At 37.2% G+C, this 60,948-nt stretch overlaps 3 protein-coding genes and 1 non-coding gene across 6 annotated transcripts; 3 read left to right on the top strand and 1 right to left on the bottom strand.

Moving 5' to 3' along the window:
• Positions 1-2,404: 2,404 nt before the first annotated feature.
• LOC128862923 (DNA topoisomerase 3-alpha) lies at positions 2,405-27,594 on the top strand. Of its 3 annotated transcripts, none has more exons than XM_054101752.1 (13): positions 2,406-2,582; positions 2,638-3,271; positions 4,573-4,888; positions 4,954-5,093; positions 9,590-9,805; positions 9,860-10,015; positions 10,069-10,324; positions 10,387-11,051; positions 11,123-11,630; positions 14,629-14,844; positions 24,845-24,954; positions 27,164-27,229; positions 27,285-27,594. In XM_054101752.1, the coding sequence occupies exons 1-13, from the start codon at positions 2,427-2,429 to the stop codon at positions 27,383-27,385; spliced, it is 3,540 nt and encodes a 1,179-aa protein (XP_053957727.1). In that variant the 5' UTR covers positions 2,406-2,426; the 3' UTR covers positions 27,386-27,594. The 3 variants fall into 3 exon arrangements, 2 of the variants coding, with proteins under 2 accessions (XP_053957727.1, XP_053957728.1); XM_054101753.1 differs by having other exon boundaries at positions 11,126-11,630; XR_008454561.1 differs by lacking the exon at positions 24,845-24,954 and having other exon boundaries at positions 2,405-2,582; positions 27,285-27,374.
• Positions 17,251-17,357, top strand: LOC128865498 (U6 spliceosomal RNA). The gene has a single exon (XR_008454829.1). It is a non-coding gene; the product is annotated as a U6 spliceosomal RNA (small nuclear RNA).
• Positions 27,595-31,297: 3,703 nt separating the features above from the next.
• LOC128863910 (transmembrane 9 superfamily member 4) lies at positions 31,298-36,749 on the bottom strand. The gene is made up of 11 exons (XM_054103326.1): positions 36,609-36,749; positions 36,061-36,452; positions 35,846-36,001; positions 35,676-35,787; positions 35,445-35,610; positions 35,175-35,378; positions 32,608-32,797; positions 32,323-32,550; positions 32,081-32,264; positions 31,869-32,007; positions 31,298-31,798 (listed from the first exon to the last, which is right to left on the bottom strand). Exons 1-11 carry the CDS (start codon positions 36,633-36,635, stop codon positions 31,698-31,700), a joined length of 1,899 nt encoding a protein of 632 aa, XP_053959301.1. The 5' UTR covers positions 36,636-36,749; the 3' UTR covers positions 31,298-31,697.
• A 2,545-nt stretch (positions 36,750-39,294) lies between these two features.
• Positions 39,295-51,428, top strand: LOC128862916 (rho guanine nucleotide exchange factor 18). The gene is made up of 2 exons (XM_054101740.1): positions 39,295-40,280; positions 45,331-51,428. The coding sequence occupies exons 1-2, from the start codon at positions 39,602-39,604 to the stop codon at positions 48,822-48,824; spliced, it is 4,173 nt and encodes a 1,390-aa protein (XP_053957715.1). The 5' UTR covers positions 39,295-39,601; the 3' UTR covers positions 48,825-51,428.
• Positions 51,429-60,948: the final 9,520 nt, after the last annotated feature.

Here is a 60,948-nt window from a genome sequence, read left to right on the forward strand (position 1 = left end):
ACCAAAAGGCAGAGCCTTCTTCTTTTCACTTTTCCATTGCATAAGACTTGAATAGCAATTAAAGCAAACTTTTTTAGGGGCATAGTTTACGTCATTGATAAACTCTTGCGAGAAATATTGTCTATAGATTTCCAAAAAAGAATCAGTCACATTGCCGCATTTTTCATCGCTTACTATGAAACGTCCACAAATATTACAAAAATGGTTCATTTTACATGTTGGTTCCGACATTTTTAATACAATATATATTATAGAATGTTTTTTTTGTTATTTTTATGAAACTGATTCACTTAACTTAAATCACTCACAAAATGAAATAGGTTCCAAAAGAATGAATAGCAAATTTTATCACGACCGAGCGAAAATTAAAAGACATCAGCTTCGGCTGAGTTTCGAGTCTTGCCAGATATTAAGAAATAATAAGGAAAACGTTAATTTTTCGAACATTTTGTGTCTTTCGTCTAAGTAGCTGCCAAAGTACTTAGTCCCGTAATTTTCTTTTCAAATTACATTTATTTAAGAAACTGAGAAGCATATTATTGACCCCACAAAATGCAAAAAAGACTTAGTTTTGTTGAAAATATTTTCAAAAAACATAAAAAAAAAATAATTTTTCCAACATTTTGCCTCATAAGTACCACAAAAATTTTCGAAATCAATTTTTTCAAAAATTGTAATTGTTGCACAGGTCTCTAGCAATAATTTGGCTTTTACAGATTGAAAAAATATCAATTAGTCGACGAGTTATAGCCAAAAAACCATATAAACAATATACTGAAAATCGGCATTTGACTGCAAACTTCGAAGGCCGATTAAAAAAAAATTCGAACTAACATAAACAAACGGCGCGATACGGGTCTTCTAATTTCGCCTCTATTTTCACCCGCCACTCTCAGAATGGACCTAATTTTTCCTAACCTGAATTTGTTCCACAGTGTAATTTATAATGTTGCCAATAAACAGTGACACCGTTTAAGTCATATCTTTTACCATACTTTCACGTGAATAAATTGCGGTAATCACTTTTCCTTACCAGGATAGAATAGTCCGGAGGTACTTTAGAGAGGGAGGCTAGAAAGAGAACTCTAGGTGAGGGTTATATCCATGACCTCTTCTCTATTAGATGTGGCAACAAAGGGAGTATGTTTACATAAAATTGGGAAGCGGCTCGAGTATTGGTATTCTGTGAACGGTGGTTAGTGTCAGTAACAATGGAGATGTTACTGCGTTTAGCTACTTCTATCACGCTTTGTAGTCCAATGTCTCGGCGTTCCATGTATGCTGATACTATTCAGATGGGTCTCCTTTCCAGCTCCGTGCTGATGCACAGTGTATTGAGGGATTAAAACAGTTTTTTCTACCTGCGGCTGGTGTTTCCACCACCTGGTAGGCATCCGAGTTTATTCCGCAAACTCTGCTTCTTATGACCCAGGGCTTTTGAATAAGTACGAGCTCCGCCGTAGTGTTGCAGAAGTGCAGAATAAGAACAGCGGATGCTGCCTTTGAGTGATGCAGGTTAATCGGTAAAATCGGCATCAGCCTTCGTTGCCCATAGCATATCACCATCAGTTGCAGCTCTGACAGCAGTTTCAACATCTGCTCCCTCGGGCTCCGATCCCAGAAGCTAATCTTCCGATAAATAAGCTCAGAGGCTGTAGACCGTGCCAACCTAAGCGGGCGCTGATAACGTATCACGTTCGATACCCATCGCGGTACCACCAGGCTCTGTTTCCAAATAACCTGTCCGCACTTCCCTTGATAGAATGATTTTACCAGTAGCGCCACATTATCACAGTCACAATGTGTTGATTGCAAAATTAATGCATTAAGTGCCATCCTGATGAGTTTAAAGGATCTTGACTTTCCTGCTCGGCTATGCGCTAACAGTTAATGGCTTTTTATTGTAGGGCCTTTCACCAGAGAGCGAAATGTAAAAAAAAACTTTCTAAATATAAATACAAAAAATCAACTGAGATTGATTTCGAATCTATCTTATACGCACTAAAAAATTTAAAGAAAAAAATATTGTTCAAGCCTTTTGTTTTAGGTGCACATCAGTTAAGATGTGACCAAAGAATTTGGCGGTTCTTGAACATAACATAAAAATGAAATTAAATTTTAAGGACTAAATTTTCTTTATTTATTTTCTTATGGCATCAAATATCAAACTTTGTCTTAATTACAAAATAAAATTGTTTCAATTCAGCTGATTGTCGAAATGCGCATAAAAATGAGAATTACATGACTTTCTGCTTTGCTTTCGAGTTGGCGTGGCTCGACTTGGTTATGTACTTTGATAAAAATGTATGAAGACGAAGTAACTCCAACGCCAAAGTTGTATGTAAACGGGCTATTAATCATTCGTTTATGTACGGGAACTAACCTACAGATATCGATAAAAATTAAGATGAAGTGTTTAGATTGCAATGTTAAGATTGACAGTATTTTGTAAATATACGTGCAAATTTTTGCGCAACTATGCTCAGGAAGCAAATTTAAATATGAAGTACTTGAATGTAGCAGAAAAGAATGATGCCGCGAAAACAATATCTAGCCTTCTATCAAACGGAACGGCAACTAGAGTAAGCAGTTTCAAATAAGCCAAATCAAATTAAATAGTCAAATTATGATTTTTAGCGCGAAGGATGCTCTGTTTATAACAAAATCTATGAGTTCGAGACTGAAGTAAATAGACGAAAGAGTAAAATGGTAATGACCTCGGTATCTGGCCATTTATTACAACTGGACTTTGTTGGAGCATATCGACGTTGGAATGAGGTTGATCCATTAGCGTTATTTAGTGCGCCTGTGCATAAATCTTGTAGTGAAAATTATCAACCGATTTTGCGCACATTAGAAAGGGAAGTCCGTAGCTGCCATGGTCTCATAATATGGACGGATTGTGATAGAGAGGGGGAAAACATTGGCTTTGAAATAATGGAAGTGTGCCGCAAAATAAAGCCGAGCCTTGCAGTTTATCGTGCCGTTTTCTCTGAGATAACTCGAGCGTCAGTTCACCGAGCGCTTCAGCAGTTAACCGAACCTAACAAGAGGTTGAACGATGCTGTTGATGTGCGTACAGAGCTTGATCTCCGAACGGGTGCTGCAATAACTCGTTTTCAGACTATGAGACTACAACGTTTATTTCCTACAAAAATCGCCGACAAGCTGATTTCCTACGGCAGTTGTCAGATACCAACTTTAGGGTTCGTCGTTGAACGTTACAAAGAAATTGAAGCTTTTGTGTCGGAACCATTTTGGAAGTTAAAAGGTAAGTATCCTACAGTCCTGCATGGTTTAATGGAGGATCAGTTAAGTGTAAAAATATGGATGTTATATAAACTTAGAATTACAGTATTTTACGTTTTTAGAAACCAATAACGATGCTGAGGTAGATATACATATACATATGTATTTATTACTATGTATTTGCGCTTAAGTATATAAGTACATTGGGCAACCTTTTTAGTTTCATGAAGAATTTTCAAGGACATAACGAAAACAATTTTCAGAGAGCATTATTGTACTATATTTGTCGTAGCGAAAATTAATTTAATTTTTAATGGCTAGATATATTTTTTTTTATATTTATATTAATATCATAGAGTGGACGTATTTAAAACCAATTTTTGAAAATATGGTCTTTTGAAACTCGTCTTTAAAAATTTAATTGATGAGAAATAAAAAAGTCACAGTGCGGCCGATTCCCGAAAAGCTGGCCAAAACTAAAAAAATTAAGTAATTGATTCAATATTTCTTACTCGGGGGTTGTCGGGGTCGCTGATTACGAATTTGATCTTAAAATTTTGAAAATCCACCCCCTTCCACCCCTATTGGCCACCCCCTCACGTGAAATAGCGTATATTCAAGAACATAATCAAGATGCATGTAAATTTATATGTTTTCGGGGTCGCAAGGTAGCAAGTGGTAGCAGCTGAATCTTGTTTTATTCAGTAACCATTACTTTTTTGAGTAACCTTTAATAGGTTTCAAAGCAGCATATGACGGCGTTGTATTACTATACAGTTTGAAAACTCAAATTTTATAAAAAAAATTGCAAAAAATGTATCTACGTATTGCTGCAGCTAAAAATTTTGTGTCGAGGTATTGATATGTACTAAAGATTTCTCGTATTTTACTAACCTTTCGAAGATGATTCCATTTGGTTTTGTTCAATTTACTCCATTACAAAATCTTTGAAATGTGTACAACTTTCACTATTCATCGACAGTAATACGATGCTCAAACGAAGGCCACGTTGCGACTGAAAATACAGAGGATACTTAGGGTACAGGACGTTGCTATGAACGGTTTTCACTACTCAAGGCATTACTGTAGCCAACCCAAAGACAAAAAAACTCTATCTAGAAACTTTTTTTTTCGACTTTTGGCCAGCTTTTTGGGAATCGGCCGCACTGTGAGACATACAGTTAAAAGATCTAGATTTGTATCAAGATTAAAATACGTAGTTATGTACATACCTATGTGTATCACACACATTTATTTGGATGTTTTGCAAAGCCTTATTTTTTCGAATTACATAAAATATTAATACAAAAAAATCTTTTACAGTTTCACACACGATTGATGAACTCACAGTAGATTTCATTTGGGCGCGTAATAGGTTGTTTGATAAAGCAGCTTGTGAAGATTATTTACTGATCTGCTTAGCCGACCCTAAAGCGAAAGTTGAAGAGGTAACAACTAAACCAAAAAATAAATGGCGACCAACTCCATTGGACACGGTTGAGATGGAAAAGCTGGGATCGCGTAAACTTAAAATTTCAGCAAAAGAGATAATGACTATAGCTGAAAAACTTTATTCCAAAGGTATAATTAGTTATCCACGCACAGAAACAAATCAATTTTCGAAGGACATTAACTTGGGGTATTTTCTAAATTTGTCTTGTTTGTTTAAACGAGTATATATTACAAGTGATTTATTTTTAATAGTGCCTTGGTAGAACAGTTCGTTGAACACGGAGATTGGGGAGTTTTTGCGCAGCGGGTAAAGGAATGGGGACCCAATCCCCGGAACGGAAACAAGACTGATCAGGCGCATCCACCTATTCATCCCACAAAACTAGCAACAGGTCTGATAATTCATATTTAACAATTACTATTAATTATATTTAAAAACAGTTCAATCGCATTCTTAGTTCAAAGTCAGAGGACAACGAAGTACATTTTAAATATCAGAGGACTAGTTACGTTATATAAAGTACTCTACATATTTTTTGATCTGTGACTCCCTAACATAAGTAATTTGTTTCTGATACCCTTATAAAAAAATACCGATAAAATAAGATGACATTGTTGATCATTTAAACAGAGCTCTATAGACTGTATAATGATTACACTGTGCGACAAAATCTGCGGAAGCAAAAATAAGAGCATTTCAGTTAAGACAAAGTAAATGTGTACATCAGAGTTTGGAATCAGGAATCTCTAACTTTTTCCCCCTAAATCCACGGTGACCCACTTTACCACCTGGACGAAAGAGGTCAAACTGCAGTTAAAGGTGAAAGTTGAGATAAAGTAGATATAGACCTATTCGCTTTGCTTCTTTATTCAGTTTACAAAAGGCAGAAAAAACAGCGCGGAGGCTAAAACCCATAATATCAATGTCTTCGGCATACGCAAGCAATTACAGTTCCCGCGACTTTATTATTCTTCTGCCACGTTATTTCTATTCTCACCTCGTCATGGTCGGGTAATAAATATTATTACTTTAGTGTAACCAATATTCAAAACAAATAGCAGGCTTACACTTCGACCTTAAGATCTTTTGTGAGTCTATTCATCACAATACCTCATTTAAACACAGTTGATTCAATAAATCTATGATGGAGCTGGCTTGATCTGATCGGATCAAGTCAAGATGTTTACTCCCAGTTGTGGCATCGCATTCGAGAAACAGGTATAGTGGTGTTTTAAGAGATACGCTGTAAACACGGTAGAGTCGTTCGATCATGACCGACACTTCCTCTTTGAAGATACTTGGAATACTACCCATCGGCACAAACATCTTTGTTAAGGGGCCAAATATCCCGGCGCCCATCTTTGTGGAATTGGGCAAGTTGGAACTACAAGCTCAAAATTGCATATTCTTGGATGAGATCACTTTTCCTTTGTCAAAGCCTTGCCAAAACAGGATACGCTTGGTTGATTGCCGAATAACTACAATACATATATGAAGCGATATCAGCTCAAGTACCACCTGCATCAAAGTTGTACTGTCGATAGGGTGGGTCTCGATAGCCACGTAACCGCTTCGTGTGCTAGTATAACTGGTCTAACTATCATGTAATTTCTCAGGATTCTTAGGCTACAATCCTACAATTTTATTGTTAAACCTTTGCGTGTCATAGGGTTTGCCTTGGATAAGGTTGCATCAGTGTGCCTTTATCAGTTAAGCATGACATCTATGATAAGGCTAAGGCATTTAGCCCCTCTCATCAACTCATTCGCATAGCGGCACCCACGTCAATGTTGACAGTTATAACTTTGAACCAGTAATTCTTTAGGAACCTGAATTAACCCCGATATTAGTGTTAGCCTTGAAATCCAACGTGAAATCTCTTACCAACAAGTGGCACTTTGGATTAATTAGGCGATTGAGTAGTAAAGTCCTCTCTCGACGATTAAAAATCAGTCTTTATAAGTTCCTCGTTATGCTTGTATGAATAAAGCAGCGGCTCTGGTCAGGCCATGTCGCAGAGGGAGAGCAAGGCCTCCTTTGCATTGGAAAGATCAGTTGGAAAAGGCCTTGACTTCATTTGATATGTCCTACTGGCGCCTTGTTGTTGTAGTTCTTGAGTCCCCGTAGGTTTTAAGATGTATAAAGCTGGTGAAAAAGACATCACCCTAGAGCACCTCTTGCTTTATCTGCCTCTGTTTGGAAGTTTGAAGAAGAAGAAGGAAAGTGGAATTTTCAATAGCAACTAGTAGCGTTGCGTGGGTAACAGTGCTGAAAGTTTTCTCTCACAAGGTGGTTTTTGATTAAATCTTCGATTTATCTGTTATGGTGTTAAGTGCTGTGGTGCTATGTAAGTGCTATGCACTTTCCGGAAGCCATTTTGATCCGTAGATGGGGTCAGGCGAGGTAGTATACTCCCGTTTAATCTAGCCTTCCTGGTGGCGACCCGAACTTCATCGCTGGTGAAAGCAAGCGACGCAGGTTGTGCCGCCTTCTGGTTGTACGATCTTTGGTCTGGTCCACCGGATGATACAGTATGAATCAGGAATAAAAAATCAACAAAAACACACCAATAGATTCCGTGTCATGAATTTAAATTTTGTATTTTTAATTAACAAAAAACATATCGCGCGTTTTTCATTAAAGAAAGCTGCACATTTCCAAAAAATTATGTTTTGAGATAAATGTGTAGATATGGGTGGTATGCATTAGTTATATAGTCCCACATTAAAAAAGGCTTAATGTGTTCTCCTAAAAGCAAGTCGCCTCCACCTTCAGCCGTTTTGCAAAATTTAATGTTCTTTTTTCTTTGCAATTTACTTCCATTTATATAATTGGAAAATTTGATAGTTAATTTCGCAGCGTTCTGGCTTTTCTTGTGTAAATCCATATTATTATGACGTACAATGCGGCTTAGCTTGACTAAAAATGTGTGCACAATATTTACCCTGTTTCATATGTAGGTTCTCTCGTAACCATGAATATTAAATTGCTAAAATGAAAATCAAATTGCTCCTTTCTGCCCAGCGCGTCTTTTTGAACTTAGTTTACTTACTTTAACCACTATTATGTTTCTCTATTTTCATTGCTTTTACGAATAAGCTTCAAGTGGGGTATACTTGGTCTTGCCACAAATTCTGTGACAAATTTTACAATGCATAAGGCGGCCGCCGTAGCCGAATGGGTTGGTGCGTGACTACCATTCGGAATTCACAGAGAGAACGTAGGTTCGAATATCGGTGAACCACCAAAATTAAGAAAAACATTTTTCTAATAGCGGTCGCCCCTCGGCAGGCAATGGCGAACCTCCGAGTGTATTTCTGCCATGAAAAAGCTCTTCATAAAAATATCTGCCGTTCGGAGTCGGCTTGAAACTCAAGGTCCCTCCATTTGTGGAACAACATCAAGACGCACACCACAAATAGGATGAGGAGCTCGGCCAAACACCCAGAAAGGGTGTACGCGCCAATTATATATTGTATATATATACACGGCGAAAACAAATTTCCAGAAGAAAGTTCCGTTATTTTTGCTTTTGTTCGTATGCATTGTCTATTCTTAAATTATACTCAGTTTTGTGAAAAATTTGTTGTTGTTGTTGTTGTAGCAACATAAACATTCCCCATACTTACATACGGGGAATGCTGCTGGAATGACAGTCCTTGGCCGGATATAAATCCGGGTAGTTTCGGTAACGTAGAACCGACTGTCGTGGAAAAAATTTGTCTTTGTTAACAATGGAGTGGACAGCTAAGGAAAATCGCATGGCAGTGTTTGCATTACATAAGTGTGGTAAAAGTGCACGCTAGATTTACGAATTGATGTAAAATCTTAATATTATATTTCGAGAATATTTGTTTATCGCTTGATCAATCGTTTTTCCCAAACGTCTGAAGTGAAAGAAAGGAAAAGAAATGGTCGTCCTCGCGTGGTGCGAACCAATGCAGCCATAAAAACCGTTCGAGAAAGAATTCGCAAAAATCGCCTTAGAAAACCGAAAATCATGTCCAGGGAAATGAATTTAACGACCAGATTCCATGTTAAGACTAATTAGTGAAAGCACCACGGGGCCACATACCGTGTGATCCACTCCCTGATCATCTTAAGGCGTATGTCATAAAGTGGAGTTTGAATGGAACCATCTATTGAAAACGCAGAAGATATGTATATAATCAAGTCATTCCTGTATATAAAACCGGGTGCCATGAGATTGAAGGGAACTTGATGCGCTACAATTGTATGTATCATAGTTGTGTAAAATCTAATTTCAATCGACATACGTAAATGGCTGGAAGTCGTTTTTGTGACGAGAGACGTTGACTCCAACAGCAAATTTTTAGAATTCTTTTTTAATTTTGCCGGACCCTTGTTAGCTTAATGCCTCTTTTACAAAGGACTGTTACCTATTACTTCGCAGCCAGCTGGCTCGTGCTTAATTTTTTGAAGCAAATTTATACGTATCAAGTCAGTAGTTAGCGTCTTTACGCCCCATTGTAAGTCTGAAGATGACTTCTGACGTGCTTGGTAGGTGGCTTCGATACAAGCAGAGGCAGTTGGGATAGTTTCCTACCAAGAACTGCTACCTACCAAAAACTGAATAGTGTTATGCTTGATACATGCCTCACGATGTAGATGGTGTTCGCGTTCCTGAATATGATGATCTGAAAGCTTCGTACACTGAAGAATTTTTGATATTGGTGTGTGCTCGGCTTGTACCTTCGGCTTTTCAATGGGGCCGTGAATTTTATATGAAAGAGTGCTAGGCTCTTAGTAGTTAAGAAGCGAGAGAGAGCAGACAAATAATCGTTTACCTTTAAATACAACCATAAGCTAATATGGTAGTATCGTTTACTGGAGCGTGTTTGAAAATATTTTATATTTTCATTACAGATCTAAATGGCAACGAAGCACGTGTATACGAGCTAATTTGTCGTCATTTTCTTGCTTGCGTCAGCAAAGATGCTGTTGGCTCTGAAACTAAAGTTCACATTAATATTGCCGGTGAAAAATTTACTGCCACGGGATTAGTCATTCATGAACGAAACTATTTGGATATTTATATTTATGAGCAATGGAATGCCAAGCAAATACATAAATACGAGCAAGGTAAAAGATTCTACTACTAAAAAATAACATAAATAAATACGATTTTTAAAACAGGCCAAATATTTGATCCTACTGAAATATCAATGCAAGAGGGTGCCACTACTGCACCACCACTTTTGACAGAGGCTGATTTGATTGCTTTAATGGAAAAACATGGAATCGGAACTGACGCAACCCATGCTGAACATATAAACACAATCAAAGAAAGAGGTACCACTAAATATCACTATATTTTCTCTTCTAATGTTAATGTAAGTCTGTAGGATATATTGGAGTGGTTGATAAAGGATGCCTCGTGCCAGGTATTATAGGGATGGGCCTATGTGAGGGTTACGGTGCAATGGATTTGACATTAGCCAAACCTATGTTAAGAGCGGAGTTCGAGTCGGATTTAAAAGATATTTGCTCTGGGAAAAAAAATCCGAAGATAGTGCTGAATGAACAAATTCAAAAATATTTGGAAGCATACAGACAAATTACAGAAAAGATTGAAGCTATGGATAATAAAATGGCCTTACGGTAGTTCTAACAAGGGTAATCGTACAATCATTTCACTAAATATATATTTTATTTCTTCGTAGAATGAATGAAACTCCGGTTGCAGGTGAAAGCATGGAAAACCAAAACAATAACCGCAATAAATTAACGGATTTATTTCAATGTCCAAAATGTTCTGTAGCTCCGTTAGCTTTGCGGCAGAAAAAAAATAATCCAAACAGTTATTATATAGGTTGCATGAATTTTCCTAATTGCAATAACGCTATCTGGCTATCAGAAGAGTGTTCGGAGCCAAGTGTTTTGTCTGAAACTTGTCAACATTGTGGCCCAAATGTAAAATTGATTAAATTGAAATTTACTTCTTTATACTACAAAACGTTGTTTAAAACACCTTCTGGTTGGTATAAAACGTGCCTCTGTTGTGACCAACAGTTTCGTGATAATTTCGAAATTAATCTTGATCAAGTAAAGCGAACTGGTGGAATTGTTGGTGTTGTGGGGATTGGATCAAATACTACATCATCTAATCGAAATCCAACCGCTGCTTCGGTAACTGGTAGTACCAGCAGAGGTTCAGAAAGTACAAATTTGAGTCGAGGGTATAGAAATGCTTCCGGTTCGGGAAATTTGAATAAAAAACAAAATAGAGGAAAATCAAAACCAGATATTGAAACCAATGCTTCTACGAAAGGAGACAAGAAGAAAACTAATAGTAAAACGCAAGGCATTCGCACTTTCTTTACAAGCGGTAAAATACATAAAGCTCCATGATTTCTAACAAATTCAATTAGACTAATCTATTCTCATTTTGATTTTCAGCAGCAGCGCCCGCTCAAAACCGTGCTGATCAGTCTTCCATCCCTATGGAAGTTGAAAATTGCACAACAAATGACGTGATTTTGGATGAATTTTTTAACAATGATGATGGTTTCGATGAAATGCTGTGTACATTTGAAATACAAAACGAAACCACTGGAAATACAACCACTAGCGCTGTCCAAAATTCAACAAATTTAGCAACTTCTGTCGGCACTGGTTCCATTAGACAAGTAAATGATATTGCCTCCATAAATAACTGTGCTACAGGGAACCCGGCCGAAAGTGCCTATTTAAATTTTGACGAAAGCTTTCCGGACTTAAGCGATTTTGTCTGGGGTACAGCCGAGCACAACAGCCGGTCATCAACAGCCGCGCAATTGCCGAATGAAAAGAAAGAAGATCGCACAAAATCATCAGAAACAGCCCAATACAGCTGTAGTAGTGCACAACGTAATTTAGCACCAGACATAGGTATTCAATGCCCTGGGTGCCATCAGCAGGCCAAACAGTATGTTTTAATATAAGCTTTTTAGTAATAATGTTCCTAAAATGAGAATTTAAGTTATAGCATTGGAAAAGATCAATGCAGGATTAGAAAAACACAAATGCATACACTCGCTCTCGTTTTCACATAATTAAGAGGTTTGGGGTAGTCAGAGGCTCGAAAAAATGATGATTTTCAATAATTTTTTTTTATGGTCAATTGATTTATTTTATAAAAATAAAAACATGTCGAGCCCGTTTGTCCAGAAGTCCCTTGCGGTGATCATCACAAGTCCTTGGAGATTCATCTAAAATCAATCGGACAAGAGAAATTTATTTTATTAATAGATAATCTTGTGTCGATCGAAGCTTTTTTTTTCAAAATTAACAATAGGGTAGCCTCTGGAAATATGTTTCAGATTTTCGAGAAAAAAACCGACAATTAATTGTTTAAAAAAAATCGAAATTTTTGCAAAAGAAAAATCCTTCGAGTGCCTGAGAGTTTTTTATTTTTTTTTCAAAAGCAGTATAAATTTTATTAAAATCTACCAAGCAGTTTTTAAGTTACAGTGATGATCCGAGTTCAGACATGGCTAGAAGACCATATATTAAAGCTGACCACAGAGAAAACAGAGCTGATCCTTCTAACGAACAGACGTATCCCATTAGAAGTAGATATACCAGTACTCGATGCAACTTTATCGACAAAAAGAGTGGTCAAATACCTAGGAGTGCAATTAGACACAAGGTAAACTTACTGGGCGCACATAAATCACGCTGCCACAAGAGCTGCCAAAGTAAGTGGCATGTTAAGTAAGCTCATGGCAAGCTTTGGAGGTCCAACGCAGAACAAGCGAAAACTTTTAATGGATACGACGAACTCGATTCTCTTATACGGGTGCGAAATATGGGCAGATTCGCTAAGGGTGCAATGCCGGCGGAAAACTCTGCAATCTATGCAACGCACCTGCGCTCTCAGAGTGGCTTCGTCATACAGAACAGTATCTGAAGCAGCGGTTTTAGTTATTAGCGGAACCATCCCTATAGATATTCTAGCACAAGAGCGCAAGCGGAGATGGGAGGCAAAAAACACAGAAATCCCAGTACCACGCTTCTCCGATATTAGAGTTCAAACGTTCACACTTTGGCGGGCAAGATAGAACTCTGAACGGTACGGTAGATGGACAGCGAGACTAATACCCGATCTAAAAAAGTGGATAGAAAGAAAGCACGGTGACATGAGTCCTTTCGCAAGTATTTGTGGCGAATGGGGAAAAGTGAGTCTACCAAACTGGATGTATGGATATACTGAGTATGATGATGCGGAGCACACCTTTAAATATGAGAGGTGGAACATAGAGAGAACAGGTCTGCAACGAGCTATTGGTGTATTTACACCTGAAGAAATTATCGAGAAAATGATGATAGACGAAGAAAAATGGAATGCCGTCGCAAATTTCGTGGAGGATATTATCCGAAAAAAGAAGCGTGAATGGAAGGTTATGCTAAATAGCATTGAGCATAGGTTTCTCAAAACAGGCGACCGTGGACGCAAGGTGAGTAAGTAAGTGTCCTTACGACGCCGTCTTGGCCCTCTACCTCGGAAAATCCAAGAGAAGAGGAGGGATATTTTTAGTGGAATCACAACACACGTAGCAGCGACGGTTACTATATGGCATTTATAACCCAACCTCACCGCGAAAAAAAGAAAAAAAGTTATAGTGATCACCAGTTCAAAAAACATAGTTTTGAAAAAAAAAACGCCTTTAAAGTTTTGCGAACGCTCCGGAGCCCCTTCCAATTTTCACACACTATTTTGAAGATATTATACGTTAAGTAAATGAAAAAAAATCCAATTTTTTTTAATTCTGACTACCGCTAACCCCTAAAGTCAATTTAACTTTTTGCAATACATATTCTCGATTTTCGGCAGCCGCCTTAGCCGAATGGGTGGATGCGTGACTACCATTCGGAATTCAGAGAGAGAACGCAGGTTCGTCGGTGAAAGATCAAAATTAAGAAAACTTTTTTTTTTATAGCGGTCGCCCCCGCAGGCAATGGCAAACCTCCGAGTGTATTTCTGCCATGAAAAAGTTCTTCATAAAAAAATATCTGCCGTTCGGAGTCGGCTTAAAACTGTAGGTCCCTCCATTTGTGGAACAACATCAAGACGCACACCATAGGCCAAACACCCCAGTATTCTTAAATAAGGCAAAAAATTAACAAATTGGGTATTAGCAATCAGCAAAAACTCATAGGATTTTTACCAACGTATAAGGACTTTTAATAATTCTGAACATTTAGAGATTATTGTTGATAAATAAAAAAAGGGCCGAATATCGATTGTTAAGGTAAAACCGAACCGAAACGAACATTTTCAAAGGCCTCATATAGCCTCTACTCATTCTTTATTGTATAAATACATATATCAATCGGGGTTTCTATGCATTAATTCATATATAATAAATAAATAATAAAAAATATTAGATTAAGATTAGTTTTAAGATTATATTTCATACCAGGTGGACTTTTTTATTGATAATCTCAATCCGTTCATTATACTAAACATATATTTATATCATTTTTATTTGACTTTTGTATTTAGTGTGCCATATGTTCCTTTTCTGAGAAAAAGAAGATAGGACAAAATTAAAAATATTTATTGAGTACATAAATTATTTCATTTCCCAAATGAGTGTGCATTACATTTTGATTTCCAATAAACACTAAATATTTTACTGATAATGCAAATTAAATTATATTATAAATTTTTTTCCTGCAATTTTGTTCAGTAATTAGTAAAAAAATGTTTTTACTGCAACGTTTTCAATAAATGCAAACTAAATTGCAATATCAGTAAAATATAATATTATATTAACGGCATTTTTACTGCTACTGCAAAGTGCCCATCTATGCTAAACATATTTGCTATGAAAGTCCTCGATTCCCTTAGTATAGGATATCACGTACTGCATGTACATCTATTTTATATCGAGTTTATTTTTGCGTTTTCTATTGTATAGATGTACGGTTAAAAAACCAGGACCCAACAACGGCAAGCTTTTTTATGTTTGTGCCAAAAAGAACCCCTGTAAATTCTTTCAATGGGCTGATGAGGCTTCAACTGCAAGTTCCATCACTGTGACCAGTACGTCAGCCGAGAATCATCCACCCACACATTCAACGTCGCCTTTGCAAAGTGAATCTGTCAAATGCAATTGTGGGATCCCTGCCTTAACGTAAGTATAAAACATGAATAAATTTTACCATTTACTTACTCAAATAATTTGTCCAAAAGCTTGATATCTCCTCGATACCTTCGTCCTACCTTTAGTATATCTAGTAGCTCTTTATTAGGTCTGTACCTTTTAAGTTGTTTTCGGCTCAACATCTTACAAATCTCATTATCCATATTTAGTGTTTTTTATGTGTGGTTTCCTTTTAAAAATTCAACAAAATAAACTTTTTTTTTATATTATTGGTTCATTCAAAAAATTAAGCATTCCCATCATTTATGGAACACTATGTCATTCATGTGGCTGGCTCGGCTGGGTTCGCAGTAGTACATCCGGTTAACCTAGTTTTCCAAAACCTTGGCGACAGTTTCTAGCTCTCCCTCACGAATGGCTGTCTCGATATTTGCCTTAAGAGCCTAAATCGTTAATGGAAGGTTCGAGTAACATCGGCCCTTCATGAACCCCTACAAAAAAATTAGCAGCGTCAAATCGCTGCTCCAAGGTGCCCAATTAACATCGCCGAGACGGCTAATAGCCCGATTACTGAACTTGCACGCAAGAGATCGATTGTTGCATGGGATGTGCGACATAGCGCGCCATTCTGCTGCAACTAATGATCGACCAGCTCCATGTCTTCAATTTCGAGCCACAAAAATCGTTCATCATGCCACAAGTACGAGAATTGTATGACTGAAACTTGAAAAAATTCACTAAAGAATGCCACATTCTGATTTTAAAAACAGGCAATCAAAACTAATTAAACTTTCATATATAAAGCGTTTTAGGTGCGCTCAAAGTGAATCGGTAGACCAGCTGATTTTTGAGATACGGATCACTAGACAGGGCTAGTTTACTATGGCGGCAGTCCTTGGTCGGGAAAAGCCGGAGTCATTCCGCTGACGTAGAACCGGCTGCCATAGGAATGAATAGCCTATGCGCCAAAGTGAACGATTACCTCACCAAACTTTCTCGCTTTTTCACTGCGAAGAATCTACAACTTTCTTCCACAAAGTCCACGGAGACCCTCCTTATCACCTTAAAAAAAGAGGTCAAAGTCCTATTCCGACTGTTAACAACCCCAAAATTTTGTGTGTAGCCTTCGACAGTTTGCTCTCCTTCTCTGCGCACACAACCACAGTTGCCACTGAAGTCCAAAATCGACAAAGAAATGTTGCTATCGACATTTAAGGGAATTGACCGACCGGTTCTAAACTACGCTGCACCTGCCTGGCCGCCTGGAACTAGTTCCACGCAGTGGACAAAGCTTCAGACTTGCCAAGACACTGTGACTCGACAGCGGCGGCTTGCCTACTTATGTCCCCGCTTCAACACCTTCACAACGAGGCACAGATGCTACCAGTAAAAGAGCTCAACAAACAGTTTCTGCTAGGGTACTATCGCAGGTTTCACCCATTCTTGTTGTCGAGGCGTTAAAGAAGAGGAGAGTCTACGTTTCCACGACAGTCGGTTCCACGTTACCGAAACGACCCGGATTTATATCCGGCCAAGGACTGTCACTCCAGCAGCATTCACCGTATGTACATAAGTATGGGGAATGTTTATGCTGCTACAACAACAACAGGAGAGTCTACCTTCAGAGCAACAATATCAAAATAGTCACGAACTGCAAAACTTTCGCCATAACAATGAAGAAAAAATAAGTTGCTCTCCGAGTTTCACGGATTCTTCAGGATTTCGATTACGCAACCAAGTAGGCAAGTAATATGAAAATTCGCCATTCGCTCTAAGCTGAGCATTGTACCCAATACAAAAAGATTCGTTTCGCCATTGGTTGAAAGAACCGCAGCAGCAAGATGAGCTGTTCGCAACGTTACCGAAACGTCCCGGATTTAAACAGAAGCCTTGGTTATGCTGTAAATGATGGAAGAGGAGGGCATCAGAATGGCACATAGGAACGACCACTTCCCCATAAAGAAGACACAGATCCAGTTGAGAAGACATTATTCATACCGCAACTCAACACTAATGTAGCCTATAGCATACCGACCAACTTCAAGACAGGTAAAAAATAAGGTTACCTAAATCCGATCAACAAGGAGGCCAAATCGCTAGGAACCTTCAATATTTATCATATATTATCCATGAAGCGAAGAATATCTTTGAGATGTCTTTGTTGCACGACTGCGGAAATAGTCAGCACTTTTTTGGAAACACCTAACGAAACTAAAATCCTATATACAGGGTGGGGTAGAAGTAATGCCGTAATGCAAATGTGCAATGTTATTGTGCGCTTACTTTGTGTTAGTGTGTTTTATATTTGTTTGCATATTGAGTAATTTATAATTCTGATCAGCGTCTACAGGTCATTCACATAATATTTGTTTTGTTACAAATTTAGCTATCTGAATTTGTATACATAAATATATTTCGTGTTATAATTTATTTTACGTTCTTGCTTCGGCAGAACATATACTAAAATTGGAACGATACAGAGAAGATTAGCATGGCCCCTGCGCAAGGATGACACGCAAAATCGTGAAGCGTTCCACATTTTTGAGGCGAAATAATTGAAGATATTGTCCTATCCAACAACCTCATCGTTGTTGTTGTTGTTGTTGTTGTTGTTGTTGTTGTTAACAGCATAGGTAGCCCTGTCAGTGTAGGCATATCATCGTTCGTCTTTGTCTAGCTCATCTAAGGGTAGGCCCAGGAAACATGCTGTTTCGACAGGTTGGGTCCAAAGAGAGAGGGGGGGTTAGATGAGTCGGTTTGAGGGGCATGTGAAGAGGTGGTTAGTGTCGTGCGGGGTACCTTCACATGCCGGACATGTGTTTGGTATGTCGGGGTCGATTCTGGATATGTAGGAGTTTAACCTGCTACAGTATCCAGAACGTAGTTGTGCCAGTGTTACACGGGTCTCACGGGGAAGCTGGAGCTCTTCATCTGCGATAGGTGGTGGTTGGACTCCGATTACGGCATTCACAGGACGGGAGTTCAAGAAGGTGGTAACGGTCTCCCGGTGAATGTCGTTTATAGACTGTCTAAATACTGTCCGGTCCAGTAGGTTACGGTCAGTCTTGTCCTGGATATCGCCAGCGTAGTCAAAGAGGTGTCTCCTGACGTGCCTGGGAGGCGGCTCGGGCTCAAGCAGGTGTCTGCAGGGATGAGACCTACGGTAACATCCGAGCAGGAACTGCTTGCTGAGCAATTTGTTGTGCTCCGCAACTGGGAGCATTTGTGCCTCGTTGTGAAGGTGTTGGATAGGTGACATCAGGAGGCACCCGGTCGCTGTCCGAATGGCGGTATTTTGACAGGTCTGTAGCTTAGTCCACTGCGAATCACTAGTTCCAGGCGACCAGACAGGCGCAGCATAGTTTAGAACCGGCCGGCCAATTGTCTTAAATGTCGAAAGCAACAGTTCTTTGTCTTTGCCCCAAGTGCTGCCGGCCAGCGATTTGAGGACCTTGTTGCGATTTTGGACTTTAGTGGCAATTGCGGTTGTATGCGCAGAGAAGGAGAGCAAGCTGTCAAAGGTTACACCCAAAACTTTGGGGTTATTCACAGTCGGAATTGGTGTGTCGGCGACTTTTACCTTAAGGGACAGCTTGACCTCCTTTGTCCAGGTGGTGAAAAGGGTCGCCGTGGACTTGGTGGGGGAAAGTTGGAGATTCCTCGCAGTGAAAAAGCGAGAAAGGTCGGTGGGGTAGTTATTCACTTTGGAACACAGGCCATCGATGTCATTGCCCGACGCCATTATCGTGCAATCGTCAGCGTATGAGATCAGGGAAACTCCCGCTGGTGGTTGGGGGAGCTTCGAGATGTAGAAGTTAAAAAGCAAGGGTGAAAGGACACCACCCTGCGGTACGCCTTGCTTAATCTTCCTCTGCTTTGACATTTGATCTCGAAAAATCACTGACGAGTGCCGACCGCTCAGGTAGTTCGCGGACCACCTCTTCAGCCCTGGCGGGAGTGTCGACTGATAAATGCCATCTAGTAGCGTGGAATGGCTGACTGTATCGAAAGCCTTTTTCAAGTCCAACGCTACTAGGACAGTCCTCTCGCAGGGGCGGTTTTGGTTGAGCCCGCGATTTATCTGGGCGTTTATGGCGGTGAGTGCAGTGGTGGTGCTGTGCACTCGTCGGAAACCGTGCTGATGTGGGGCTGGGGCCAGGTGCTTCGTGTAGAGTGGGAGTAGGAGGGCTTCAAGTGTCTTCACTACTGGGGAAAGGAGAGTTATCGGCCGATAAGACTCCCCTTGGTTGGCGGGTTTCCCAGGTTTCAGTAGTGGGACCACTCTCCCTGCTTTCCACTTGTCAGGGATGATGAGAGTGGCCATGGACAGATTGAAAACCCTTGTGAGAAATCCTACTCCCAGGGGTCCCAGATGCTTCAGCATCAGCGCGTTTAAGCCGTCAGGGCCAATGGCTTTCGATGATTTCGAATTTTTGATGGCCCCCTGAACCTCATCACCGGAGAAAGTAAGTGGCGCACTGTTGTTCGTCAGTTTGTGCAGCCTTCTGGTAGCACGACGCTTGGTTCTGTCGCCCGGAGGATGCAATATAAAAAGCCGGCTAAAATAGCTCGCGCATCTCTTCGGGTCCGACGAAGTGCAACCGTTGAAGGTGATAGCCACCTTGTCGTTGTGCTTCGTCGGGTTTGACAGAGACCTAACGGTGGACCAGAGCTTACTCACCCCAGAGGTGAGGTTGCAGGTCTTCAGGTGCTCAACCCATTTAGTCCGCTTATGCTGGTTTACCAGTTGCCGGATCTCCAAATTGAGATCCCTTATGCGGGGATCCCCGGGATCGGCCTGGCGTAGGTGGTCACGCTCGTTTGCTAAACTGGCTGCTTCTGCTGGGAAATGAGGATGAATGTCCTTATAACTTCCAGCTGGAATGAAGCGAGCCGCAGCAGCTGGGAGCACCTTGCGGAATGCGCGTTCGCCTACGCGCACATCAGTGGGGATGGGAAGAGCGGCGAAGGTGTCCTCAGTGAATTCCGTGAAGCCGGCCCAATTAGCTTTTTTAAAGTTAAAATAGGACCGGTGATTCGCGGAAACGAAGTCGGCAGGTCTCTCGATCGAGACGATAATGGGCAAGTGGTCTGATGCAAGCGATAGCATAGGTCGCCACGTTATGCTATTTATCAGACCAGCGCTAGCAATTGTTAGGTCAGGCGAGCTGCTGCAATTGCCCACTACCCTGGTGGGGGCGTCGTCGTTCACTGTGCTGAATGTCGAGTCGTCTATCTGCTCTGCCAGTTGCTGTCCCCTACGATCATTTGGCAGGCTTGAATGCCAAAGATCGTGATGCGCATTAAAGTCACCTACAACCAATCGGTTTTCACCTCTGATGAGCGCACCTATATCAGGGTGATATCCTGCCGGGCAGCAGGTGACAGGGGGTATATATATGTTAAAAATTTCGAGCTCGGAATCGCCTGACCGGACAGCTATGCCTTGACATTCTAAGGTGCTGTCCCTGCGGTCGATTCCTTCATCGATAAGACGATACTGCACAGTGTGGTGGACTATAAACGCTAGGCCACCACCATTGTCTCGCTCGCGATCGTGTCTGTGCACGTTATAGCCATCCCTGGTGATCAGAGATGACCTAGCGTGCAGCTTTGTTTCTTGGACCGCAGCTATCTTAATACCGTGCCGGCTCATAAAGTCGACTATCTCGTCGACCTTACTCGTAAGTCCGTTGCAGTTGAATTGGAGAAGCTTGAAGCTTCTCGGTGAGGTCAGTGTAATTCGGGGGGTGAGGGACGCGTGGTGTTGTCTGCGTTGGGCCTGCTGCGCAATCCACTGTGGCTGTTGCGGCCTGATGGTGGTGGGCGGCCGCGCCTCCGAGGGCGGTAGTGGGTGCAGAGCTCTGCAGCAGGGGGCAACGTAGGCAGTTGTCCACTCACGGGTGGTGCGCAGGCCGGAACATCTCCGAAAATGGCACCAGCCATTGCAGGAATTGCACTGGACTGTTACCAGATTCCGAGGTATTACGGCCTGACACACGGAACAGACTGTGCGGGGGACCAGTAGCTGCTGGTTTGTCCCCGCACTGGGGTTGGAGCTGGAAGGAAGGGGAGGGGTTGAAGGGGAGTTGTGTTGCTCCGATAGGCTCCTCACCGTGTAGGCGTTGGTAGTGGTGGCGGTTGGTAGTGCCGGCCTATCAGGGGGTGTGTTAGCCGTGGAGGCATCAGACGCCTGCTGGCGGGAGCAACACGTGGCCACATACCGTGTGGACCACTCCCTATGTGACTTAAGACCCGAGCAGGTCTTAAGGTGGCTCCACCCGTTGCACTTATTGCACCTAACCGAGGTGGAGTTCGGGTGAAGCCGTTTGTGGCAGACGCAGCAGTAGAATACTTCTGGCCCAGGGTTGGATTCGATTCCAGCTCTGAGGAGAAGTATTTGGAGCAGGATTGCTGCGAGAGTTTGCTCCTGTGACGTAAAGGGTGGGATGATATGGGTTTCACTAGACAGGGCTAGTATACTGGGGCGGCAGCCCTTGGTCGGGAAAAACCCGAGTCATTCCGGTACGTAGAACCGGCTGCCATGGGAATGAACAACAGCCGCAACCTCATCGTCCTTAACGACGGTTCACCCACTCACTTTTCCACTCATGGCTCCTTCACCCATCCTGACATTATCCTCGCTTCCGCCTCCCTAGGACCCAAATTGTCATCCCGAACACTTGACGAGCTACATAACAGTGATCACTTCCCCCTAGTTACTACCCTCAACCTACCGATCCAATACCAAGTTAAGCTTAGAGCAAAATTTTTAACAGACAAAGCGGACTGGCCTAAATTCCTCTCTCTTTTGGCAGATACATGTAGCAGTAAGCCATCTTTGCATTATATAAACGCTGAGGCCTCATCCATAAAATCATTAATCAGATCCGCTGCTCACATTGCCATCCCGCAATCCAGATCAAAACAGTTTGCTACAAGGCTTCCTTACTGGTCTACTGTTCTCTCATCCCTAAGAAACCACAAACAATCATTGTGGGTCAGTTATAAACAAAGTAGAACATTAGACAACCTTGTAAGATTTAAAAAAGCGAACGCTGTATTTAGGAGAGAGTTAAAATTAGCAAAACGGAAAGCATTAGAAACACTTACGGCCAAAATCACTCCGGCATCTAGTCCCAAGCATATTTGGACAGACATAAAATCGTTCACAGGATCAGGCCAACACAACCATATAAAATTCGTCCACTCCCAAAGAGGTCCGATCTACAGTGCACAGGATATTTCCGAAGAATTTGCAACCACTTGGACGGATTATTCACATTCTTCTAATTTCCATACAAATTTCAATACCGTAAAGAACAAAATCCTATCTGAACCCTACGACAACACCTTTCCCTGCCCTAAAGCCATCCTTTCTGATTTACCAATTACGATAGAAGAATTTGAGACTACAATAGGCTCAATGACCGGCAAAACCCCAGGAGCGGACAAAATCTCATATCCCCTTCTCAAAAATCTCCCATACAATCTTAGAAACAGACTCGTAAATCTCTATAACAACATTTTCAACCAGGGTATTTATCCGCAGGCCTGGAAAACTGCAAAAATTATTCCTATCCTTAAACCTAATAAGCCCAATACCATTATTTCGAACTATAGACCTATATCCTTACTCCCCTGCATGTCTAAAGTTTTCGAAAAAATAATTTCAACTCGGTTACTGTGGTACGCTAAACAAAAAGGTTTCATATCGGACAATCAATTTGCGTTTCAAAGGGGTCTTGGTGTGATTGATCCACTTCTATATTTTGAACACTTTGCCTCAACCGCTTTATCCTCTCGAAAACACGTTTCAGTTCTTAACCTAGACTTCGAAAAAGCTTTCGATAGGATAGGTCCTCATATTGTTCTTCGGCAATTAAAACGCTGGAAAGTTGGCAACAAAATGTACCATACAATTAAGTATTTTTTACTGAACCGCAAATTCTTTGTTAGTATCAACAATTACAATACTAATATTTTAAAATTACACAATGGCATACCTCAAGGTTCCCCTCTTTCAGTAATTTTGTTCATCATAGCTTTTAATGAAATTACTTCCTTAATTTCCCCACTCCCATCTATTAGTCATTTTGTTTACGCTGATGATCTGGTAATTTTCTCTGACCTAAATGACCTTTCGCAGATAAAAACTCATTTTCTAAATATTTCGAGTCAGATCTCTGAATGGTCTAAATCATCAGGAGCTAGCATTGCTTTGAACAAGTGTGCAACATTCCACATCTGCCGTAAACGTAAGTGTATCTTCCCTTCCCTTTCCATTTCTAACACTATAATCCCCCACACTAACACTCTTAAGATACTCGGCGTTGTTTTTGACAAAAAACTTACATTTAAAGACCATTGTAAATATATTAGAATAAGCTTGTTATCTCGATTAAATATTATAAAATATCTTTCGTCTAAACACTTTTTTGTACATACTTTAACCCTAATAAATATAACGAAAGCGTTAATATTATCAAAAATTGATTTCGCCCTGTCTATATACGGGCACTGTGCCAAAAATCATCTAAAACTACTGCAAGCACCATATCACACAGCCGCTAGACGATGTATCCGGGCTTTCCCTACATCTCCAACCAAAGCTGTCTTAACGGAAGCAGGACTACCAGATATCGCATCCAGAGTATTGAGCAAGACGCTCATGTTAATACCAAAAATTATGCACTGCAAGAGCAAACTTCTATTCAACATAGTCGAAAGGTCGTCACAGCTTACAATGCAAAGCAAAAAGCCGTCGGTCCTGTCGCGATGCATCACACTCGCCAAAGAATTGAACATCATATCGACTCCGATCCTTATGAGAACACCAACATACCCTCAGTGGGTTTCCCTCAAATCCTGTTTTTATAACAAATTATTCTGCCTTAAAAAAATTGAAACAGCATCGGTCGAATACATACAGCACTACAGCGAAGCTACTGAACCTTTTCGTGCAGAATGGGATTTTTTATTCACTGACGGATCCAAATCGGACACCAGCACAACATTTGCTGTGACAAATAGCGACGGTGCCACAATTTCTGTCGGTGCACTGCCTACATACTGCTCAGCTTTCACAGCAGAAGCAGCTGCACTGCATGAAGCAGTAATGTTTGCCTCCCAAACGAGCAAAGAACATCTAATATGCAGCGACAGCAAATCCGTCATCGAAGCCTTGCAGAACCCAAAAAACGATATGTTACTCATCAATATGATTAGAAATATTATATATGAAAAGAAAGACGCAATAAAAATTATGTGGGTTCCTGGTCATGCTGGAATCAAAGGCAACGAAGTTGCTGATGAACGTGCAAATAAAGCACGGATGCAGCCATTACATTTCTTTAACCACCTCACTCCTAAAGACTTACGGAGGTATGCGTCAAATTATTTAGCCGGAAAACTCACGCATGATTGGGCCGCCTATCATCACTACTACAAATTAAATAACCCCCGTGGAACTAAACCGATTTTCCCATCTGACTCTCCTTGCAGAGGTATTAGAACTTTTGTGCGTCTACGAATCGGACATTGAATTCCAACTCATAGTCATTTACTAAATGGAGCCTTGAAGCCGCCATGCTGATACTGCAATATACCAGATTTATCAGTACAACTTCTCCTGGACGAATGCCCTGGCCTAAGTCAGATCCGAACAACAGTTTTTGGCAGCAGCAAACCCTCTGACCATCTGAAATTAGCAAATTCAGATAATATTAACGCTTTCATTAAATTTCAAATCTTAGCTAAACTAAATATTTAAAATTATTGTTACTTTCATCCGGAATAACACAAAGTTTTTGTTTGTTTTTTTAATACGTAATGTAAATTATCTCTAAATTATCTAAAATAGTCTTATAAGTATGAATCTCGAGCCGAAGGCCTTAGTAGCCAGAGTTCTTGTTAAATTTTAGTGTATTGGTTATTTATAACTATTACTCTTACATATAAATAAATAAAATAAATAAATAAATTTATTTTATATATTTCGTCCACTTCTTTTATATTTGTGCCTGATTAGATTAATTGTGCGCAAAGAGGGTCCCAACAAGGGTCGACCGTTTTATAAATGTTCTAACCGAGAGGCTTCGTGTACTTTTTTTAAATGGAAATACGAAGATTCAAGCCAAGGTACGTATACTAATCTGTCAAAAAAAGTTCAAAGTTGGTGTCTACAATCATAAATGTACACATATTTTGAAATGTGAAGGGATTTTCACTACCTTCTGCTAAATTATGAGATTTAAGAAACTTTTGTCATTGCACAGATGGGCAAATCCATGATGGAAAGAATAATGAGATGGCTCCTATCGTGGTACCGTTACTTTGTTCTCAGAGCATTTGACAATGAGTTACGGCGTTTAAGCACCAGTATGGTCAGATTACCATTTTCGTAACTTGATTTAGGATTTTTTTTTTTGTTGTTATTTAGTCTCGGAGTCTTAGTTCTTTCTTGAATGCATTTTTCTAACCTGTTCTAATTAAAAGTAATGTTTATAGTTTTGTAAAATATACATTTTTTTAAATTAGTTCAATAATTGACTCAGTTTTATTTATATTAGCTTTACTTTTTTTAACATCTGGTCGCATTACCCGCGATTGCAGTTGTTGTTGGTGTTCTTCTGCTTTCAGCAGTCAAATCTCTCTCGCTACTGCCTAGCTTTGGATATATAAACGCACTAAAATGCCCATTTAAAGAAATTAAAACACCAAACTTTTATTGAATTACTTAAAGAACTTTGTATGCGTGAGAAATTGTCTTTGAAATGTGCGTTTTTTAAATAAATGTGTTATAGTTGTATACATTTTAATTTATGAGTTTTTTTATTAAGGGAACGACTTTTTTGCTATATTTGAGGTTATGTAACAAGACAAGGTACTTTTTTTGTAAAAATGTCGTTATAGTTTCTTCAGTAGTATTTTGTTGCTTATTTTAACTATGAATACACCTCTTGATGCCTTATGTCCCACTAAGGATTGTGGACCGGAAGAAAAGATTACACCTCTATGGTTTTAATTCGCATTTAGTAAATTCAAACGCTTTTTAAAATGTGTAAAAAGGATTTCAATGTTAAGAAGAGTTGAGAGATGGACAGTTAATATTCTTGCATAACCTTAAAAGGAGCAAAAAATTAAATTTACACTTTCAAACTATCAAACTTTATAAGAATCAACAAATTTGCATTAGCACTAAAATCTTCTCAGAATGACCTTTTTTAACATTCTTTTGTTTAATAATAAAGTTTTTTTTAACTTATAGTTTCGGTAGCTTAAAAAAAGCACTCAATTTATTGTGAAGAGCAAATGGTTGGCAACACTGCACAACTTGGCAAAAGTGACGTCACGCAATCTCTGATGGTCGCAATTTTGTTTCTATCATTCTTGGTAGAAATCGCCGTCCAAATTTGTTAATTTTAGGGTTGCATTTTAAATGTATGAGTTTGAATAAATAGTTTTTGTTCACATGAATGTTTTTGACCAGCGACATGGCTGTTTGCTGATCAAAAAATTCAAAAACAATTCGTTGATGTTGTGACAGACGAAAGACATGTTTACAGTGATTTAGATGTGCGAGGTATGGCTATTAAATATCGAGACTGCCGCAGTAAGTCTCGCTTCTTTAAACAAATTACAACACCTGAGCTGTCAATCAAACCTTATTTAATATATCTTGACTATTAAATAAGGTTTGATTGACAGCTCAGTTCGGCTCTCTTTTAGAAACTATACTGTCAAAAACTATAAACAAATGAATTAAAAGGGGCATTTTTTCAATTTGACATTATCTTATGAGAGCAAAGTCAATCACATTTTGCTAAATATATTTTGGTTATTTCCCTTGTTCTATTCGGTTTGTTTTTTCGGTAAGTTTTTAAGTATAAAAATAACATTTGTAACATGTGAAAGGGGAACGAGTCTCGCATTGTAGGGATAGCACTTTCGAAACAGTTTTTTCGAAATGTGTTCATAGAGCCGCATTTACTAAATATGCATTTATTCGCATTCAGAATCATATGTATGTTCTTGATGTAAATACTAAATAGTATTTTGGATAACCAGAATATACGTCGACATGATCAACATGTGTTCGACACTACTTCTTCACATGCCTACTTAAACCTAGTTATCTGACACACCTCTTCCTTTGATCCCATCCCGTCGAAATAGCCGAATTTACGTCAATCCAAAGAGATGCGACGAAGGTCGACACCGAAAAGACGGTATGCCCAGCGGCGACTAGATTATCATAGTGAAGAAATCGCGAAACAATTTATATTTTTTTTCTAAATAAGCTAATCCTTTTTTTTGTAATTTTGCTCTTTATTTTTTTTCTTCCCAGTGGAAACTTCTGGTAGCAGCAATCAAAGTGATTTAAATTGGGGTACAAAGCCACATTCATCCCAAGGTAACTTTACATTTGTTATTGTATCAAGTTTTTCAAATTTTGTTTCGTAATTTAGGTTCGTCCGGTGAAACTTCCAAAAAACGCAGATGCGGTCTGTGCCGTCAAGAAAATCACACCCGCGCAAAGTGCCCGCGAAAATCAGAATTCGACTATTAACAAATCCATCCATATTTCTTGGAGCAACAATGAAGTGCTGATTTTGTACCATAATATATGAAATATAGATAACTTGATATTTTTTTGGTATTGTTTTTATACTATCCCTTATAAATTACACACAAATACAGTAACACATTACATTAGTACAAAATTTAGCCTTTAGTAAATTAGAGAAAGTTTTAAAAGCGTGGAACGCAAAAAAATTAGTAAAATAACCATAAACAGTTACATTGTTTTGTGCTTATTTAAAAGCGAATTTTAATTTTTTTTAGACTTTTAGACTAGATTTAAACTTTCGCACGACAGTCGTGCCAAGGGTTGTGTACAATCTGCACCAAGTACTTGGGGGGAAGTTGCATATATTAATAAGATTACATATAGGTAAGTAAATTATGCTAATTTTCGAGCTTCACTCCCAAATCTGTGATTATGAAATAAGCTCGGATTATTTCGACAACTTTTCTGTGTGCAACTTTATTTTGATCGCCTATTTTTGCGAGATATATAAACAAAAATACTTCCGATGATTTTGTATTCATCGGAAGATCCTAGCGTGTACAAAGCAATCGCTATTCGCTTCTTCAAAGCAATACATTGCCTGTAGGTGGTGTCACTTTAGTCCGCTACTATTCATCATAAAATATAACAATGCAGGTTGCACCGAGAATTGTTTGTAGTTATTTTTGTTGTTGTAGTCTCATCTGTCGCCGTTTTTGAATTTCGCCAAAAAAAATAGCTTTAATCATCTAAACTAACATAATTGAAATAGAACTGCGCTATTTCGTTGTCCATTTCGAGTGAAACAAGGCAAAATAAACGTTAAAAAAGTTACCGGGACTTACAGTCGGCCATTGGGCACACATACATATATTATCCGATATTAGAGACAAGTGATTCACGACATTATCTACGAATATTAGTTAAGGGGGGAAAATGTTTGGTGTTTTTCGAGAATTTTTTGAACAAAGAAGGAATAATCTGAAATTGTTTAAGTTTAGAGGATATTTTATTTATATTTTTAGGTACACTTTTAAATTTTTTGAAGCTATTTCCGCGGGAGATAGTGGCATTAGAGCGTGCTGTCCATGGACGATCGCCATCCGAGTGTCTTGCTGGCGGGAGTTCCTGAAGTTGCAATTTTTCTCTGAAATCAAAAGCATTTTTTTTTATTAACACTAGAACTACGAACCGGTCAAAATGACCGGTTGGAACATTTATTTCCCATTTCCTCTTAAATATTCAAATTACATTTTTTTCGATAATGTCATGATTTTTATTAAATTTGTGTATAGAATAATATTATAGATTATTTTGTTCTTACGCTTCCAATTTTCAGAGTTAACTATGTGTTATACCTAAATATACGAACCGGTCATTTTGATCGGTCATAAAAATATCATGAATACTTTTTGTATATTCTTGAAATATTCTTTTTGAATATGGAAAATTCCCGGAATTCAAAGATTTTGCGTTTTCCATATATTATGCGAAAATTTGTATAACTGTAATATGGTATATACAGTTATACTAAATCCGTAATATGAATACAATTTCTACAGTCAGTCTGTAACCCCTATACTGATAAGTTATCATAAATCGTAGCATATAAACATTTCAATTTTGTATTCTTACTTACCGTGTATAGTTGCAAATGACAATAAATTCAATATTTTTTATATTTCTTTATAATCTCACATTATTCTTGCATACATTGTAAGTGGTTTCTGATTGAATATTTTTTTCATTATTAGAAAGGGAAATAAAATTATAGTTTTCAGTTAGAAGTTATTACCCTGAAAATGGCGTCACATTCGAAAAAAACAAAATTTCTTGAAGATATAACAAATATATGCAAAGATATATCCGAAATTGTCTGCAAACCAGTTTGATAAAGAGAAAGTCTATGTATCCAGTGATAGTGAAGAGGAGAACATACTCAAGGTATGTAAAAGAAAAAGTGTAAGATTTCCGTCCTATTCCGATGAGAGTGAAGATCAGCAAACTGAAATTGCTAATGGAACTATTTGGAATGAAATCCAAGCTGGATCCTATCCAGGGATATCCTATCGTAGTTCTAGTGTTAACAACATATTTCCTAAGAATATGAACCTAATTGTGGTAAAAAAATATTGAAAATTGCATGCTTTGACACAAAGTGGTTTTTTTATACCATATTTTTTCATCTATTTTCCTTAAAAAACCATATTTTAAATAATAATATAGTCCCAGAATTAGGTTCATATAGATAAGAATTGAAAAAGAAAAAATGCCGAAAAATTTTAGAACGATTGGTCGATAACTTTTTAAGCTAGAATGCCCACCAGTTGAAAAAAAGAAGTTTCGAGAAAAACGTCGTTCTAACTAACGCGCGCTACGGTGCGGAACCGACGGGCAGTCACAGAAGTGCTCATAGAATCGGGAATGATGCAAATTTCGCTTTAAAATTTTTACCACATATTCTTGGGTAGTTATACTAACGATTTATGCAATAAAAAACATCGATTTTCCGATCGATCTAAACCGGTTTCGCCCCTTAAGTATCTAAGAAATATGTACCAATTCGTATAGAGGACACTATAAGTGCGCTATTTCTCTGATCATAGCAGTATACCACCTTGATCAAAAAGTTCCTGGAATATATTATATTTACAAAATTAAAAATACAAGTTTATTCCTCAAAATTGATAGTATCACTTTCAAAGTACTCCCAATCAACTCCAGAGCACTTATGCTTGCTTTTGATCTGACTCTTTAAAAATTTCGGAAACTCTATTTGCGGTATACCCATCAGAGCCGTCTTCGATTTTTCCATTACTTTCTTTCGGTTATTAAAACGACGCACTACGGGGAACGTAGTGGTTTTTCGACTCAATCAAACAGAAAAAATCGCAGAGAGCTATATCAGGTGAATTCGATGGCTATTGATGGTATTCGTTTCGTTTTTGGACAGAAATTCACGACGGTGCGTTCTCATGATGTAAAATCCACAAGTTGTTTTCCCACAAATCCTCTTTTTGTGGCGAATTTTTTCACGTAAACGTCTCATAACGCCCAAATAATAGTCCTTATTAACTGTAGGACCTTCTGGCAAATATTCATGATGTACCGTTGTAATCCATAAAAACCGCGAGCATCGCTCTCTTTTTTAACTCAAAACGAATGGTTTTTTGGTCCTTTTTCATTCGGGGCTCTCCACTCACTCGCTTCATTTCTAGATTGGAACGTTTCATACACAATAGTATATTACCGTGACAGAGAGCAAAGGAGGATTATCAATGGACCAGTAAGGCTTCCGCGAATGACAGTCGACAATAGCAGCAATACAAAAAGTGGTTTCGATTGCTACCGGAGTAATTGCAGATAAGCCGTGATGAGAGGGTAATAAGCAGTACTCCGCAATGGTGGCTTTGGACAACAAAATCGCTTTCCTTAGCCCCTTTGGTACGGTTTTATTTGAGAAAATATTTGCATGTGGAGCGGATTTAAATACGTCATTACCTTCTAGGGCAAACAAGTGTATGACGTGTTTCAGTCGTCATTTGTACCCAAGGAGTTAAGGCGGACTGAGGACACGTTGGAACATCATGTATGACAAAGTGTATACATGATACCTTTCCCGGAAGATAAAGCGCTGGTAGTGGTCGAGATTGAAGCAAAGGCAAACATTACAATTTCAACAATAACACATTGGCTGAATTGCGAATGCATATACAAGACAAGTAACACAGTCATCATTATTCAAAAAAAAAATTAACGCTTGCTCTGTGCTTGAGCAAAGACAAATGAACACAGCACTTGCTTGGTTTACATCTCTGACGCCTACCTTTATTTTGAATTTCTGTGAAAAATTTTAACTTTTAGAAATTCGATTCCCTCACCGGCGTTTGATATTTTACATACATATTTAGGTCGCTGTGATAATTATATTTTTATTTCTCAATATTAAACTTCCACTTTTAATTGAGCATATGTGTTCATATATATTAATAAAATAAGCATTGACTTAATAGTTATATAATACATCAACTTTACGAAAATAAACATTTGTAATTAAATAAACTCCAGCAAATTCTTTTCAATTGCTGTCTAGTTAAATAATTCTAAGAAAGATGTACAGAGTCTCCTAGTGTAATAATAGTCAACTAGAATGAGATACATACAAATAGTCATAAATTAATGTTAGAACCTCAAATGTACAGCATTTAAATAGATTCCTAGTTCTATAAATCGCAGAAAAACGCAAAATTATGTGATCAAATGTGTTGTTTCGAGGTTTCATGGAAATTTATATCAGGAAATCAGACAAAAATCAATCTATTTTGACGGCTCCGTATATTTTTCGAATAAAACTATAGGCGGAGAAAAAACCAATTGTTCCCGTTAATAGCCAAAATGTTAATACCATAATGCCTGGAAGGACACAAGAAAATCACTTTTGATCGTATCTAAGTATATACAAATCTGCTATAAGAACACGTACCTGTGTAACTTAAGTATAAAAGAGTTGGAATAAATTCGGTGATTTCCAATTTCGTAAAAAAGTAGAATATGCTATAAAAAAGAACATATACGGCTGAACCTCCTGAAACAATAAAGCTGCGCCACCACCAGCGATAGTCCTGTGCCAAAGAATACATTTTTGTTTGCTTTTTGATTTGGAAAACTCAATGATATTTTACAATAAAAATTTACCTCGCCGCACAGTTGAAAGTATGTCATTACGATTGATATTTGACCACAGCTGACGACTAAAATACAAAATACAAGAAATAGAAAGCCGAATAGGTAATAGAACTGATTCTGCCATATAGCCGTGAAGACAAAAAATAGCTCTATAAACACGGCTCCGAAAGGCAAAATTCCAGCCATTAAAGTACTGAAAGATAATATTTAATTATAATAATTGAGATATAGACATGCATAATATATTATACCTAAGCGCAACATTCATGTACCAGTGCTGTGTCGGCACTTGTCTTGGTATCATATTGGTGCGAACCGGATGTTGATATGGTTGCTTGCGATAGCCGAAGTAATATCCTAAATAAACCAGTGGAACCGATATACCAAACCACAACAGCAGCAAAGAAATCATTGTTGTGAATGGAACAGCGCCACTTGAGTGTTTGTCCCATATAAAGAAATTTAATATAAAGCCGGTTCTAAAGAAATAACATGTAGTTAAAAATTAATATATCGCATTTATTTTTAAAACATACCCAAACACAATGCCGGGATATAACGTAGCTGTTAAAAATGCCGAACGTTTCCATTCTCGTCCTTTCATAGTTTTATAAAGGCGGGCAGCAAAATAACCGGCAATCGTTCCCATGAAAACGTACATAAAAATGCCTGAAGTCATTAAAGCTCCTCGTGAAGACGGTGACAACATGCCAAGCATAGCAAAGACTACAAAAAACATTTGATTACTATCGAAAAATAATAAATAACTACAAAGTCAAATGCATAAAAATATCTTCAAACTATTTGAGTATTTATGTGATTACAGGAGCACATATTTATGTTTTAAGGGGGTATCATGGTCTAGAAATTTAAAAAATTCGATTCTTTTTTTGCATATTTTCAAAGTTTAGACCTTCAAAAATATGCCCTTCAACGGATTTTTTAAAAATCGAATTATTTTCGGAGATACAGCGGATTTTGTGACGTGGCGCCTAAGCCGGCCGAGTGGAGCGAATCGAACATTAAACTGCCGATGTTACCGGACGACTTGAGAAGAAAATCTTTTGTATCCCACACACCCTTTATTTATTCTATACATATAGATATACTTTATTCTTCTATAATATATACTTCTATAATATATATATATATATTCAGAGTGAGTGTGTAGTAAATATTATGATCTAAGTAATTCCATTGGAAATGTTGCTCAAACTTCAAACGCGATTTTCTCAAAACTACTTTTTTTTAAGATGGTCGTCATGATATGTCAAGTTCTACTTGACCGATCGCTTTGAAGTTTAATAAGAATTTTTTATTATACATCTGTTATCGCGCCTGCTTCGGATTTTGAAAAATTTAAGTTTCAAGTATTTAAAAAAATTTTAAAAGGTAAAAAAAAAAAAGATGGTAAAAGAAAAATTGTTTTTTGTTCAAGTTGACGCCATTTTGTGAATTTTTTTTCTTTGATTTGGCGTAATCCGATAGCGACATCCTAACTAATGAAGAATTTTTTTAATTTGTTTGTTTTAGATCACTACAAGGGTTGGAATCATGCCATCCATGGAGCACAGTTTTTTATGTAGCCCCCACTCCGCCGGCCTGGAATTCCACGATTTTTTTATTATTTTTTTTTATTAATTTTTTTTTATACTTTTCCAATATTACTAAAAACCATAAAAAAATGGATGGTAAAAATGTTTTTAATTTTTTTTATCTTAGTTTTAAAAATATCTAAAATTAATGCGTCTAGACCAGAATACCCCTTAACATTGATATATTATTGCTGAGTTGATAATTGTTTTCAGTTAACTTAAATACATTGTTTTGTTAAGACAATTTAAAAAAATACAAAACTATAAAAAGAATTTAGACTGTTTAGAATTTATTTTAAATTTTTTCCAAAACTTGTAATGCAGAATTTAGCACTGCTCCCTAATTTTAATTCAAAGGCGAAATGTTCCGTATGAGATTGTAAATGTTTGAAGCATAATAACTTGTCGGTTTATGAAATTAGGAGAACATTTTAAAAGCAAACTTTCAACGATTTTCAAAGCGTTTGAGATTGATGAAGCAAAATAGATATTTTAGGGGTACTATTCAGCGTAACTGACCTTACGACGTAACTGACTATTCCGAATTCAAAACGACATAAGAACGAAATATAAAACTCCTCAAGACTAGAATAATGGTAATAAAAAAAAATTGGCTGTTCACATCACAGCCAAATGACATTTACCACACGTAGTTTTAAGGCAAAGGGTTAAAATAATATTTTCAAATTTAATGTTATGTAAGAAGTTAATATTAGACGGTACCCAGGGATCAATTCGCAAACAGGTGGGTCAGTTTAGTATCAACAAATTTTAAGCAAACATACACAGGATCTCGATTTTCGTTCAAGATCACCGTTACTCTGACAGTCGGTGCTACGCTTTCCGAACGACCCGGTTTTAAATCCGGCCAAGAACTGTCACTTCGGCAACATTCCCAAAAAATATATATGTTTTATGTTTTAATTTATAATAAATTATTTGATATTTTGTTCTGAATTCAAACCTAAAACTTCTGACTTTTTACAAATATTGAATTTCATATTTACAAAGGGACTAGGGCAGCCGTTATAATGGAACACGAAATGGTAGGAAACGTTTTTTCTAATAGTGGTCGCCCTTGGCTGGCAGTGACAAACCTCCGAGTGTAGGCGGCACAAAAATGTAGGTGTCTCCATTTGTAGGAAAACAACAAGACGCACACCACATATCGAAGGGGAGTTCGCCCAAACGCAAAAAAGGGTGTAAGCAACTATTATGCATAAATAGATACATATATAGGTATGTATATATGTATAAGAGTAGTATTATAGTTAATGGCAATAGAAATGGTCGTAAATTTTAAGTTCGCTCGAAAAGTTGTATGTATCTTATTTAATTGTGTTAGAAAATTTACTTTTGCCAATTAATATAATAAAAAGTAACCAATAAATATAACAATTGCGTAATTGGTTACAAATTAAAAAAAAAGAAAACAAGCTGAGGTACTTTAAACAAATGGAAACCAATAAGAATAAAAAAAAATTAATTATTATCTCCATTATACTTACATATTGTTATTAATGCCATAAAAAATATCTGTATTCCGCTACCAATAACGGCTGAAAATAACCGCGTATTTTTTGGAGGACGAAAAACATCACCGTGTACCAACTTCCATCCTGTTTCCTCCAACGTGTCCTCTATGTTGTCATCGGTGTTGTATCGGGCGATATCTCGACGTAGCGTTCTAATCATGATCATGGTTAATATACCTACAATAGGATTTTATTAGTAATTCTCCCAAGTTTAAGAAACTGAAATTAGTGAATGATATTTACCCGAAAGGAAAAAGACGACTACAAGAGAGTTGATAATACTAAACCAATGAATTTGCACGTCCCTCATACCAAGATAGATATCCCATCGGGATGCCCAACTTACTTTCGACTCCTTCCATTCGACGGAATAGGTAAAATATAGTTGCGTGTTTGAGTTCGGATTTACCTAATATATTTTAATAAATTTTAAGCTTTAGTACCATGCTGAATTCAAAAAATAATTCTCGTCACCAATTGTGGTCTCGCATTATCTGGAAAATTGCAAGAATCTCCCTCAAATTTCATTTCTTTATAGTTGACTGAAGCTGTTTCTACTTCGAAACCAACTACACGGTATTTGTTTCTGTTTCAAATGTGAATTAATTCATATATATTTTCATTTTTGAAAAACAAATACTCACTTCGCATGCATATGGTATGAGAGAATAAACTTCAGGTGATTGTTTATATAAATGTCTCCATCAACTTGTCCTAACCGGTACCCGTGTTCATATGTTATTTCATTGGGATTATTAGGACTTACGATTCTAGTAGCAACCGGTAAATTATCTACGAGTCTGAAATAAAATGTTTTATAGTTAATTCCCTCAAGACGCCTTATATAATAAGAACTCACAAATGGACGAAATATTCGTGTTCTATCCGCTCAGCAACTATTGCAGATTGATATTTGTCCCAATTCATGGGCTGATCCTTTTTATTGCATAGCAGTTTGCAGTTAATATTTTCAGCCATACGCACTTCATAAGGCGTATTTACTATTCGGTCCCCACGTAGAACTTCACCCAAATTTTCAGATTTATAAATTAAAGTTCCGTTCTTTGGCAAACAAAACTGAAGTGAATAATATTGGTAAGGCAATTGGGTGCGACTGCTCGTCATTTTTACTGCTTTTACATCGATTTTTTGACCCATCGAAAACTCTACGGGCGCAACGCCCGGCACGTAAAAACATTCCGCCAGAGAAACCGCAGCCAAGAATAACAGAAGCCGCACCAGTAATGGGCTCTAAGGAAAAAGTATACTTAGAAAGTCTCTTAATAATTGAAAAAAATATCAACGAAAATTTGTTCAAACAATAAACGCTTGACGCGTCAGCTAAAATAACTTCTATATGGAAGTCGCATTAATTATGAGCTTGCAAAGATATTTTACAACACATACCCTCATCTCCACACTACTTTTAAGCATTTGTCAAAGAATAATCTTTAGTAAATGATCTATTTCGTATAATATCGCAATTGAAAAAACTTTTTTACATTCTTCTTCTTCTAAACCTGGCTATTCAAAATTAGAATATTCGTAGATCTAATTGCAAAAATTAAACAAACAAAGCAAATAGCAATCGCTTATAGAGCAGTTACACATTGACTTTACTTAGCGCCACTTGACACATTTTAATAGGATTCCCAGCAAGGTGACTTCGGTAGGTAAACAGCAATATTTACATGTATATCATTTTTGCAATTTGCTGGTTTGAGAGTTCAAAATTCAATGAGAACGTTAACAGATAAACAAGACGACAATAAAGAAGCAGGACACCCTAACATTCCAACCACCAAGTCGCAAGAAAAGAAATAAATTAGTTTCTATTGTATATTGATGTCGCCTTTGTGAAAATCCTCTAACTCGGATGTAATTGTGAATTTAGGAACTATGATCATTGTATGATACATTAATGAGAAAATATCCTGTTTGACCCGATTTACACGAGGAGACATCTGGAAGGGAGACACTGGAAATTCTCTTTTGAAGTTTCATTCGCGTTCACACGGGCAAAAATGTTTTCGCGACATTTTGACATTTAACACTTTAGCATCGTCTGGTTCGGATGTATTCTAGCACGCGCTTACATGTAAAGCAGAGAGCGTTCGACAACAGTTTCTTAAATATATGAATGAAAAATGCAAACTGGTTAAATAATAAATAATTTGTTGTTTTTTTATTGAAATATATTTATAAATTCTTAAACTTGAATAAAAAAAATTAAATTAAAAATACTTCATATGTAAATAATTAACTTAAAATTAACTTGAGTAACTAGAAATGCGAGGAAAATTAGAATTCAACATAAACATGCCCCATAATATATTTTAAATTATACCTACTTTACTAGCAAAAATAATCGTGCATTTCCCAAGCAGTGTTCGGATGTTTGTCATCTTTGTTATCTTCCGTTTGCTTGAAAACCAACACATAACTCAGAACCTTCTCCCACAAAAGAAAAAAACGAATGAAGCGACTGTCAAAAATTGGAAAGATTGGAAATACGAATAAGAAGAGCAAAGCGTGTCGCCGAGTACGGGAGACAAAATCCCTTCTCTCTTCCCCGACCGTCCTTCGCCACCGAACAAAATGTTTCCCTTCCAGATGTCTCCTCGTGTAAATCGGGTCTTTGCGTGACAATTTTCTCAGAGGCTGCTGTTATTTAAATAAATTTATTAAGTAAATCATGTTCTTTTTTGATTTTTGTTCAACCCTTCAACAGAACACAAACATAACCCTTCAACAGAACACAAACAATAGTAAAAATGGAGCTTACGAATCAGAAATGGTGTTTACATGAAATCCATTTTTAAAAGCTGAAACGACTTCCAACTAAACTACGTTTAAAAATGAGCTTCATGGAGACTCCATTTCCACTGATTTCTCGAAAACTTTTGACAGAGTTTTTCACTCAGTTTTAGTGCACAAACTGTAGAACATTGGTTTTCACATGGTTTTCCTAACTTGCTTAAAATCTTATATCTCTAATAGAATTTTGATTGTTGTAATTGATGTACCGATGCCCTTAAACTTTTCATAAAACATACAGCCGACATCGACAAGTTGCATCATTATTTAAACTATCGCGCTTGGTGGACTACTTCAATAAGTTAGCTTTAAATCAAAAACCAAAAAATTCTTCTATATCACCATATCTATGTATTGAATCATTATATTATGCCTTCTTTATACAATATCTTAAATAATCAACTTGACACAGATAAAGACCTTAGTGAAATAGGTATTAACTCTGATAATCCCTTTTTTTGTTAAATAAATTTTGTTATTTGGTTCCGAAGACTTAAAGTAACTTAGCTTTCCTTCGTATTTATGTAATGGATTTCAGGGATCGCTATATTAGGAAAGTACTTTTTAATATATTGGTTCGCTCAAAATTAGAATATGCTATTTGGATCCCAATTTGTGCAGGTAATGGTATAAGAGTCGAAAGAATACAAAGCAAATTACCTAATTTTGTCCTTCACCCTCTTAATTTTTCTGAACACCATTACTGTAGATGGCATGCGGCATTTCACCGTATGACTTTTAATAAAAAAATTCGTACTAAACAAAATATTAAAAAAAATGGCGGTAAATCAATCTATTTGCTGTTTTTGTGCGCTAAAAATAAAGAAACACTTCTTTTTTATATTTCTCTCTTGATTGTATAGTGTTGCAAAACAAAGATTTCGCATAAATGAGAATATAACTTTCAAAATACCAAAGTGTCAGTTAATTGCACGCGATAAATTTATCATAAGCAATGCAATTAATTGATTGAGGGCTGTGGTGAGCGGTCTGCATTTGCATTATATTGTAAGAGATGATTTGCATGCAATCAACGACCGCAATCGAGCAGGGGTATTGGCAATCAAGTAACTTATAAACAAATATTTTTTTTTTCTGTCTTGATGTCACTCAATTGCCAACCTCGGCGAAAGTAAAGTGGTGGTTTCTGCTTCTGTATTCTCCACATCGCAATAATTATGTTAATTATACTTGATTTTCATGTCTCGTGCAAACCCAGTCTTAAAAAATTGCATCAGCAACACTTTTTGTAACCTGTCAATGAGAATAATAATGGAAAGCAAGAAAATTAAAGAATATTGGTTTGTGTGTTTGTTTCTGTGGAGGAAAAAATTTCTTCATTAGATAAAATTAAAAACAAGGCGAATTCATTCAGGAAAAGGGAGATTTGTGAATGCAGAATATAAAAAGTTGGTTTTATATTTGTCAAACTTATAGTGTGGCTTATTTTCGAAATATTAGTGATTCGTCTTTTTGCCCCAATTAGTGTACATATTACAACGAATGAATTGTAAATTTATTCTGTGTAATATTGTGGTATGCCTTTCCAAGGTATAGAAGAAAAATAAGGGCTGAACCCTAATATGGCAACGAATGACAATGATATTGAAAATGATGTGGTTACAGATTTCATAAATTCCAATATCTCTTCAAATACTGATCTCATAAATTCTATGAATGAATTAAATTTGCAAAATCACTTACAAAATACCAACAAGGGTCTTTTAACAAGTCAACAGCGTCCCTATTGTGAAAGCCAAAATTATTGCATTCCTATTATTAACACTCCACCAGTTCTCTCAGCTAATATCACCACCAACAATAACATGATTCCTACAATAAATGTAACGCCTCATAGTCCGGCCTCAGTAACCAAATATAACAACATTTTCGAAGACACGCTTAATCAATTGCAAAATATACGTGAGACTGTGGTTCAAATGAAAAATTGCAGTGCTCACATGCACGATGGCTTTAACAGCTTTGGACCTATTCATGCTGCTATTTTAAGCGCCTCTTTACCAGATCTTAACGCTGTAAATACTAGCGTTAATGGGACACATACCGCCTGTCATTATGTTAGATGGATGCCGCAGCAACAGCAATACGTTCCTATGAATGAACGTCGTAGATCCTGGACTACCATTGACGATCTGAATATAACAAATAAAAGCATCAGTCTATCCAGTTTAGACAGTGAAGAGCCTGAGACGATTTGTGCTACAGATCAGCGCCGACGATCCGCTAGAAATAGCACTGGAGGTAAGCCATACAGCCACGACATTTATCCATAAATTTCCTTGCAGTTTAGAAAATTTGATTTGCTCCTTTATTTCCACTACATTACAAAAAATAGTTATAATAATGATGAAAAATAATTCTTACACTCAAGGTAAACCACCACCATTTATACATAACTAGAATATATATACAAACCTCTATAAATCCCGTTTTCAGTCAGAAGCATTGCAATTATTTTCCTTGATTTCAGATTTTAAATGTTTATTTTAGGTATATATCTAACTCGACTAGACACACAACATACGAGAGCCCATTTTCAATTTCGATACGTAGTGTTATTAAGCAAAATGTTCACTTGAAATTCTACATGGCAAATTATAGGTAACTGTAGAATACATATACATATGGTTGTTCGTAAACAAAAAACGAAAACACAACTCTGTTGTTGTTGTTTTAGCAGCATAAATATTCTCTATACATATGTATACAGGGAATGCTGCTGAAGTGACAGTCCTCCCCGGATATAATCCGGGTCATTCCGGTTACGTAGAACCGACTGTCGTGGGAACGTAAACAAAACTCTCAAACAAACTGGTTCTGTAAAAATAACCGAGAGCAAGTTAGCGGTTCACGAACCGTACAACCTTCTGTACTCTCTCGTCCGAGGCAGGCTAATTCTATGATTACGAGTATTACTACAAAAGAGACAAAAAAGCGTATTACTGACAGAAAAATGTATATTATTTGCAATAAGTAAATATCTATGTTAGGCATACAAACACTATTTGTATATTACGCACATTTGTTAAATATATTATAGTCACTTAGGTATAACCATGATTCAATAATAAAGGGCTTACTCAGTAAACAACTTTATGGTTCCCTCTTGGAAAATCGGCTCCCTTAGCAAGACACTAGGGTGTCTTAGAAAAAACATTTTGTTTTATATCTATGTCTAGGACCAGTATGAAGACATGCCATACATCTTGACGTACCGCTTAAATCAGGACATTATAAAGCAATTTTGTAGGGAAATGCGCGCGAAAAGTGGACTTTTTGACAGCTCGAGCCCAATGCTATACCTATTTATACCCTGCATTGTTTTTCTTATTTGCAATGCATTTTTGTTTAAACACCACCTTGATCAAAAAGTTCCCGAAATACATTCAGCAAATTCATAATACAAGTTTATTTTTCAAAAGTGATATTACCGCATTCAGAGCTCCTCCGATTAAGGGCAACCCACTTATGCCATCGTTTAATTCAACTGTCCTAACATTTCTGGAACTATATTTTCGGTATAGCCATCAGAGCCGTCTTAGATTTTTCCATTACTTCCTTTGAAATGCGTTCCCCGTAGTGGTTTTTTGACTCGATTAAACAGAAAAAACCGCAAAGAATTCGATAGCTGTTGGATGGTATTCGTTTCGCTCTTGGTCAGAAATTCAAGGATGACGATGACACTGTGCGACGGTGCATTCTCATGATGCAAAACCCACGAGTTGTTTTCCCATAAATTCTTCCTTTTTTGCGAATTGCGAATTTTTTCACGCAAACGTCTCATAACGCCCAATTATTAGTCCTTATTAACCAACTTCACAGCAACACAGCGGAATCCCAAGTCACTCACTTCAACGTCCTGAACGGATCCATAAGCAATATTCAAGTTTCCTGCCAGCCCTCTGATGGTTAATTTGCGGTTATTGATCAACTTTTCTTTCACTTTTTTGATGTTTTCATCATTTATCAATGTCGACGGTTTGCCACTACTTTTGTCATCTACTTGTAAACGGCTGTTTTCTTTAGATTATCATTACCCAAACAGTTTCCTAACATTTCTAAGGTTTTCGCAACATTGAATCCATTGTCAACGAAAAATTTAATACGAACTCGTCACAAATTCAAACCCATTTTTAAAATTGTATGATATCGAAAATACGTGCAGAGGTAGGCTCATTGAAGACTGCGTAACTTTTTATCTAACACCTTACTTTACAGGGAGAAATATCTTCGCAATTGTAAGAAGCTTATCTGTGCTCAAGTATTCCCTCTGAAGTATATTTCAATGAAAACCACACATCGTCCTTGCAGGAGGCTACCAATCTTTTTGCTGATTTCTTCAGTTTTAACTTGGTTTGCCGCCTAAATCCCTTGCAAATTTTATCCCTACTGCAACGTTTGTTTACGCTTGATATGCTGGACGGTATTTTGCACATTAAGCCGCCTAAATCCCTTGCAAATTTTATCCCTACTGCAACGTTTGTTTACGCTTGATATGCTGGACGGTATTTTGCACATTAAGCCGCCTAAATCCCTTGCAAATTTTATCCCTACTGCAACGTTTGTTTACGCTTGATGATATGCTGGACGGTATTCTGCACATTAAGTCGACTACGCAAACCGATGTTGATGGTTTATCATCTTTCCTTTTTAAAAATTATTCCGTCTTTGCTTATCCACTACTATTACTTTTTATTATCATTGGGACTGGTGTATTTCTTGATGCCTGGAAAGCTACCTTTATTAACACTCTTAAAAAAAATTGAGACCCTTACTCTTTGTTGATTTTATAAAATACGTTTGAGAATGCTTTACAGATTCAAATTATCTTTTATATACGGATGACTTAAAAATCTCGATTCAAACTTGAATATGCGGTCTTCATTTGGAGACCTTATCTGATTTTCATATTAAAAGACTTAACCAAAAGGTATTTGTTCGCTTTGCCCTCCGTCTCCTGAATTTTGTGCACAAAACCCCATCATATAGTGCCAGATGGAAGCTAATTAATTTAATGATTTTAAACTATATACAGGAAAACTGTTATCTTCCTCTCATTTGTCTTTGGTGTTATTAATGGGATAATTGATTGCCACATTTTTTTAGAATGCATACATTTTCACATCCCTCAAAGCTGTCTTCGCAATGAATGAATTATTTTCTTGAAGAGTCTTAAGAAAACTGACTTTTTTCTCAAAGTTGTTTTATTTTCGTCCAATTATAAATTTATAACATTCTTAAACGAATTTTACAGATAATTTGAATTATTAACAATAGTAGTAGTATTTATTGCAAATAAAAGTAAAATATAGAAAATTTACTTATTGTAATATTAAGAGAAAAAAAAAAAATTTACAATAATTTAACGACAATGGCATAAGCCGTCTGTCGATTTATTTTTCGTGCAAAACAATTATTCGGTTTACGGTTTTTAAAACCAGTTAAACTCTTTTGTTAAGTAATCTCTGTATCTAGAGGCATATTTAATGAAACGCAAAAGTTTATCCCAATGATCATTTTCCCCATTGAGAATCTCAATGAGTTGTGAATCATTTGAGGTAAATTTTCCGAAAAAGGCTATTCTAATATATATTCTCTTAATATTAAGCAGCACGCCAGGAAATGTTTTCAAGCTCGCCTAAATTAGACATTGAGCAAGTTTTATTTTCTGTGTCAAATCTGTTGTTATTTAAAATTATCATGTCACTTCTAGCCCTCATCATTCACATGCTTGATTCTATATCGTATTTTTTTAAATAAATCAGACCTTTTGACCAATCTAATTCCTTATAGGTATAATCCTACTAGTATACCATTATTTGAGACTTTGAGCGGTTTACTTTAAGATTCGACAGGTTGCAGTAGCTTTCAGGGTTATTAAACATCACTTGTAGTTTGCCTGGATGATCCGCTAACAAAATGATATCATCCGCATACATTAGAAGTCTAAAATTTTTCCCTTCTATGTTTAATCCTCCTTCTAAGCTGTCATGTAAGTCGTCATTCCATAAAACTGTCTTTATATCGCTGTATATACTCTCTATGAACTTCACTAGTTTCGTGACAATCGATTCTACGTTACCGGAATGGCCCGGATTTATAACCGGCCAAGGACTTCAACTTCAGCAGCATCCCCATTCATGCTTCTACAACAACAACAAACAATGGAAATAACTTCTTCGCGTGCAACAGAGTGAACTTCCACTACACTCCGGCATATTTTATGCCGAATTAAGAGCCATAACTGTGGGCCATTCAATATGCAACGAAACAAAATACTAGAACACTTACTGATCAGATTGCAGCTTGTAATTTAGTTTTCAGAGTTTTCAAAAAAAGTCACGCAGGCTTGCTTGTATTTGTATTGAGGTTATTGACTTGGATGCTAGCTTGACAACTATTGCTCGCGTCTTGGAAGTCCTGGTAAAGTGCTTCAACTTACAGTGCTGTTGCTGATGTCCATCCGTAGATTGTGATACCATGTTGTAGAAGGTTAATTGTTAGGCCCTGGCATGTTGATAGCTGTTTCTATAAGTCTATTTGGAACTTTGTTTTTAAGGGAGCGAATTAGTTTCATTAGGTTATTCGCTTTGTTAAGATTGTTCACAACGTGTTTTTTATGTTCTAATACTATTTATGATCTGGATGTAGTTCTGTCGCAATTATTTATTTTCTGGTCCAGGTAGTCTACGTGGTTGCTGACTTCTCATTGAGTGCCTGAGTATTTAGCTAGAATGTTAGTCGGAGGAATACGAGGCTCAAGTTTCAAAGAGCGTAAAGCAAATTTTAAAAGTGTTTTCTGTACACGGTCAATTATATTTTTGTAAATCTGATTTTTAGGACCCAAAAAAAGAGACCACATGTTCTAAATAGTAATAAAATATTTGCATGAATATTAACTAAAAACTAAAAAAAAAAAAAAAAAAAAAAAAAAAACTTTCTGCGACCGTAATTTTATGTGTCCACAACTGTGTATTTAGTTTTTTTGGGACCTTATCTTGCTGCATTAGATACTCTATCTAATGTTCCGTCTACTTTATGGGAAACAATCGGGGCGAAAATTTTTATTTTTTGTTAATCGCAATATTGCTGCCATATGGCGTGGTAAAAGTGAGGAATTAGGGCACAATTTTTCAAAGATGTTCGCAGTTGTGTAATGTTTCCTTTTTATTTACTTCATTTTAAGTGCATTTCATCGGCAAATTTTATTGAAGTAACTCAACCGTACATGTACTGCTTCGCAATTTCTCTGAATTTAATATATTTTAATATTATATTTAATTCATTTTAGGCATATCAACACATTCGCTAAATGAGGCAGAGTTGGCTCGCGATTTTCAGCGTATTGCAGCAAAGCGTAATCTCGCAACAGAAGTTCGGATTCCATTGCAAAAAAGCATATCTACTTCATCGATTGTTGCTAAGGAGGAGATAAAAGCACGCCATCTCTATGACAGTGAGGATGAAAATCAAAGTCTTTTGCGTGCTCATGTAAAAATTGAGGCGTACGAAAATGTCGAGAAACGCCGTAAGCGCGGATCTCTCTTTTTTCGCAAAAAAAAAGATAAGGGCAAGGTGAAACCAGGAGGGCAAACTGGAACGTGCGATGCATGTGGTAGTAACATATCAATGTTAAATATTAAGGAACATCAAATGGAATGCAAAGGAAAAAAATCAGGTGCTGGTAGTGGTCAAAAAATGATATTAGTCGGCGTAAAAAAGGGTTCCGATAAAGCGGAAATCGGGCAAGATTATTACGATGGAGTTGATCAAGCCGGAAATCTAAACGATGATAGTCCCTTAATCCGATCAGAATTTCTTAACGACCCTCCCATTGAAGTACAAGATCTCGGTGCCGATCCTATACTGGGAATTGCAGCTGAGGAGCATGACTCATGGTCGCCAAGCGTACCAAAAGAAGTATTGAAGTCGCTCAAGGAAAAACAGATTAAAAGACAGGAGCATATTTATGAGTTTATCATGACTGAAAAGCATCATTGTCAGACCCTGCTTGTTATGCAAAAGGTTTTCGTTGAAAGCTTAGAACGCCACTTCCCCTCACTAAATATTAATTATATGTTTCCCCGTTTATCCGAATTAACCGAGTTACATATAAGCTTTCTGAAAAAACTGCGTCAAAAGCAAAGGGAGCAATATGTCGTTGACAGTATTGCTGATATATTGCTAAATTTTTTTTCTCTGGAAAAAGCGCAGCATCTGAGATTGGCATATGGTGAATTTTGTGCTAACCACCGGACAGCACTAGAACATTTCAAGGCGTGCATGACCAGTCGTGACCAAACGTTTGCTGAGTGGTATAAACATTGCTTATCTAACCCACTGCTAAAAAAGAAAGGAATACCAGAGTGTATACTATTTGTTACACAGCGCCTTACCAAGTATCCTTTGCTAATTGAGCCACTTCTTAAAAGTGCTCGGGAGGATAAGTTGGAAACAGATAAGTTGCAGCATGCGCTTAATCTTGTAAAGGCCTTACTTATAGACGTTGACGCATGCGTTGCAGAGAAAGAGTTACAAGAAAGGCAACTTGACATTTTCAATCGCGTCGACCCGAAATCGTTCACTATTTATAAAAATAAGCCCTTCCGCAAATCAGACATCGGTGTTGAATCACGTCGACGTCTGAAATTTGAAGGGCTTGCTACTTTAATGCAAGGACGCTCTAAAATGCAGTTGGTATTAGTTGTTGTACTTACCGATTGTCTATGCTTTCTTTGTGAAAACTCAGCTCATAACAAGTACACATTCTTTACACCAGAACATAAGGCAGGCGTAGTGCCATTACAAAAGTTACTTATACGTGAGAAAGCGGGAACTGAAGCACGAGGCATCTATATAATTTCTTCAAACCCATCTTTTCCAGAAATGTACGAATTAAAGGTGCAGCAACCGAAGGATAAAAATACCTGGATTCAGTCAATACGGCAGGCTGTGCTGGAATGTCCATCCTCGGATGTAATTGAAACTGAAGATCTTACAGCCGAGGAAAAGCTGCGTATTGGAGTCAGCAAACGTGACCTTATTGATAAGATAAGACAGAAAGATATTGATCATGCAATTTTACTCGAGGATAAGATTTTTCTCCAATTAAATTTGCTTAAAGAACAAAAGCATTTTTCTGAAGTGAATGTTTCATGTGGACCGAATAACAGCAGTTTTAGCGGCAGTGGTGCTTATGTTAATGGAAGTACTGCTAATGCATCAAATTTTCTTGCTACTTTTGGTTCGTACAAAGATTTGGTTGGTGTGGACTGCAATACAGCAGAATTGTGGAAATTTGTGTTGAACATGGTGCAAAGCATTAGTCAGTTGGCCGCTATGGTATACACGGCATCTACTGGTTTACCGGTATCGCGTTCTGTAAGTTCGGTTGGTGAAAAACAAAGTGAAAATTATGCGTCACCTACGTTACCTAAACGGGCTGAAACTTTTGCTGGTTTTGATGAAAAACGTGGGAAAAATAACTTTTCATGTCGCGATGCTTCAAAAATGTCAGCACTGCAAACACTAACACCGCGTCTTCAAGAACTTGAAGAGAAACTTGATTCAAAAACTACTGGTTCATCAGTGGTCGCTTTGAAGTTACAAACCGCAGCTAGTGAAACGCAATCTACGAGCGGACATACAGCGACACTTGGAAGTGAAGAAGTTGCTATCAAGGACCATAATTATGCCGCATTACAAATATCACATCACCTTCATACCCTGCTTTGTATAGTATCACAGCAAATGACGACCATACACAGCTTGCAGCTGCAGTTGGCATTGTATCGAGAGAGTCCGCGCGGCGCTTACACTCATAATGATCAACTAGAAGAACTACGAAATTTGCAAGACAAATTACAAGAAGAAAAGACTGCGTGGCTTCGCCAGAAAGAGCAACAAGAGCTAGAATTAAATGAAAAACATTCGCAGCAAATAAAACTTCAAGAACAAATCAAAGCCGAACAGGAGGATATCAAACAACAGAGAGAACAACTTTATCGTAAAATGGAGTTACTTTCAAATCAGGGATTGCTACTATCGCCAAACACTCCGTTGTTGATTAATAGCCCTTTGCCTGTTGCTCCCTCTTCTACTGATGATACACACGACAGTCATGACAGTACACACTTACAAAGCGATTCATCAACGCCAACTGCATTACCACAGAGCACTGTTGATCGACGGAAAGACAAATGGCGGACAGCTTCGACAATCTCTAAAACTCCGCCTGTTAATTTACTTAGCGCTAATAATGCGCCAAAAATAAACCACACTGGCATTAAACAGAAAATTCCAATGAAATTGTCTTCCCTCTCGTCAAGCACATCTTTAGGTTCTTCTGGCAGCAGTAAAATAGACAAATCAGCCAGCTTCAATGCGAGCGCCTCACAACAAATGAGTTGCACTCAAATGCTGCCACTCAAGTTGGCAGATAAACGATCGTCTACATCCAATTTTAGTACATCACAAAATACGCACCAAATCGTTCCCCAACACGCACGCACTGGCAGTTCGCCTGCAATTATTCAACATCCCAATACAAGAACAGCAACCTCACCACCACCATCTACTGTGAGCGTAAACCGCACTGATTCCACGTCTACACTCACTTTTGGCCAGCGACAAACCAACACAAGTACAACACCAATATCCTCGCGTATTCCACAAACATTGTCGACGTTGGAGAATAGCGGTGGCTCGTCAATTGGTACAAATCCATTTAACCTGCATAAGAAAAATAATAACACAAAACCGGATGAAGAAGAAATTTACTTCTGACGCCCATTTTCGCCAGAAATTGAAATTTAAGTGTAAGCTGAAAATACATTCCACTATATGTCTAAGCTCAAAAACGAAATCTTACTAGCGTTTAAACTAAATAATCTATTGTATGTGCTTAGTAGCAAAGTTGACAAAATACATGTTCACCAACGCATTTACATGTATCCCTACTTAACATATGTATGTGCATATGTATATTGTAAAAATCGGTACGATTATGTATATTGGAATTCACGTATTTGAAATGTGATGTTTGAAGATTTTGGTTAGCTTGCAGTAATAAAAGCAAAATTATTTAACTTAAAACCATATAAAATTCCTTTCACGAATTTGCGCATTATTGTTATTAATTACTAAGTCACATTATGTTTTTTTTTTTTCGTATTTTAACTAATACATAATAAATTGTATATACAGGGTGATCCGAATACAGGTATCTTTTTTGAGCTACATTGTTTTGACAGTGAAACCTTTTTATCTCCAAAATCTTCCGTCAGCCAGTATCATACCTGTGCGTAACGAGAATGAATGCCCTTACGCTTGAATAACGTTATGAAAAATGGCAAACTCAGTTCCAAAGTAAATGCTGTGTAGCCCACATCGCGCACTTATTAAAAAGAAGCTGTGAACGATGGACACTGCGATTTGGCGGCTATGTTAGTAAATATAATTGGTGCAGAGAAAAATGGTTTGGTATGAACTTTCTGCTGGTGGCATGATTACGAAGCATGAGTTTTCCGAATTTTCGTCGGTGATGTAATTAAAGATCGATTTCATATGGATATTCCACACATAATACTGAACCTTACGCTGAATATCGTTTGAGCGGTGCATGAAATAGAGTTAGAAAGCATTAACAACGTTTTTTATTCTGTTTCATTTTTATACCCGCGCACTTGTGCCCAAGGATATTATAATTTTGTTCTCTTAACGGTTGTATGTAACAGCTTAAAATAATAAAACGTTCATGAGGCAAGTTTTCAACCGATGTACGGCCCTCTTTGAACGATTTGTAGCACTGGAAAACACGTGCACGCGATAGAGCAGAGTCCCCTTAGGTTGTCTGCAACATTTTTAAGGCGTCTGAAGCAGAAATTTTAATTTCAAACAAATTCTTTGAATTTGAACACACTCGAGCTTGACTTGTTTACAGTAGCACAGAAAACAAACTATGTGACATATCACGCTGAAATTTGCCATGTAAGCTTATAACAGTCCTACCAAAAAACAAAAAATTTATTTTTGCCATATGTCATCCGCGGACCGTTTTATTGATAACGTCTCGTTCATATTTGAGCAGAAGGTATATATAGTATGTACCGAAATGTACAGAATAAGAAGAGGAGTCGATTCGGTCATGTGTATCCATCGGTCTGTTTGTCCGCTCGGCGCACGATAACTCGAAACTTGGTACGCGTATTACTCTTTGAATAAGAGAAGATTACGCTTTGGAGGTAATGTTTAAGCCTTGCGTTTGGGTTTATATGGTTTTTGTTGTAGAAGGAACTATGCTGTTATAAAACTGAAATTAAAACAAACAAGAAAAGTAAAACTTGGTAATAAATCGCGCTCCGTGTATGTATATCATTTTTCGTTTAAAGTTAAAAATGTTAAGAACACATCAAGAATACGTTTTGCTGTGGGAAATTTTACAAGAAAATCCAGAATTTGGGCAGGGTTACACCGAATATCAAAAAGAAAAGGTGGATAGATAGGCTTAGGAAAAATTTTGCAGGCCAGCGTTCGGTGCATTCGCAGAATTCCTAAATTTAGCTTTAAGAATGCAAAATGCAAAAAAATAATTTGCAAAATAAAGCTTTTCAGCTAACATTTATTTGATTACTTCGGGTCAGCTGGTGTAGAAATATAAAAAATTTACATTTAAGTTTTACAGCCCTTTTTTGTAGTCGCAGCAACAAATTCAGTGACATTGCTGAATCACCTTAGTATTTGGACTACCCTGTATAAGTGTTCTTGGCATTTATGTATGTTTAAAATATTTATTTAGTATATTTACTGATTATTTTATTTTATATATCTACTGATTATATATTATATTTCAGTATATCTTTTGATTATATACAATGAAATACATACTAAACAACAAAATGGTATGGCATTTTTCTCGTAGGCAGGAGTGAGGGCTGTTACTCAAACACTCTTAGCTAGTGGACATAACCTCAATTAAACGTGTATTTACTAACTCTCGTTTAGGGTGTTTAGTAAGCTAGTTTTTTTGGTATTGGGTTTCAAAATCAAGTCCTTACATATAAATACCACATGCTTAACTAAGATTGGCCATGATTGGTAGGCTTATAGAATTGTGACGAATTATGAACATTCGCGACACCTCAAAACTCGAATGACAGATGACATGGCAGAATTTGCCAGAAAATACAGGCTTGCCTCATCTAGAAATTATGTTAGAATTAAGCACAAGTATATAAGCCGTCATGCGTTGCTACTTCGTACTTAATAGACGAATTAAAAAAACGAATTAGAAAACTTTTAAACAAAATTACTTTATTCATTTTTTATCTTCACGCAAACAGATAAAAACATTTTTGGTACTTCCATTTAGGACATAGGTAAATGGAAAATTTATACGTAATAAAAAAAATTCTCCCTAAACATAATTTAGTTACTTTATCTTTTTACAATATTCGCTATATTTTTTATGGTAATTTTTTTATTAAAATATAGTTTATTATAGTTCAACAGAACCTTGTAAATAAAAGCTCCAAATTTTGTACAAAATTTTACAAATTTCAAAAAATTGTTATCAAAATTTTAAATTGTTTAATCAGCATCTAAAGCCTCTTTGGGAAACGGTTTTAGAGCCCTTTCAATTTCAGTATAATAAAGTCTAAAATTTAAAGTCGACCGAAAATCGCGTTGATTTTTACAATGCTTTTTGCATGAGTTGTCGAAAAATTGCTTTCATAAAAATCACATGCTCGGAAGTCTTTTATATGATAAAAAATGCCTAAGTTTAATTGCTCAAGCAGCATTTAAAAATCGCCTCGTGTAAGCCGCTCTTAATGCAATATCTACCAGTAAAGCTGTTGAAAAGATACCCTCACCAATATGTGTATTCTAATCTTTGATAACATGCACCGGGTGCCACTATTAAATTCCTATTTGGAAAATCAAGTTAATTTTTTTGTATAGACAAGTTTTTGAGATATTTGCAATTTACCGTTATTCAGCCAAAATAAAGTGATTCCACTTAATCACGTATATCTGTTGAACCCTTTGGAAAAGCTTAATATGATTTGTAGCAAATGGAATATCCATTCTGTCAAAAAAGTACTGGAAATGGTTCAATAAAACGCAAAATAATTGTTTAATCATCAAAATTTGTTTTGACGTCTTCAGGCTTCATTCCAAGCTATACACATGTGCGTTATCATGGTGTAAGATCCATGAGTTTTCCTTCCACAAATTGGACCGTTTCCTACGCACATTCTCTCTCAGACGTCGCATAATATTTAGCGTAGAACCATTTGGAACGAATTCCGAGTGCACAACACCATGGTTATAAAAGAAAACGAGTAGCATGACTTTCACTTTTGACCGACTTTGACGGGGTTTTCTGGGTTTCGGCTCATGTGGATAGCGCCATTCAGCCGCCTGTTGACTGGTTTGCATGTCAAATTCATATACCCACGTCTCATCACCTGTTATAATGCGCTGGATAAACGTTGGGTCCGAATTTACTTGCTCAAGCATGTCTTCAGCCACCTTCTTCCGATGAATTTTTTTAATGTAATTTGAAAGAAATTGTTTGAATTTTGAAAGAAATTTTTTGAATTTGGAAAGAAATTTAACTCTCTTGGAACGAGTATCGCAGCCATGCGTCTCATGCCCCATTGATGGTGTAAAATGTTGCGAATTGATTCGTGAGACACGCTAAGGTGACGAGCTACCTCCCTCAAACTTAAATGATGGTTTTCCAGCACCATTTCCTTCACTTTGTTAACGTTTTCATCCGTTGAAGACGTTAATAGGCGACCAGATCGGGGCAAATCTTTCACGACTTTTCGGTCCTCTGCAAAAGTCTTATACCACTCGTAGACCCGTGTTTTTGATAAAGCACACTCGCCATAGCCTTTCTGCAACATTTTCAACGATTCGGCACACGAAATCCCGTTCAAAACATAAAATTTAAGACAAATTCTTTGTTCGATATTTTTACCCATAGTGAAAATCGGAAATGCACACCTACGGTTGACTGATATAATCAAACGCTAAAAACAAGCTAATTGACAGATCACCTTCAAACTCTGCGACACTATTGAGGACAGTTCTACCAATATTCCAGCAAACAAAATGTAAATACCCATAAATACCAATGTTTACATCACTTGGACCTAATAATTTATGAGGAATTAATTAATAATTTAAGTTTTTTTTTCAGACAAAAAAAAATTCAAACTCTAGAAGGGAACAAATTTTCTTCTTAAAGCCTATTCTCTTAGGAAAAAAGTTAGGTTGCAGAAGAAGAAAATTTATGGACAAATAAAAAAGTTGTGAATGATCAAATGAAAATATCCAAGTAGGCAGATGTCAAAATATATGTATATAAATGAATGCCATCATGAACCTGTAGCTTTACTGTCAAACATGTCAAATTTACTTTTTCTAGCTGAATTGTACTTTGTGTAATAGGCCGCTCAGAAGTAGTCCTTTTCGTCCGTTGCGCTGCCGCATTTGGCTGACAACCGAATTGATTCTATGCATTTGTTTAGAGAGTGCCACAATCGAGCCGCACGTCTTGCCGGAATGGACAAAAGTCGCAGGGCCTATAAGACAAACACAGTTACCTATCTAACCATCTCTTAAATGATAAAAAAAAAATATTTTAACACATTCATACCGAAGGTAAGTAAAAACCGAAAAAAGGGCTTGATTAGAGTAAAAAGAAGCTTAGTATATTTTTTGAACAAATTTTAAATGCAAGGGGAAAGAAAACTTACAAATACATAATTATTTTTGTCTCTTCTGTAATATTTAAAAATGTGTACTCAGCGCTGTTTCACTCAAAGTCTACTATATGTCATTTGTCTTATTTTTGAATTTTAATAGTAGTTAATATAGCAATGTATTTAGTGATGAATGTATTTGCTTGTATGGCGTCGGTGTACTGCTACTTATCAAGCATGCCAATTCCCTAAATACGATAAGCACATACATCCCACAATAAAAAATCAGATCCCAGGGCACCCTATAAGGCGTTAACATTACATGGAGTTGAGGGTTCATTTAGCGATATAGATACTGACAAATTTAGTCTGTGACGCTAATACTCTTTCCAGTCTTTGAGTTACTGCTTTTCTTCAGAAACTAACCCTTCCACTACTACTCTGAAAGCTGTGCTGTGAATTTTCGACTTAAAAAACAATTTCTTATAATTTTAATAACTTATTTGGACAAAAAATTTGAAATTTGCAATTGTTTTGCTTTATTGAAAACAGTAAAAATCGTAAAAACCAGCTGTTTCGAAGTTCAAAATTCCTTCTACCCATCAGGTCAAAATCTCGCAGGGAATGTATTGTTGGAGAATTTTTTTCTCAAACAAAAAAAAATCCCGGAGAATAAACTCCCCGGGGGTGTTCATGTAGCATTGCTTTATAGTTTTGAAGTCGTTGTACATAACATTACTTGTTTAATAAAATGAAAAAAGTGTAAGTTATTCAGTAGGAATGTTACTGTTTTTTTATGTACGGCCAGAGAAATAGCGCCCTTGCAGTGCTCTATACGAATTGGTATTTCTTGGAAGATTAACTCATATTCGGACAAATTTTAATACCAAGGTTATGCTGTGAATCACTTCTCATCTCTCTAATATCGGACAATAGATCTCGTTAACTGTTTTAATGTTTCTTTTCGTCGTGTTTTACTCGAACTGCATGTTATTGCGTTAGAAAAAATTCAGAATTCTAGGTTCGAGTCTCGGTGATACTATTTTTTCTAATAGCGGTCGTCCCTCGGCAGGCAATGGCAAACCTCTGAGTGTATTTCTGCCATGAAAAAGCTCCTCATAAAAAATATCTGCTATTTGTGGAACAACATCAAGACGCACACCACCAAGATGAGGAGGAGCTCGGCCAAACACCCAAAAAGGGTGTACGCGCCAATTGTATATATGTATATATAAAGCTATTGTAATTTTTCCCGTAAGTTCTTGTTTGCAAAAATATGCTTAAAAGAAAGAAAGTTAGGAAGGCGTTTGCGCACAATATTACGATTCAGCAGGACGAGGCCATGGTTGAGAAAAGTAAGCATGACCCTTTTAAGTTCGCTTGAGCGATAACGTTCGAAATCAATGAAGAATATAGCCTGAATATATCAAGTAGACTTGTGCGAATACGCCTTTCTAAAAATAAATTGTATGGGTGTGTTGCAGAAAAAAGCGCTAGTGTTGAAAAAAAATATTAAAATATTATTACCTCTGTCGCAGGCGTGAAGCAGATTTAAAAACTAATGGATACTCTACAAAATACTAATCAGGTAAGTAATTAAATTAAAAAATTAACCAATTTGAAATATTTTTCTTTTTGTTTATTTGCAGATCAGTAAAAGTACGCTATTTCAGTGTCCAGTTCAAAATGTGAAATAAAAGAATAGATTTGTGCAAAAATAACTGTCTTACTAAATCATCCAGTAAAAATAAGGAGGGATTGCAAGGGTTTTGCAATCTATGGAACTTTACTTTTTTAATTAAATTTGAATATAAATTGAAAATATGTACAATAGTTAATTATAGCACTGATTTTTTAAATTAATATTTCGCACAGCTCTTCGCTGACTATTAAAGCTGTCACAATTTGTCCTTTGCGTCAGTTACGGCAACGTATTTGACTGATGGGACATGTAAAACGTACTGTGGTGCCACAATGAAAGTATTGCCGCACATAAACAAAAAAAAAACAGCAGATGTTAACTGATGAAAGCAAATTTCATATTTCGTGGTGTATAATAAGGTTTTAGTTGGTTCTCCAATGTATTTTAAATGTATGCTAATTCGAGCGAAGGAGGGTTTTACTAGAATTTATAGCAATCGTAGACGGTGGGAGCGACTATAACTTTGGGACCGAGACACACATTAATTTTTCAGGAGAACTTGGTTAAGCCTATCTTTTTCTCTGTGTGATAAAAATTTGCGCGATACAGTTGTCATTTTCACCGCACTTGCAGCACGGCAAAAGTAGAAAGTTGCTAATTTTTGTGCGTTTCGGCATGGCGTACATCACGTATGTGGCGGATGAAACGGACCCATTGTGATGGGCCTATAGTGTCTGCAACGAATATCCAGAATCTCCAAGCAACCATTCTGTAGAGCTATTGGTAGTGTATTTCTTTAGCATATCGGTCTTTAATTCGCAGCTTTCCTAAATGCAAGCGTCGGACGTACTTCTCCCGTATTTACCTCTCTCTCTCTTAGGTTCACAGTCTGTGGTGGACAATAGCTTCATCAACAATCCTCCTCCAATTCAGTCTCTCTCTTGCCTCATTTCTCCAATTACGAACGTTCATCGCTTTTAAGTCTGCTTCTACGTCATAAGTTTGCTTTCTTGGTGGGCCTCTCTTTCTTCCTCCAATTAGAGGCAAAGTAAACACCCTTTTTTGGATACTTTCGTTGGGCATTCTTATGATGTGGCCAATCCATCTAATCCGCTGCGCTTTAATAAAACGTATTACATTTTCACCAACAATAAGGTTTTCAATTTCGTTGTTTCTCCCGTATTTACAACCCGAAATTATTGCTCATTTTTGGAGAAGTAGATATATGGTAAATAGTTATTTATTAATACAAAAATTTCTGTATCCACATTTTGGTTTTTATGATTACTTTTCTCAATGTTGCCACAAACAATTGTTGATTCAATTCCACACATTCATTGTCGGCTGGCAAACCATTTCTCTCAGTGCTCCCCAATTTGTCGATTAATGCTTACAGAAACAATATTTTTCGACCCATCGAGAAATTTGGATCAAATAGATTTTACTTTATTATAATCGACAATTTCGTCGATTTCTTAGAAAAGCGGCGTATGTATTCAGTTATATATATTATATGTTTCAATCTTCTCTAAAGTATTGCAATTTCAACCTACTTTTTATCTGCATTAAAAAAAATAACATACTTTTTGGCTCCTTCACCGATCTTCAGAACTTTTACTGAGTTCAATAAAAACTCAAAAAGTAACTAATACTGAGTTTTTAACGTCACGACAGTTATTTAAACCTAATATTGAATTATTGTACTCCTAATTTAATTTATAAATGACTGTTTAGTATGTAATCTAGTTAGTGAGACTGCTAATGTTCTAGACTCAAATAAATAAAATGAAATGAGAATTATATTATCATAGTTTTGTGAAAAAGAAATCCATTAATTTTTCTGTACAATTTTGCGCAAATGGCTTAAAACTGCTGATCTTTAGCTTCTGGGCGATGCTACGACTACTAACATGCCGAAAAAGTGAGGCAAGCCAAACTTGAATCTTATAGAAATTTCTGTAGTGCAGTCGAAAAAACGGAGGAAACAGCTATACTTTGTAAGGTGCTTCAACTAGAGCCCTCACTAAGGCTGGATTCCAGTCGAAAACCGGACGGTTCATATACCATTTCCAAAACGGAAACGTTCAATGCTCTAGTTGGTTGGTTAGTTAAAGTGTGATGCTTCCAGAATCCAACTAGCGCTTCCGCACCATTTTGTTGCCACACCCTCGTGAACACTTGTTTAACGGTTATTTACAGCATGACTATATACAGTCTGTGTGGTTTAAGAACCTTATTAAGTTGTTGACGTCCAAGCCAGACAGTTGTTCGAGACTCTCGAACAGCGGTTGGCCCAGGGGTAATATTCTGTTCTTCCATAGGGCAGGGCATTCACAGAGGAAATGGAAGATTGTTTCCTTTTCCTCCGGTTGCTTATAACTGTGACAGTATGTATTGTGAGGCATACCCATTTTAGCTGCTTGTTCTCCGATAGTTCAAAAGCCAGTTATGACTGCCGTTAGTCTCCAGACGTCCCGTCGTTTCATGCTTATTAATGTCGACGATTGCTGGAGGTTGTAGGTGGGCCATAACGTTCTGCTAATTTTGCATTTTGTTTGGTCTCTCCATCTACAATCCGCGATTCGGAGGTATTTTAGGGAAATTATATTCTTGGCTGCACCAAATGATGTGAATACCGATTCTATAAAAGCGTTATTCATGGCAGATCCCCATCTTGCCAGTTCATCTGCTTTTTTGTTACCTTCAATGTTCCGATGTCCCGGGACCCAGATTTAGGTACCTATGGTTTTCACTCAAGGTGGTAAGGCTATTCCTACTTTGCTCCACCACTTTAGAGGTTGTTGTAGACGAATCCAGTGCCAGATTGCTGCTTGACTATGGGAAAGAATAACGATATTGCCTACAAGCCTCCCCAATTGCTAGTACTTCCGCCTGGAAGACACTGCTGGTATTAGGGAGACGCACAGATTTCTCAATTTTAAGTCTATGAGAATATATACCATCTCCAACAACACAGAGCATTTTACTGCCATCTGTATAGACTGTAGTGTCGAAGTTGTTTAGAGAGACGATGTAGTCAGTCCTCATCGAGGACGCAATAATAGACTGGCATGACCATAAGCTTTTTCTTTCCAGTGACCCGCTTCATTTAACCTAAATGCACTCATGGTTGCCGTCTTCTTAATATGTAGGTCTATTGGAATAACGTGTGTCAGTGCATTGAGAGTCTCTCTAGGGCATGATCTGATTGCACCGACCGTTATTGCACAGGCTGATCTTTGTATTCTGCCGAGTAATTTGGTATTGTATTCTCTCCCTAGAGCTTGACATTAACTGTAACAATGATAGAACCTCTAGGTATGGCTGCTATATTGCTAGTCAGATAGTGACAGAGGAATCGATAAGGTTTTCCTCATTTTCCTTTGAACAATTTAAGTCCCCTGGGCCTGATGGAATATCCCCAGCAATGCTAGAGAAAGGAAGAACCAGGCTGATTGAGACCGCGAAAAGGATACATAGGGGTTTTCAGTAAGAGTAAGTTTGACTTTTTTAACAAATTTTTTTTTATTATCGAGTTTGAACATATACATTTAAGTATGAAATTAGATTTCTTTTGCATGACCACCGCGTGCACGTTTTACGAAGCCCAATCGTTGAACCCAATTTTCGACCACTCTTTTGCATAAATCGGTCGAAATTCCAGCAATTTCGCGTTCAATATTGGCTCTGAGCTCACAAATCGTCGCCGGCTTGTTACTGTAGACCAATGACTTCACATAACCCCAAAACGGGACGGCTTGTTAAATGGACCGTAAAATGGCCGTAATGCTCGTAAAGTAGCAGCAACAGAACGATTATTTTCATAAAAAATTTGCACGATTTGCAATCGTTACTCAAATGTGTAGCGTTCCATGATGAAATTTATACTAATGAAGTTTACAAATGACAAGCGAAAAATAAAAAATATTGCGTCGTTCGCCCTCCCTATCGGAAAAAAGTTGAAGCGCACCTATTGAACAACCCTATACACAGCCTGTCTTGCACTTGGTCACATACCGACTCAGTGGCGACGCGTAAGAGTAGTAAAATATTTATTCCGAAACCAGGAAAAGATGACTACTCCCCAGCAAAAAGTTTGACATCATTATTGTTGATAAGTCTAGAACGAATGGTAGAGAAACATATTCGAGTGAAGGTATTGTCGAGAAGCCCACTTTGTAGAAATCAACATGCCTACCAGAGTGAGAAATCATGCGAATCAGTCTTACACGATCTTGTTAGCAAGATTGAGGACGGACTGGAAGCTGACGAGTACACAATGTTCGTGTTCGTGGACAATGGAGCCTTTGATAATGCCAGTTTTGACTCAATATGTCCCTCTGCCGAACATCATGGAATTAATCAAACCATGAAATATATGGATATATAATGGATACATTCCATGCTCTCTGAGAGGCTGCTAACCGGTGATGAGAACAGTGACGTACTAACTACCGTCAGACCCAAGCAAGGATGCTCCAAGGGGCAAAGAAAAGACGTTCGGTTGGTGGTCGGTATTATTACAGGACACAATCCATGAGGTCAACATATGACCACCATTGAAATCATTGAGAACCCGATTTGCCTGTCTTACTTAGAGGAGGCGGATGGCATTAAGCATTTTCTCTGTGAGTGTCCCGCATTTGCTAGAGCAAGGTTACGAATTTTGGTCCCGCCTTTTCTTTCGACGGCCCTGCCAGCAATCTAACTACAATTGTAGATACACCGAACGCAATTGAGCCAGTTTTCAATTAATTAGGTTAGGTTAAATGGCTGCCCTAGCTTAGGACACACTTGAACAAATATTGAAAATTCGTCCGTTGTGATGAAAAATTTTCAATTAATGATTGAATCATTAAACATGTGCAACACTGTGGTAATTATTACATTTCGAGCACACCTGCACCTACTGATAAATAAAACGGACTTGTTATTTTTTAATTGCAATACATAATTAATTTATTTTTAGATTTATTTAAAGTTCTCATCCAATGTAACACAAAATGCCCGCCATGAATCATTCTATAAAAAAATGTCGCTATATTCAATAGAATTTCAAATATGTACGTATTGCACATACATGCGCAATTCATGTTTATAAACGTCCATTTACATGCTTATATTAGGTATAGTGGTTATAAATCGTATACTTGAATTTCAAAAATTCATTTTGCTTTTCATTGGCGTTAACATGAACATTTCCATACGAAAGCATATGCAAATATGGGCATAGGAATATATTGTTAATACTAAGTTTCAGAATGTTTTGATTTATTTACTAAAAGCTTACGGTTACAATATGGATCAACAAGGCCTATTACAAGTATATAATATACATATATGTAGGTATATCGAGAAAAAATCGGCAAATCAAATTACATTTGATACACAATTATCACAATTATTCGTAAGTATGTTTATAGTACTTAAGATAACACTTAAAAGATAATTCAATCGGAAGAGGGGTAGCGTATAATCGACCTTCTAAGTATTTCATTTAACATATTGTAAAAAGTGCGTATGTACATACAAACATTTGAAATAAGTAATAATT

Source organism: Anastrepha ludens, chromosome 5 (assembly GCF_028408465.1).
Source record: "Anastrepha ludens isolate Willacy chromosome 5, idAnaLude1.1, whole genome shotgun sequence".
Classification (NCBI taxonomy): domain Eukaryota; kingdom Metazoa; phylum Arthropoda; class Insecta; order Diptera; family Tephritidae; genus Anastrepha; species Anastrepha ludens.

Coding starts and splice junctions, on each gene's coding strand:
- LOC128862923 (XM_054101752.1), top strand. CDS start 2,427: ATGTTAAGATTGACAGTATTTTGTAAATATACGTGCAAATTTTTGCGC. Junction 3,272..4,572: donor ACCATTTTGGAAGTTAAAAG/GTAAGTATCCTA, acceptor AATCTTTTACAG/TTTCACACACGATTGATGAA. Junction 11,631..14,628: donor TGCCATCAGCAGGCCAAACA/GTATGTTTTAAT, acceptor TCTATTGTATAG/ATGTACGGTTAAAAAACCAG.
- LOC128863910 (XM_054103326.1), bottom strand. CDS start 36,635: ATGCTTAAAAGTAGTGTGGAGATGAGG. Junction 35,788..35,845: donor TCATACCATATGCATGCGAA/GTGAGTATTTGT, acceptor CATTTGAAACAG/AAACAAATACCGTGTAGTTG. Junction 35,379..35,444: donor AGTCGTCTTTTTCCTTTCGG/GTAAATATCATT, acceptor ATCCTATTGTAG/GTATATTAACCATGATCATG.
- LOC128862916 (XM_054101740.1), top strand. CDS start 39,602: ATGGCAACGAATGACAATGATATTGAAAATGATGTGGTTACAGATTTC. Junction 40,281..45,330: donor CGCTAGAAATAGCACTGGAG/GTAAGCCATACA, acceptor AATTCATTTTAG/GCATATCAACACATTCGCTA.